The sequence below is a fragment of the Acartia tonsa genome, chromosome 2 (genome assembly GCF_053477335.1).
Source record: "Acartia tonsa isolate MP-2025a chromosome 2, ASM5347733v1, whole genome shotgun sequence".
In the NCBI taxonomy this organism is placed as follows: domain Eukaryota; kingdom Metazoa; phylum Arthropoda; class Copepoda; order Calanoida; family Acartiidae; genus Acartia; species Acartia tonsa.
The window spans coordinates 35,813,699-35,882,905 of NC_137261.1; the positions used below are offsets into that span (position 1 = coordinate 35,813,699).

At 33.9% G+C, this 69,207-nt stretch overlaps 3 protein-coding genes across 3 annotated transcripts; all 3 read right to left on the reverse strand.

Annotated features, from left to right (window-relative positions):
• Nucleotides 1-3,175: 3,175 nt before the first annotated feature.
• On the reverse strand, nt 3,176-19,543 carry LOC145311691 (uncharacterized). The gene is made up of 8 exons (XM_080150659.1): nt 19,483-19,543; nt 19,162-19,209; nt 10,679-10,744; nt 8,228-8,302; nt 7,550-7,591; nt 4,687-4,752; nt 4,231-4,322; nt 3,176-3,721 (listed from the first exon to the last, which is right to left on the reverse strand). The coding sequence occupies exons 2-8, from the start codon at nt 19,207-19,209 to the stop codon at nt 3,622-3,624; spliced, it is 489 nt and encodes a 162-aa protein (XP_080006785.1). The 5' UTR covers nt 19,483-19,543; the 3' UTR covers nt 3,176-3,621.
• Nucleotides 19,544-19,825: 282 nt separating this feature from the next.
• LOC145312524 (uncharacterized) lies at nt 19,826-41,013 on the reverse strand. Its single transcript, XM_080151779.1, has 30 exons — nt 40,906-41,013; nt 38,828-38,880; nt 37,140-37,225; nt 36,361-36,452; nt 35,797-35,829; nt 35,307-35,374; nt 35,029-35,069; nt 34,353-34,410; nt 33,662-33,755; nt 33,110-33,209; nt 32,725-32,799; nt 31,982-32,041; nt 31,543-31,615; nt 30,931-31,071; nt 30,530-30,638; nt 29,967-30,051; nt 29,311-29,411; nt 28,966-29,114; nt 28,327-28,436; nt 27,777-27,885; nt 27,121-27,248; nt 26,763-26,884; nt 25,773-25,818; nt 25,385-25,469; nt 24,946-24,993; nt 21,306-21,381; nt 21,085-21,147; nt 20,574-20,602; nt 20,242-20,337; nt 19,826-19,906 (listed from the first exon to the last, which is right to left on the reverse strand). Exons 1-30 carry the CDS (start codon nt 40,958-40,960, stop codon nt 19,826-19,828), a joined length of 2,466 nt encoding a protein of 821 aa, XP_080007905.1. The 5' UTR covers nt 40,961-41,013.
• Nucleotides 41,014-47,876: 6,863 nt separating this feature from the next.
• LOC145312525 (protein N-lysine methyltransferase METTL21D-like) lies at nt 47,877-55,688 on the reverse strand. The gene is made up of 10 exons (XM_080151780.1): nt 55,518-55,688; nt 53,804-53,886; nt 53,440-53,510; nt 53,023-53,127; nt 52,114-52,187; nt 51,670-51,693; nt 51,379-51,436; nt 50,536-50,584; nt 49,339-49,365; nt 47,877-47,991 (listed from the first exon to the last, which is right to left on the reverse strand). Exons 1-10 carry the CDS (start codon nt 55,521-55,523, stop codon nt 47,877-47,879), a joined length of 612 nt encoding a protein of 203 aa, XP_080007906.1. The 5' UTR covers nt 55,524-55,688.
• Nucleotides 55,689-69,207: the final 13,519 nt, after the last annotated feature.

Consider the following 69,207-nt stretch of genomic DNA (forward strand, 5'->3'; position numbering starts at 1 on the left):
ATTGTAAAATTGTCTATGAAACAATACAATACATGATTTTGAAGTATGGCTCAGAACCGGTTCAAATCTAGTGGATATAAATCAGTTTCGAAGCCATACTGGAAAGTCCCTTATTTTAACATTAGATCAATCATAACATTTTATTTTATTTTTATTTTAAAAACACGTTGCTTGTTTATTAATGTCAAGTAAATATTTAAAAAAAAAAGGATAACAACTTCAAATATTAGTGAGCTTATATAACAAAGCAACTGACAAAAAGACGTACAAAGTAGTGGGTCATTGTTTGGCAGAATATTAACAACATTCAATCTCAAAAGAAGTTTGTTATTCTTCAGAGTATAACAGATTGACCGACGTACCAAGAAAGTGTAGAGAGTAGGTGCTAATTAGTCAGTGAAACTTTGAACAACAAATCATTACAGAGAAAAGGGGCTTTGACATCTGCCTGACTGCAATATCTATAAAGCTTATTTTTTTACCACTAAAACCAAATATGCAAATTAACTCTTTACGTTTACAGTTTAAACTAATGGCAGGAATTAGGGAGGTAAAACATGAGCTTATCAGTAAAGTCACCCTGAAGAATTGAATTTATAGATTCATCTTAAATATAATTGAAGGGTTATTTACTAAGTATATTTGCGATTACTTTTATTTAATGAAATCTTCCAATTTTTAACATTTACAAAACAGCCTGCTTATTTGCATCGAGATCCATGACAGATCTATATAGGAAATAAACGTCTATAAATGAGCTCGAGTCTTCCAATGGTAAAGTGTTTAAAACTCATAGTGCTCCAATAATCCTTATTAAATTCTCATTGACCAAAGCGATAAGACCTTTATCCTATTTGTTTATGGAATGAATTAAGTTTTTCACTTCATGTAGATATTTGAATTACATTGAAGTATTTAATACTTATTTCATAAATAAAAAATATACGTTCATAATAGAGTAAATCTAAGAAAACTGTATTTTTAAAGAATTCGATTGTGGCGACACTTCCTTTGTGTTAAAATATTAAAACTAAAATTTTAATCATATTAACCCTTTGGTGATGGTAATGTGAAAAAAATATAATTGAAAAAATCTTTTTAAAATCATTTGAATTAATAAATATTTACTTCTTTCTTTTAAATAGTAATGGCGGGGGAGGAAAATTGATTTATTCAGAAATAGATAAATAGATATGTACTTATAAGAAAACTAGCCAATAGCGATATAGTTATATTGAGCCAACTCTAGTAACAGAATATTTAAGTACATTCCCAATGATGATAGGTAAAATTACACCTGATCATTGATTGAAATTTCACTGCTACATAAAAACCTTAGGTACCAGTTAATTAACAGTCTCCTCTCTATCTCTATTCCTCTCTATCTCTTCCTACTCCTCTTTTGTAGTGCAACTTTACCCATAATTTCAAATAGGTCACATTAGGATTGGTAATTTTGGATAATAATATCGAAATTAAAAATAAACAAAATTGTGTTCAGACGCAATGCTAATGGGCATTATTTTTTCAATTTTTCCATATTCCTTATCCCTGAAGCAAGGAAAAACAAAAACTACTTTTAGGAAGAACATAAAAACACTCAGTATTATACAATTCTAACATTTTGGTAAAAATATTGCTTAGCCATAAAGATGACCTATTTTTTACTGTAATAAATGTGAGTTCACAGTAATATGCATTATCACTGTCAGTTCCATTGTTTCAGGGCTCGCCATTCGATACAGTTTATTGCGGTTGGATGCGAATCAGTGTCGTGTACGTCGTTCACAAGGGGTTTGTAAAACCATTAAGAAGAAGGGTGTTATTTTATCATAGTTTCAAATAGGGTTGGGCCGGATACTTTTTTGGCCGGATACCTGATATCCGGCCAACGCCGGATATCCGGCAAACATCCGGTTATCCGGCCGGATAACCGGCCAAATTACCAGATATTAAAGTAGTAAAAAAAAAATTCCTTCAGAAATCTGATATAAATTTACATAAAGTTAAACTTATTCAGAAAAAATGTTCTTCTAGCTTCAATAATAAGAAAATTATAGCCATTTAAGATTTTAAAAAGCAGAGATTTTTGGTTTAAAGTATAAAAAATTATAGAGCCGGATATCCGGCCGGAAAGTTTCAATATCCGGTATCCGGCCGGATATCCGGCCCAACCCTAGTTTCAAAATTTGTCTCCTTCGGTTCGACGCAACTGGATGTTATTTTTATTTACTATCTGCAGTTACTTTGGTTACCCTGTCAAAAAAAGTGTAGTATCTTTATTTAACCATTAACAGTAGGGCCCATTTCCGGACCTTAAATGTAAATGACAATTATGTATTGCATGACCGACGGACGAAGTAAGTTGTATACTTGTGATCATTATGAAATAATAAAACAATAAAAAGATTGCAGCATCCTATTTAAATAGCAATCAAGAAATTCACATTTCTCCTATATTGTTTACTTTAGACGGATGGTAATTTCAAATTATAGAGTAGCTTCGCGTATACAACCATGATGAATTATCAATAAAGAAAAATTTAATTAAAATAAACCTTTTATTCAGAAGAAGAAAGTTTAAAATCATATTAAAGGTTATTGAAAAGTAAATTTTATTTGAAAGTATAATTATGATTTTGTTATGATAGAAGTGCAAGTTTGTTTATACAATAAAAACCTAAAAATATAATTTTTAAACTAATTGATATTTTTATCACAGTTCAAATAGTATAATGGTTTTAAATAAATCTAAAATAAAAAAATATATGTATTGAAAAATAAATATTTTATACTTAAACATAATTATAAGTTCCACGATTAGGATTCAATAACGTATTTTTTATCACACAAACCTCTCTCTGCTTATGTTTGTAATAAATTAAAAATAAGGGGGTGCAAGTCAGTGGAGTCCAAGCTTTTTTTTTTGGGGGGGGGGTAAAATGGCGCGCGAAGCGCGCCGCAAATTATTTTTACCCCCCCAAAATTTTTACCCCGGGGGTAAAATTTGCTTGGGGGGGTTATTTACCCCCCCTGAAATCTGTTGGCAGGGGTAAATTTAGTTTACCCCCCCAAAAATTTACCCCCGGGGTAAAATTTTTGGGGGGGGTAATTTAAATTTGATTAAATATATAGTATTAATATGCGCAATTTTTTTTTATTAGAGATTTTTTATTTTGGGGGGGGTATTTAACCCCTCCAAAATTGTTTGGGGGGGGGGTAAATACCCCCTCCTAAATGGTTGGAGGTGCCTACGGCACCCCCAGGGTAGGGGTAAATTTTAAATGGGGGGGGGGGTAAAATGAAAAAAAATTTGGGCGTGCCTAGGGCACCCCCAAAATCGTTTGGAGGGGGTAATCGCCCCATTACCCCCCCCCCCCTTGGACTTCTATGGTGCAAGTATTTTTTTGTTTGTTTGATTATTACTTTAGGCCAGTTTATATTAGGTTAGGCAGTCCCTCTTAAGGCACTGCAGTCATAGGCCCCGCATAAATAGGCATAGGAAAAATTACCCCAACTTATTGACTTTAAAAATATGGGCGGGGGAGGGGTATTGTGCTCGACAGGTAATTTGAGGGAAAGCGACGTATTAAACAAATTTTTACATGGAACTTTCATAATTTAATTAGAAAAGAAATGTTGTAGTCCATATATCCAATAAACTAAAGTGAAAACAAAGAAAAATATTAGAATTCCTTTCACTGCGATCATCTCTCCAATCCTAAAATAATAAAATTTTCATTTGACTAGGGCCTAAGCTCCTATAGGGCATTTGGGGTAAGTGGACCATCCACTTTTATTATGGTTTTAAGAAGAAAAAGTAAACAAACTTTTTCATGGGTGGGTATTTTTTCCAAGGACAATTTCTCCTTTACATAGTTGTAAACCTTCATTGGACCTATGGTAAGGAGAACCATATCGGTCCAGCGATTAGAGAAACAGACACACGCACTCACATATAGACAGACTTATGTTACTTAAACTTTTATATAGGCATAATAAATTCAGAGAAACATTTTATATTCAGGCATTAGAAATCCTAGAAAAGCGCTTATGAAAACATTAAAAGCCTTTTTCAATTACTAGACGAAGTAAAAAATTAATTTTTCTTCATATCTTTTGTGTTTCAGCAAACAATAAACTGACTAGTACTCTCAACTTATAGAATAGAGTTGGTTTCTAAAATCTGATTTGTGAGCCAGCCAACTGTATTGCTAGTAATTAACTTACTTGAGATATTTGTTGTTATCAGCATTAGCAGCTTCTCCATAGAAATCTCTCCGCTTTTCAACCTTCTCCTTCTCATTCCGGGAGATTAATTCCTTAAAGAGATAAATTTATAACTTGCTTCTTTTTAGGTTTTGATAGCATAGATAATCTTTGCCAGAAGGTTTGTATGATTTAGTACAGGAAATTGGCGATATCAGGTTTTATTTAAACAATTATCTAAATTCCAAATAATCTGAATATACTATACATAAGGGGTAATTGACAATTGTGTTTACCATGATTAGGTTTGTGTACATCATTTTATCGTTTATTGTCTTTTACTTTAGGAATTCTTACTCTTACTGGGCGTCTTACAGACATTGAGATAACAAAATCTATAATCCTAATAAGAGGTTTCGTGATTAACAAGAAAAAGTTAATTTAGTTTTTTTGAGCAAGCAAGAAGGATGAACTTACCCCAGCAGTAGGTTTCTCCTCATCCACTTTACCATCCACATCCTTTACATTGATCAGAGAAGGTCCCTACATCAAATTTGATTATTTTGAATTCCTATAGTAATGACTAGGATTGAAGCTCCTCTACAACTAAACATTGTATGAAAAACAGACTAAATATTATGATAATCAAACAGACACAAATAAAAGTGTTTTTTTGGGGGTAATTTGAAAATTACGAAAATCAAAATTCTGCTTTCTCATTGGTTTAACTTTACAGATAAAATCATGTTCAGTTTTCATATCAAATGAGGTTGATTTCCTATCACACCCCTCCTTAACCGAACTTTAGATTAAAAAAATTTCCCAAACATTTGGACAATTGGGCGTTCAAATAGGACCTAGTGGTAGTTAGAATCAGTTGAGAACAAAATCCTAGCCGTTCCTTCTTGCCAGATATCGCCATTTTAAGATTTTAAGTAAAATTACACTAATCCAAATAAAAACTTATATCTTCTTTCAATTTTTAGTATAATTTTAGTGAGACAGCACCAAAACAGAGTATCTTTGCTCCTGTGGCCAAACTGACTGCCTGGAGTACCTAACAGAGAGTGCCTTTATTTGTTAACACAAGTAGGGATTCGAACCCATTCCCTAAACTAACCAAAGTGGAATAGCTGTGTAATACAGCATGAGGTCAGTATTTTCACCACTGACAGATGGAAGGCATGGACAATCCTAACCAGAAACCCGATCATTCACCCAAAGGCCCCAGTGGAGCACCTTGGAGGTCTGCACCACATGTTTTCTGGGGTGTTGTTCACCTGCACCCAAGGATTGGGCAGTTGAGACCCAATGGTGCCCTCAGGCTCCCATTAACCCTGCCATTTGGGCCAAGCTCAGAGTGATGTCATGTCACACACCTGGCATGTGCCCTGTCCATGAGACGCTCCCCTGTAAATCACAGATCAGCACAGCTGCCATGGAAGGATAGCTGCAGGTGGTGGGCTGCATACCTTCACTCAAGATGCAAGTTAGCCCTATTCTGAACTTGATCCTCCATCTTGAACTATGCCTTGAGCCTGGGAGAGCTCTTTCTGAGGGAGTTGGGGACACCATTACTGTTTGACAAACCCGAGCTGATGGTATGGATCAATAGGAAGAGTAACCATGGTCGCCCCCACTCACATTAAGCAAGTGGTCCTAGCCCTGCCAACCCTGGGGAAGGCCCAGGGCCCCTCCCACAACCAGCAGCTGAAGACAAGAAGCACTCTAGTCGTACAATCAACTGTCTGGCCAGGGCAGCTTTCATGAAGCCACAGCCCTTGTCCCCATCAAATTTCATGAGGTCATTTTAGGGCTGACCAAGATGCTCCCCTGCCAATTACAGATCAGCACAGCCGCCATGAAAGGATAGCTGCAGGTGGTAGGCCGCATACCTTCGATCAAGATGCAAGTTAGCTCTACCCTAATCTTGATCCTCCTGGAGACATGGTGTTGTGCATTTGAACTATGCCCTGTCCAGTTTCACCTTCTGTGGGGCCCTGGCCCCTATCTTAATGGGAATGGCCAAGAACTTCATGCTACCCATATCCTGTTCAACGGTGAGCTCTGAACAGGTGCTCCTTGACCTCATGGAAGTCGATGGGGACAAGGGCTGTGGCCCCATGAAAGCTGCCCTAGCCAGACAGTTGATTTACAGCTAGATGGCTTCTTGTCTTCAGCAGCTGGTTGTGGGAGGGGCCATGGGCCTTCCCAAGCCTTGGCATTGCTGGGACCACTTGCTTAATGTGAGTGGCGGCGACCATGGCTACTCTCCCGATTGATCCATACCATCAGCTCGAGTTTGTCAAACAGTTATGATGTCCTCAACTCCCTCAGAAAGAACCCTCCCAGGCTCAGGGCATAGTTTAAGATGCATACTACCATGATCTCCTGGAGGATCAAGATCAGAATAGAACTAACTTGCATCTTGAGTAAAGGTATGCGGCCCACCACCTGCAGCTATCCTTCCATGGCAGCTGTGCTGTTCTGTGATTGGCAGGGGGCATCTTACAGCCTATTTCAGGGGACAGGTGTGTGACATTATTCTAAGCTTGGCATAAATGGCAGGGTTAATGGGTGTCTGAGGGCACCATTAGGTCTCAACCTGCCCAATCCATGGGTGCAGGTGAACAACACCCCAGAAAACATGTGGTGCAGACCTCCAAGGTGCTCCACTGGTGCATGTGGGTGAATGATCCTGTTTCTTATTAGGAGAGGCCTTGTCTTCCATCTGTCAGTGGTGAAAATTCTGACCTCATGCTGTAATACACAGCTATTCCACCTTGGTTAGTTTTGGGAATGGGTTCGAATCCCTACTTGTGTTAACAAATAAAGGCACTCTCTGTTAGGTACTCCAGGCAGTCAGTTTGGCCACAGGAGCAAAGATACTCTGTTTTGGGGCTGTCTCACTAAAATTATACTAAAAAATTGAAAGAAGATTTAAGTTTTTATTTGGATATTTAGTGTAATTTTACTTAAAATCTTAAAATGGCGATATCTGGCAAGAAGGAACGGCTAGGATTTTGTTCTCAACTGATTCTAACTACCACTAGGTCCTATTTGAACGCCCAATTGTCCAAATGTTTGGAAAATTTTTTTAATCTAAAGTTCGGTTAAGGAGGGGTATCAAATGTAGATTAAAAAAAGTGTTAGACCTTTACTTCAATATTGTTAATCGCTTTTACTTATCGTTCTTATGAAGAATATTGTCCTTAGTTACGTCATAAAATAAACTTGAAGAAAAGGTTGAATTTTATTTCTTATTTTGTACAATAGAAGAAATAACAGAAAATTAATGACTATGATCTTTATAATTTTGTTAGAAAATCAGTTAATTTACCTTTCCAGAATTAAAAGAAGGTGAAAAAACATCACTTTTATCCTAGAAATTAAGATATAAATACTCTAATAAGTCAAATATTTACTCTAATAAAAGAAATTTACAAATTACATTTAGCTTTTTTTTTATATTTTATTAATGTAAGAATTTAAAAAAAGTAATAATAGCGATGTCAGATGAATATGTACATCAAAGAAATATGTAGTACTACTTTTTATTTGAGTTTTATATTGACAATTATTTTCAAAAGTATGCAAAGAAAAGAGACAGAAAAACAAAAAAAACATGCAAGTAAGGCAAGGAATTTAAGGCTTTTAAAAGCATAACTTTCATCATATCTTTCAATATATCATATCAAAAGAATTCCATTTGGCCTTATTATCCAATTTTTGCTATCACGTCTGCCTATAATCGAAGCAAGACAATCTATATTGTGACCATTTAAAGATCATTTAAGTCTCAAGACCTAGCAACTGCATCACAAAAATCTGATAAAAGGCAAATTATATCATTTAAAAAAAATTGCCCCATTTTGTTCACAAAGATATTTCTATATTATTTTTTAAGTTAAAGCATAAAAAAGTTTACTTTTAAAGAAGTCAATTATAAATCTTAACATTAATCTAAGATAGCTGTGTCAAATCAGACTATTTGTGTTAATGACTTGAGTATGACTACCTGAATTGATGTCATAACAGTGTTGATAGTATTCAGGCTCAGAATTGATTTAGTGCGCCCAGAGGGAGGTGAATCCTGGCAGAAAGAAAGCAAAAATATTTTTGTACGATTTATATTCACATTGAAAAAATATCTTTAAAGGATTTTTTATAGCAATAGGACAAATCAAAAGTGATTTTCTTTGCAATGCATTGGCAAATTTAGACTAATTTAGAGGAATATTGAAAGAACAGGTATATTTACTGTTCACTTTCTTTTATATTTCCTTTCATCTAATCAAAGTTTTCTAGGACAAACCAATTCCTGTAGTTTGTAAACTTGATTGTACTATTGCTACTTGGACGAAAATATAAATCATATAAGAATATTTTGTCTAAAAAGCATTATAGGAACAAATTCATATATTCAAAAGCAGGAAGAGCTATGGAATCTCAAGATGATTTTCCCAATAATAAACATGGTCATTTTTATGATAGTCTGTATGGTGTAGTGCAATGGAATACTTGAAATTATATTTCTAGAGATAATGATACATAAAATGCCATTAGTGACTGGTAAATGGGTACTAGAATGTAAAATAGTTTTCTTCAGATACCATATCCCTGTTCCTGGTTAAAAGACAAGAAGGAATTAGCAAACAATATTGTTAATTTAATAATTATGATAATGATGTCAATATTAACAAAATATTGATCCATGAATATTACTTATCAGTTTTAGTTTTGTACAAATTAAAAAAATGGATTTATAATTGAATTGAAAATAGTTATAATAATGTTATTAGAGTCTAGATCTATAGATTATTTTGTGCATGCTGAATAGAACTCAGCAAAAACACAGTGATTGTTAATTCTAATGAAACATGATTTCGGGAAATTTCCTGTATGATCAAAAACAAAAAACAAACGTTAGGATGAAAAAATGTTTTTGCTGTTTTTCCTCTTTTTAATAATTGAAAATAAAAACTGTGCTTTTTGGGTTAGGACTTCAGTAGTAACCTTAACGTTAACACATAATTATTTCCTCAGAAAATTTTTCATTACTCACAAAATTGTTAATTACTGTAAAAATAAACTCCTAGAACATGCAAAAAAAAAATGAAATAAATAATTAACATACCTCTAACCAAAATTATGCCGCTAAATCATATGGTTATGAAAATGAATAAGAAAATGTTTATTATGATGAATGAATTTGAATGAAATGACATGTACAAATTGAACTATAAAATTCAATTTGTTGGTCAAAAGTTAGGTACAAGAGCAATGGCGTCCAATTTATTTTTTTTTTGGGGGGGGGGGTAAAATTTGCTTAGGGTTAGGTAATTATCCCTCCTGAAATCTGTTGGCAGGGGTAAAATTTTTTACCCCACCCCAAAATTTACCCCCGGGGTAAAATTTTGGGAGGGGTAATTTAATAATGTAAAAAGGTACCTACCTAATTATGAAACATTTAGTAATAAAAAGGCGCGCGAATCGCGTCAAAAATTTTTTATTAGAGATTATTTATTTTTTTTGGAAAGGGGTATTTCCCTTCCCCCCCCCCCCCACAAAAAAAATGGTTGGGGGTAAATTTTTTTGGGGGGGTAATCACCACTTTACCCCCCCTCCCTTGGACGTCCTTGTACAAGAGACTTACAAAGAAAAATTTTAATTATAGTGTTCCTGATCCAATATAAAATTTAGTGGGGGGGTAATTACCACTTTACTCCCCCCCCTTGGACGTCCTTGTACAAGAGACTTACAAATATAAATAGATAAATTGTATTAATAGTGTTCCAATATAATTAATTGTTAATGATATAAAAACAGAACATGCACTGAAAAATAAAAACATCAAACCAAGAAGCAGTACACATACCCCATAGCCATGGCGCTAAAGTTTAAAAAATTTAAATTGATTATGAAGTAATGATATTGTAATGTTCAAAATGAATAATGAAGTATGAAAATTAATGATTATGATATATATGATATCAATTAGATTTATTTTTAAAAAATTATGTAGCATTAAAGTTAAACATTTGAAGAAATAAAATTACAGTGGTGTACAGAACTTATTACAAAATATTGGAAAAACTACTTTCCAGTATAGCTTTGAAACCGATCAATATCCGGTGGATTAAAACTGGTTCTTAGGCTCTTAGCTATACTGAATATGAAATATGAAAATGAACAATTATAAATTTAAAACCAGTTTTTATATCCGCGGAAAGCTGTTTATAACACGATACGATGAATAACTATTCCAACACTTCCCCTCACTCCAGTTCTTAAGAAAAATTTAACCTCATTTAAAAAAAATCATTCTTAAAACATTTGAAGTTCTGAGGATAGGGAATATGATATAAGCCCTGCACACCAATACATTTATGTTTCAAAAAGATACATGGAAATGGAATTGTTAATTTTATGTTCAAAACTAATATTTTCACAAAAATAATTGTTATACCTCATCCTTGTTGTCATCACCAGAATCAGTGATCCTCTGGAGGTCCAACCACGTGTGTAGTAACACCTTGATAATATATATATTTCATCCATCTTAAACGTTAAAATGATTCGACCAGTTTCTTTTTAGTAAGATTGTGGTATTCGGCAACCGTGAGCCATGCCTATGGCACCCCTGATCTGGGGTTCGGTGGAGGGTCAACGGCCCTCCCCCGAGTCCTGGGGAAGGGGTCTAGTGACCCCCTCCCTACGCTTAGAATTAATGATTGAATCTGTCATGTTTATTATGGTTAACTGTATTCTTAATTCTCCCCCACCCTTTTCAGGGATGGGGGATCATTATTGCCCAAACTGACCATTGTATATGTATTATTTATGCTTTTATGTTATGATTATTTATTCCTATCCATGTTATTATTGTTTGTTGTATATAGCTTCAGTATCTTTTAAGCCTTCAATAAAGTGACAACTGAAATTAGATGTTAATCATTATCTAGTGAAAGCTAGAGAAGCGTAGCTTCTCTATAGTAAGGTGTCCACGTCTGTCACACTGCCGTAATCTAATTGAACTCCGGTGTCTGCCATTTATCCTCGGCGGATACCACAACTTTGGTGACAGCTGTGTGAGATTACGGCGAACCACAAGTGTAGAGCAGACGCGCATCTGAGGCTAAGGTACTCCCAGCAGTGAATCTGGCAAAACTGACGCAAGCAACCTGAATTACCCACCCTGGACAGCAAAGTTTAACTCTGCATCCGGCAGTTGTGGAAGCGAGACAGCGAAATCCGACGAATAACCGCGAGCAGCGCTGATATCTAACGGAGAATTGAGCGCCAAAAGGGCTGAAACAGGCCTGCGGACCGGCTGAAACAAGCCAAATAAGTGTAAACGGCTGGAAATAGGCCAACTTTACTGCAAGAAATAGCAGGATCCGAACCAGTGGCGCTAGCAGGACGGGACATTCCCTGCCGCCATCAGCCGGATTTGGATCAGCGGCGCTAGCAGGACGGGACATTCCCTGCCGCCGATAGGCTGAAACATGCCACATAGCTGCAAGCTGCGAGCTAACATACGAGTGTAGTGCACCAGAACAGAGAAAAACTACGTCAACTCCGAGTATCCTGAGAAGCTACAACGCAGCCACCCATCTAGAAAACAGATATTATATCACATTTGCAGGGATTACCACCCTAGTGTGATGGCCAAACAATAGATTTATGAGCAAAGCTTGGCAAACAAATTGTTGTGTTGTGATAAATCTAAGAATAGAACAGGCTTGGATTATTGTGTATTGTGATAACAGCTAAAAATAGAACGGAGTTGGTAAACAAATCTGTTATGCAATTGTGATAAGGACAAAAATAGAAGCTAGATGTAATATAATAAAGACCCTGATATACAATCAAAACAATCTCAAGCCCACAGCACAACAACAATACACCCCTTATTCCAAGGGAAGGGGAGGGGCCCCTCTCCATTGAAGGCAAATACAATCAGGGTGATATAATAGATAAGCCTAGGATTAAGAAGAAAGGCCCTATTACACCAGCACACAGTTACCCCCCTCCCTCACAGGGGGAACGGACGGAGTTACCCCCGTCCCCTCACGCGCTTCCCCCTTCCTACCCACACTAGACTAAGTCCGTCTGTAGTGTGGGGCTAGCGATCGGACACACAGAGCGCCATTCACGGGTAGCGCAACAGAGTGCGGAAAATATCATAAATCCAACGGACGAAGCGGACCAATGAGAGAGCGAGTTGAGGGGTGAGAGCGCGTTTTCCCCGTGTGCGCGGATTTGACGGCGCGGACGCGCGTTACAAGGACAGGAGATTCCACGCACACACACACACACACACACACACACACACACACTCACACCGGAGCGGAGCTACTCCATAGCATTTAACAGGGGTATTTTAGCAAATAAAGAATTGCAAGTTTCTTTCCTTCTAGCTCTAGTGTGATAAAGGAAAACCCAATCAGTTCCTGACCGCAGTTCAGACCCTCAACATCTATCTACCTCTACCAGCCTACCCTACAACCTCAACACCTAACTAGTGATAAGTACAGCTAAGTTATATCTTTGCAACTAAACTCCCAACCTAGTGATACAAACAGTGTTGGCTGTTAGGCTAGGAAGCCTCAAGTGACAAACCATTCATTTTAGTACTGTATAACTTTGTGCCCGCCGTTTCACCGTTGACCCAATGGACCAGCATCAAGCCCCAGGAGGTGACCAAGCCCCAGGATGGCTCCAGGATGACCCTCAGCCGGCCCCAGCCGAGTACCGCAAGCTGATGCTGAGCAATCTGCCGGAGTTTAGAGGGCCGCCCAAGCAATCCTGGTCGGCACATATCCGGAGACTTGAGATGTCATGGGCGGCTTACCGCGTGCCACCTCATGATTCCCTCAACCGCCGCAACGCCCTACTACTGTCATTGGTAGGGCAAGCGGCGGAAATGGCGTCCCATCTGTTTGGCGAGGCAGGCCAAGCCTTGACCTACGAACAGGTCAAGACCAAGTGTGAATTGCTATTTCGCCCTGCTTTTGAATCCCAAACGCTTAAACAAGCGTTTAGGGATTACAAGCAACACTCGACAGAACCTATACAAGCGTACATATCAACTAAGTGCGCCTTGTATAGGGACGCCTACAACCATGAGGATCTTGAGTTGTTGGTGGACGAATTAAATCGTGGAATTCGTAACGCCAATGTAAAACGCCTCATGATGAACCATGAAATTACGAGTGTACCTGAGTACACTCGTAAGGCCATGTTCACCGTGACCATGGTTACTAAGCAGCTGAAGGAAGGTGTGTGCTTAGTGGACTCGACCGACGGGCTGACTGGATCTGCCTGCATCCAGTTGCCCCAATATGACGAGTCGGAGCCAATGGAGATTGGCTCCTTGGCTCCGGGTCTCCACCAGATGGGGAAGGTCGCTCCAGATGACAAGGTTCCAGGCCGCTGCTACCGCTGCCAGGGGAGAGGCCACCGAGCTCGAGACTGCCCAACGCCTGTGGAAGTTAGCCTAGAGGAGAGACGCACCCAGCCACGCCGTGACCGTTCTGCCAAGTGTGAGCGTTGCCACTATGACGGTCACACGGCGGCCGATTGTAGAGCTGACTGGGCCCAGGTAGCCAGCCGCAGGCGCACCGCCGACAAGGGTGCCCCTCCAGGGAAGCCCAGCAGAGTGGCCCATATGGAAGGGAGCGCGCCCCCAGCACCACCACAGCAAGCAGCCGCCCCCAGAGCTGCGGACCGAGCCGATGGGATGCCGCAGTTCGGGACTGTCCCAGCTAGGATCAACGTACTGGGCGGCGCGGCTGAACCCAACCGGGTTGGCCTAGGCTTCAGTCTTAACCATCTGGGGCCAGAGCTGATACAGCCCAACAACATAGCCGAGCCAGAGGTGCTGAGGCCCCAGCCTTTCAGCCTCAACATGATGGAACCTGCCCGACTGAGCCTACCCAGCAAGAGTGGAGGGGCGCTGCCCAGCGTCCCTGAGACGGTGTATGGGGAGGTCCTGGCAGCCGCCGAACGAGAGAGGCAGGAGGTGCTAGCCAGCACCTCTGCATCGATGTATGGGACGCCACCCGGCGTCGCCACCTGGGATGATGGGGGGGTGCTATCCAGCGCCTCCCACCTGGTGCCTGGGGCGACAACCGTCGCCGCCACCGAGATACCTGGATCCTGGAACGAGCCAGCCTCCAACCTGATGTCTGGGGCGACAACCGTCGCCGCCACCGAGAGACCCGAGTCCTGGAACGAGCCAGCGGTCCCAGAGGAAGGGGTGACACCCGTCACCCCCAGTCAGCCAGCGCCACCAGCCTGCAGGGAGAGCCCAGCTACATGCCAGCCAGCGCCACCAGCCTGCAGGGAGAGCCCAGCTACATGCCATCCAAAGCCCCCTGCCAGCCAAGGGAACCCAGCTGCTCAACATCAGGATAAGTTGAATTTGTTAAATGTGTTGTATCCAAAATATTGTAAACACCCAGCCTTGCCTGTGCCCCCTGCACCTGAGGCTGGGGAGATTGAAATTTGGGAAAATAAGGACTTGCCTGTGCCACATGCACCTGAGTTCCTAGGGCAGGGGAGGGCAGTGAGTAAGGGCGAGCCTGTGCCACATGCACTTCAGCCCCATGCCACTGGGCATGCTTTGGACAAGGGAAGGGAGCACTTAGGGCTAGGGGAGCCGACACCCAGGCAAGTGCCAGTCGCTTGCCAGTCTGTCATTGGGGAGGGTATCGGGGTGCCTCGGCCGCATACAGATAACGCTCAATGGAAACTTGTATCTAGCCAGGAGCAGCCCAGCCGTGTCCAGTCCCAAGAAGCAGCCGTGACCAGAGCTGAAGATCCCCAGCCGCGTGTACGAGGAAGATGGTTGCCTGGAAGCCTCTCCCATTGGTGGATGGTCCTGTGGGGCCTCCTGCTGGCAGCCGTGTGGCCTACAACCAGCTACGTCCTGGTGGGGTGGGACTGTGCCAACCCCACCCATGTCACGTCTTACAATAAAGAAAAGATGTGTAACACGGAGCCCCTACACCAAGAGGTGCCCCTGGGCCATGAAGTACACGTCCTGCAGCAAGTCAAGGTGAGGGAAACCACTGGGTACAGTTGTCAGCTCACCGTGTCCCAGTGGACATTCAGGTGTGGGGTATGGGGTCACCTCAAGGTGACCTCGGTCCCCACCCTCATGAGGCCAACCAAGATAGACCCAGAAGCGTGCCGAGACCTGGCCAGGAACCGAGTCTACACGTTGCCAGGCAAGACCCAGCCACTGACGTTCCAGCTGAACCACCCCCTGTTCTTCACCATCGACATGGTGGGCGCCCTCGTCAACAGCCCCGAGGGGGTGGGTTGTGAGGGGGAGGACGTCCACTTTGAGGGCCAGCTATACCGCAACGAATTAGTGCTCCAGGAGCGACGGCTGCTGGTCAAGGAGGAGACCTATGTGGTGGAGGATGGACGGGTGGAGTCCCAGTCTGACCACTTGACCCTAGAGTGTCCCCATTCTGAGCTGTCCTGCATCACTGGAGAAGCAACCTACGTGTGGGACCACCTGGGGAGAGATTGCCCCTTGAGGCTGATCCGCAGCCTCCAGCCCAGCCTGGTGATGGATGCATATCTGGTTGACCATCAGGCTCAGTTTTTCATCAACATGACCAACCCCACCTCGATTGTGAACTGCGACTTCGAGGCCCATGCCACAAACCATCCAGCGCTGTTCGTGGCAGCTGACCCAGCCGCAGCTGCGCTGCCCAGAGTGTCGGCCAGGGATGTTGACGTTCCCCTTCAAGCACAGATACATGCAGGTTATATTGGATTTACCCTGGAAACGCGCATGAAAAGCACCGCAGCAGAAGAAGTGGCGGCCAACTGCTGGAAGCTCCAGCAACTAGACCCGGCCCACCCGGTGCGTGTCCAGGGGAGCACGTTCTCGGTACTGAGGGGAGACATCCTGCTGCAGCTGACCTGCCAACGTCACAAGTACGTTGTCCGCGAACACAAGGAGTGTTGGGACAAAGTGCCAGTAGAGCCCACAGGTTTTGTAGACGCTGTGACACGGGTATACAGTGAACACGCCACCAAGATTCCCTGCTCCTCCACCTACCCCCTGACTGTGCACGCGGAGGAAGGCTGGATAGAGTTAACCCCCGCTCCCAAGAAGAGGCCACCCCCGCTGGATACGCCTAAGCAGTTGTTGACAGAACCCTTAGATGACTTCAGTTCAGGTGGCTTGTATTCGCAGGCTGAGTTGAACGACTGGCAACAACTGCTGGCGTTCCCAGCATACAAGAGTGCCATGCTGACCGGCCTATCCTATGGCTCCTGCGTTCAGCAAGGCAGCTGTTCGGCCACAGGAGACCATGGGATAGTGTCCTACAACATTGACCGACTGGCGGAGGAAGGAGAGGCAGCCCTGGATGTCTGGGCTGGATTTAGACAAGCCATCCACGAGTGGGGAGATGGCGCAGCCATACTGTGTTTGCTGTTGTTGATCCTCAAACTGCTGGGGGACCTAACCATCATCTCCCTGGCAGCCGCACAATGAGGAGTCCGAGCAGCCCTGAATGCGATATCACAAGTGTTCCTGTACCATCCAGCTTTATATAGGAAAGCGCTGGCTAGAGCCAGGCTCAACCATGCCAAGTCCCGGGACTTTTCAGTGGACTGGGATGCCATTCCCATCGGCAGGGAAGCAGCAGAGGAAATGGTGTCTATGAAATCCACTGACAGCGGGCATGACCGCCCAGGTAGGCCAGGACCGCCCTCTGGCAGACCCCGCGGCCCCTCAGGAGGACAGGCCGCTGCTCAGACGATCAACCTGACAGCCAGTGCCCCAGCCGCTGCCAACAACAACCAGCAGGCCCCACTGCTGACTGTTCCAGCAACAACTGTGCCACCAGCAAACCTGATACCTGCCGGCGCTGACCAACGTGTCCAACCCAAGCCAGCCTCTGCTTTCTATCCCACATTGGGAGCCCACCAACCCTAAGAAGATACTCACCACTAGGATTCCATTGAATCATTATCGTTTGTATATATTTTAGCCCTAAGGAGCGGGCCGAAGGCCTCAACCACTGTCGGAAGTCTGGTAGGGAAACCCCCTCCCAGCCTTCCGAGGGGAGAGTTGTGGTATTCGGCAACCGTGAGCCATGCCTATGGCACCCCTGATCTGGGGTTCGGTGGAGGGTCAACGGCCCTCCCCCGAGTCCTGGGGAAGGGGTCTAGTGACCCCCTCCCTACGCTTAGAATTAATGATTGAATCTGTCATGTTTATTATGGTTAACTGTATTCTTAATTCTCCCCCACCCTTTTCAGGGATGGGGGATCATTATTGCCCAAACTGACCATTGTATATGTATTATTTATGCTTTTATGTTATGATTATTTATTCCTATCCATGTTATTATTGTTTGTTGTATATAGCTTCAGTATCTTTTAAACCTTCAATAAAGTGACAACTGAAATTAGATGTTGATCATTATCTAGTGAAAGCTAGAGAAGCGTAGCTTCTCTATAGTAAGGTGTCCACGTCTGTCACACTGCCGTAATCTAATTGAACTCCGGTGTCTGCCATTTATCCTCGGCGGATACCACAAGATTACTATTCCAATTTCATCCCAAAGAAAGTTTATCAGCCTATCAATTTACTTACATTTATCAATTATTATGCTTCACCCTTAAGCGTTGAACGTTCTCCTCCTCCATTTAAAAAAAAAAAATTTTCTGTGCCATAAATGATTAAATTGATTAAACAAATAATTTACATTGTCAAAAACACCAAAATATCATAACCATAGGTTCCCAAGCCAATTTAAGGTATGATTTTAAAGGTCCTAATCCTACAGTTCTCTAGCAAATTTTGAATGACCTCTGTCAATCAAGTTTTGACTTAAAAAAAATATTTATTTGAAATATATATCAATATTGTGAGATTTGTCGCAGCTTTCCCGCTGATTAAAAAGTTTAACTAATTAGCTGAAATTGCACAGAGAATAAATCATATCGTAATTTATTTTTTTGAAATCAAACTCTTCGTCAAATCAGAGCAAAGGAGTTACCACAAAGTGGAGCACAGAATCTCAAACTTCGGGGCTACTTCATAGACAATATAACTTAACCTAATCTTCCCATAAGTAATAAACAATCAACAAAAATTAGCCCTCCCCTCTAATTTTTTTTTCAAATATAAGGGGAGGGGTGCGGGAATTTCAGTGCTTAACATACAGAACCTAGTAATAGTGTCTGACTTTTTATCTTTGTGACGTAACAAAAATCCATCTCTTTTTTAGGGGTTTCCTTTCCCACCTCCCCTCTCATCTTTCGATTTTTGTTACGTCACAAAGATAAAAAGTTAGACACTATTACTAGGTTCAACATACACGTTGAGTCAATTTAAATTTAGCAACTAAATTAGTTTTTTTTTATTTTATGTGAATTTAACAAATATATAATTGGTTTGCAGTACATAGTACTTTTGCATTTGGCCTTAAGTGCAAATTAACCCAGCAGACAATCTGCAATTAAATTTTCAAAGTAAAAAATCTTTTTGTATTCACTGATTGCAATTTAATGGCCTTATTTTATTGCTTTGATTGCAGGCAATTTGTTTAAATTTAAGGCATTTCAAAAATAATTTAAATATCATTAATGTGACGTATGGGTTAGGGATACAGGGATTTGTCAGTGGGAGGTTAAATCGTTTTACAATGTTCAAGTTGTCAGTACTTTTAGTACTTTTCATCGTGATTTTAATATTTTTAAATAAGGAGTGTCTAAAATATTAACTAAGTTTAGTATTTCTATACATGCTAGGCTAGGATAAGATATGAATATACAAAGAAGCCCCATACAGGGGTTATGCATTTAAAAAACCTATAAAATGGTTTAAAATAGGCTAGGTTAGGTTAAGTGTCTACTTCGACGTTTGTCACTCCTGCGTCCTAGGATCCTACTTTATATTGGTATGCTTACCTCAAAGAAGGGAATAAACTGAGCAAACAGAAGCCAAATATCAATCATCTGAAATTATCAAAGTTAAATAACTTTAACTTGGCTTTTTTTATTTTAATCTTCAGGTGATTTAATGGTGCTTTCACTAAAATCTTTATACAGACTACTAAAACCCTTCTTTCTCATTTTAAATAAAAATTTATATTTTAATATGCTCCAACCTTGTAGGGCTCTTTTAAACTTTTTAAACTTTAACATTAAATGAAGAAATCACCAAGAAATTTTTTTTTCTGCAAGAATTTTTTTTATGGTCTAAATGCTATATAAAGGGAAAAAACTCACCTTTAAATATGCAGTTTTGGGCAGATAAGATGAAACACTCACAAAAAGAGTGGTCAACACTAAGAAAATGCATTATTTCATTTTTTTCTGGTAATATAATATGAAGGATTTTGTTGTCAAGTTTAGTTAAATTACAAAAATTTACTAATGTTTTTTAAAAATCCTTAAGATTCCTTTCAACTGTAACGGTCAAGGTATCATTTATTTAATTTGTATTTTTGTATCAATTCAAAATGTTAAATAAGCAGTACTTCAGTCTGAATATATGAATAATATTTATCTGTTAGTTCGAATTGTTTTTTTAGGTTAAAAAAAACTACCAAGATCCACCCTCCTTAAGACGCTAATTGTAAATATATTTGAAATAATATTTTCCTAATAAAGCAGTAAGATTCACACTAATAACTGTCTCAAAGAAGAAATCCTAAAATAGAAAAATATAATCAATTATTTCATATTCTGGCTGAAAAATTCTTTATAGAAATTAAACAAAAATATTAAAAATTTCAAAGTTGCAATTTAAATAATTTCCAGTCGTAATGATTTTAATCTGGATGCTTTAAATTCAGTTGCTACGAATACCATTTTAAAATAGTAAGCTAAATTGCTTTTTTTTTGTTCAGTTGTAGACAGTTGTAGGACAGTCAGAAAATCGACAGACATAAGGACAGAGATTTTGATAAATAAAAGAGCAGATAAACATAAACATATAATGTAATCTTTTATAGAGTAAGAAGTATGTCAAAATTGATGAATTACCTTGAAAAAGTTTGTGGCATAGACAATAACAAGGACTAGAGTTGTTGGGAGGTAGGTTGTCATTATTTCATTCAACAATCTACGCTTCAGTGTTAACTAAACAAAAATAAACAAATCCAATAACAACTTGTAAAAAACATTGTAAAAGCTACTATGTTAGGCACGTGATAATCTAATGTAATCGCGTAAAACTTGGAACTTAAAAACAATGGTCGTGGAATTAAATAGTAAAAGGTCAAAATTAATGAACTATGTATTTTTGTATATGTAATGATTTACAAGGTATTTTTACTAACATAGAATTTTTTTGTGTAGCATGAAATAAAACATACCTTAACTTGAATTCCATCTTCTGGGTTTTCTGAAATTTTTTAGGTTATTATATTATTTTATACTATGGAGGGTTAGGGTAAGGGGTGGATGGGAGGGGGGGAGGCAACAACCACTTTTAAGTTTAGTTTTAGGAAGAACAAGTAAATTTTAGGGGTGGGGCCATTTTTCTCTTGTGAGGGTGATGGTGTCCTCCCCACCAAAAAGTAATAAAACTTCTTTTAACTAATGAGAAGTTTGGAGATGCTTCAGTACGCACTGACAGACAAGCGGACAGAGGACAGACACACACTCTTTTACTTTTAAGTAAAGATTTAAACAAGAAACATTACGTAGAAAAGTTTAGTCTAAATAAACCAACAAATTATATTTATGTAAACGAGTAGGCAAGTATCAATCATGCTAAAAAATCCAAGACTTTTTTAAAAAAATAATAATAATATTTTCATATTTTCAGACATTTTTCACGACTAATTGCAATTAGTATTAGAAAGATGAATAAAGTTTGATTACCTTTATCTATATAGATGAGTTCATATTTTGTCAGAATGTACTGGGTTAAAACTCTGTCGCCGACTAAAAAAAAAAAAAAATAGATTTTAAAGAAATGTTGTATTTTAAGGCCAATCTCGATTAATGTGTCAGGCAATACTTTTGGTCTATGCAGCCTCTCATGATAGTAAAAAATGATCTAAATCTTATCTAGAGTCTTAAAGTTTAAAGTTTATATTTACCGTATTCAATGAATTCAGGAATCATAGTGATACCAAATCTGTCCAAATTTCTAACTTCCAAATTAATGGTACATATCTAAAATATTTGTAATCAAATATTTGCTAATGTCAAAAGTAATACACTGTTCCAAGCCTTAACAGGCTATTCCACAGGGATGGGTACGTACACCCTTTAAGGCTATATTTCCTAACTCCTAAATTTGGGGTGTTACTAACCCCCCCCCCCCCCTAGAGTCTAATAGGCAAGTGTTTAATGGTTAATACCTCCCCCCCCCCCCACCGAATGAAATCAAATAATTTGATTTGTGACTAATAACTGCTTATTATAGAGTTTCAAAATTTGATCTTTTTTTAATAAATCAAATTACTGAGAAATAATAAATATTTAATGTTTTATTTGAAATACTTTGCAGCTAAACTATAATTATTTATCAACTGGCGGGACACCTGGAATATTCGCTTATTCAACCAGTGGACCATCCATAAACCCTTCTTCGTTATTATGATAATTCTTGTTGAAAAACATGAATATCCTAAACAGTACTTAACCTAACAAAAAATTACAAAGGAATTTACTCCTGGATGACCAACTTTTTTTTATAGCTCTGGCAGGGAGCTATTGCCCTCCACCCCTAGGCTCTCCATAAAAAAAAACATTTCAAATAAGACACGTTCTATAATATCAAGGGGTAGTTATAGTCTGTAGGGCTTTCTTATTACATTATTACACAATAAAAGTACTAAGAAAGAGAGGGAATGTCTGATTGAGCGAATAGGAGAATCGCATTGGTACATACATTTAATTTCATTGGTTGAAATTTTGTACACATCTTGTTACGAATGCATGTTTTTTTTTCATTTCATACATAGATAAAAGTCAGCTGTTAACAGTATATTTTCTTAGTAGAAAGCTTTGCGGAATCAGAATTAATTGCTTAAAAATTTCGTTTACAATTTGAAAGCTTCGAAACGAGGTGGATTCTTAAAAAAAGTTAGGCTGGCTACTCGCTGGTGAGGCAAAATTATTTTTGTGAAAAATCCTCCAAAATCGAATAAAAAAATTTACAAAAAATGAATAAAATCTTAAAAGAGTTATTAACATATGATTTTGTTTAATTTTTGTAGATTTTTAATGTGCTTTTGGATGATTTTTCACAAAAATAATTTTGCCTAACTATCGAGTAGCGAGTCTATCATTTTTTAAGAATCCACATAAGCTTGAGTCGAAAGTAAACAATACTTTTGTCTGCTAGAAATGTTCCTTCTTAGATTTGACGAAAAAAGGGTTCAGAATATGCTTCTATTCTTATATTTCTATTTATTACACATAAGATAATCATAAAAAAGATCACTATTTAATTCTACAATTTACTTAACCTAACTTAACCTAGTCTAGAATAAACTAACTATTACCTTTTGTTCTTAGCCTAACAAGTATGTATTGTCTTCAGGGCTTACTATGGCCCTACCTAATCTGAACTGGTATAGAAAACTACTAAAAAACTAAAACCACACGGCAGAACTTAAATGTGCCTTACTTAACCTATTTTGAACTTAAAATTAGTAGAAAAGGGGTAACAGCTATTTTAATACACTGACAAAAAAAGATTGTGTCAGTTTTATACACTTTTTTGTAAAGTAATCAGACAAACCTTCAAAATAAGTAGTCGGTTCAATTATAAAAAAAATTAATTTGACACTTACATTTGTAATGACAAACGTTTTATAAGTTCTGAGTTTTAAACAATAAGTTTCTTTTTAAAAACACCATAGTTGAAAGCTTGATGGTATGTTATTAAAAGGTATTATAGAAATGATATGAAACTGTTTTTAAATTGTAGCAAATCAATAAATCTTTTTAAAATGTAGTAAGCTTTTTTGTTTGCCCATTTAGATGCTAATGATATCAACCAATTAGGGTAACCTATTGTGGATAGAAATCAATTGGATAGAAAGAGCTAAAAAGAAAAAGGTAAACCTAACTCTATGTGTTTCTAATTATCCCGGATATCTATCACACAATGATAAGAATTCTTTAAGAAATTTAATAACAGATGCTTAATAAATAGTCCGAGAATAATTGCAAGAAGAAATGAAAATAATTCTACTTTTCTTTGTTGTACATTTTGGTAAATGAATTAACTTTTTTTGAAAATTGTAATATTCAAACGCTTAATTAAATGATTAATTATTTGTAAACCAAAATCAATCAAATTCCACACATTTCTAATAGAATACAATTGTTTTTTTGATTGAAAAGGTTTTATAATTATTATTTCTGTTTTCATTTTCTTTTCCTTTTTTTGTTGTCATTTTTTTTTTTTTGGGGGGGGGGGCGGGGGTTAATTTGTTTATATTATGTGTGAATAATAATATATATGATTTAGTTACATACTATCCCGAATATTTTAGTATAAAGTTAGCTTTCGGCAAAATTTACTGTTGAAAAATGTTGTCGCTCGTATTATTGGAAGTATCGCATATACCAAAAAATTAACGAAGGTGTTTGTCTGCCAGTATTTCCTTTGTAAGTTTGACTCATTATGGAGCCAGTTTGACAATCTAGGTCTACTATATATATTTTGTATGTGTTTAAATGTATGTTTGCCATGGTTGGTCATGCATGTTTTGTTAAAAGCGAAGCTTTTCTATAATTAGGGTCGGTCCGTCCGTACGTCCGTACGTCCGTAACGGATAGCTTTTTCCGTTAATTTAGGCATGTTAGAATTGTCCTATCGATTTCAAATTTTGCTTGGTGATTCCTTTAGTAGTTAGGTACGATTTAGAAAGCGTAGCAACTCTATAATCATTACCAAAATGTCCGTACTTCCATTTTAAACATGTTGATTTTTTTTTACTTTTTTAACAACAAATTTTTATGTGATCAAATCATCGGATTGATCTGATTTTTGGTATATTGATTCCTGGGACAACAAAGTATAATGTAATAAGCGAAGCAACTCTATAATCAAGCCCTAAAAATGTAAGTATGTCCATAAAAATTATCCTGTATCAAGCAGTTTTACAACAAATTTACTTACAATTTTGCTTTGACTCTTATAAATTTATATTATGATAATTAAGTTCTAACACTATACAAGTGTTAATGTCCGTTGGTCCTACCGTTTCAGTGCTTCGCTTTTATGGATGTTGTCATCCTTGTTTATGTACAATCGTTGATTTTGGCTTTTTTGGCTTTATTAGTTTTTATTTAAACGATTTAAGGGAATCAAATGACATTTAAGAGAAAGATATCTTATTATCTATTTCTAATTAATATGCAATAATCACGAAACCTTTAAATTTAGAATAAATAAATACAAAACTATTCATCAGAAGCGTCTACGGCCCTAGAGGCCTCTAACGGCACTTCAGTTAATGTGGTAGGGAAAGTCGAATCACTCGTTCAATTATAGATAAACATTTTTTTTGGAGGGGGGGGGGGTAGGGTTATTCTTGTCCATCGGCGGTCTTAAGCTCCCCAAAACAAAAAAATACCCCTCTCCCCCCCCAAAAAAAAAAATATGTAAAACAAAAGAACTATGGCATATCATGTGGTGCAACTTTCTTGTAAGGTATAGCACCTAAAGGCTATGGGCGACGCCTCTAGTATACTTATAAAGATATAATCAATATTAACCTGAGTATCAAATGGGTACATATGAAGCTGATACACACAACGGAAAGTCTAAATAAAACATTTTAAATCAAACATTAGTTTCCATCAAAGTGTCTAGTCGAGTCAGAGCCATCCTTATTTTTTTAAAACAAATTAAATAATGGAGAGTAGAGTATTTAGTTTGTTTATTACTTTAGGTCATGCTAGGTTAGATTATATTAAGTATTGGGTATCTCTGCAGAGCACTGCAATTTTAGGCCCCGCAGAGTTAGGGCCAACCAGCAGGGGTAAAAACTCCCTTATTTTTCTCTATTTCTTTTAAAAAGAAGGGGGAAGAATTTAAGAGCTGTGGGAAAAGCACCAATTCTTTGTATAATTGCTTTACAGAAACTTTAAGGTGGTTTGAAATGAAGAAATGAAATAAAATAATAAAAGGCTTAGATTACAAAACAATCTATACCTTTGTATATATCCTCTCAAACTTGAGAATACTCTCGGATCCTTTGTAGATGTTGATTTCTTCTACTTCAGAAATGTCACTCCGCCTTAAATCATTTTCTTTGTTAAAAGAGCTTTTTTGCTAATAAATTAAGGATTTTAATACTTTATCCTTTAATCTTTTGAATACTATATTAATTTTTGAGGATTAAAATAATAGAGACATTACCTTTTCCTAAAAGTGTAACAAAAATATATTCCCGGCCCAATCCTTTAAATTGTTCAAACGCTTTTCTAGAAGTGAGTGTTATATATAGAAAAGAATGTGTAAGTCTTGAGAAACCCTAACCTAAGAAATTTGGAAAAACTTTGGTCCATAATTGCATATAGATACATATATTAATACTTACTTGGGTGCTGTTTTTCTGAGTGCCACTAATTCAGATTTTTCATCTCCCTACATAACAAAGCTTACATAACTTTCTTGGGTAGATTTGCTTACAAAAAGCCAAATAGATACAAAAATAAAATTAATAGATAAAGGAGTTTTTTGCATCTAATTAAATTGATCAGTGGTGTCCATAGGATTTTGGCGATGAAAACTTTAAAGGGGCACAAAACAGAGGGGAATCTTACACATACCTCAAGCACGAATATGAAAGTGGCAATAATTGACATGATGGTGTAAAACTTTTCTATTTTTTTCAGAAATATCCAACAATATTTTTTTGTTTAAACTATTAATACTATACACTTAAATTATAATGATCGATTACATCGAGGAGGGGACAGAGATCTATAAAAAGATGCTGTGAGTATTGGTGCAAAAAATGGGGACAGGATTCCAGTGACGTCATATTTTTCTTTCCCGAAAAAGGGAAGGGGGGAAGAAAAAAAGAGATGGGAGAAAAGGGGGTTTTCCCCATCTCTTTTGAAGAGATTTTCTTCCCCCCTTCCCTTTTTCGGGAAAGAAAAATATGACGTCACTGGAATCATGTCCCCATTTTTTGCACCAATACTCACAGCATCCTATAAAAAGACTGATACTCAAACACAAACTCTCATTCGTTAGCTTATAAACTCTTAGTCTTGATTGGTTTATACAAATTAGCAGAGTCCAAACTCTTAAACTGATAATCCCTTATCCTATTTAACCCTGATTATTACATTTAATGGCTACAGTTTTAAAGGAAGTCTGCAAGAAAGACACTGCTGAAAGACTGCCACTGACAGATCCAATACCCCAAATTCAAAGTCTTCAGCTGCAATAACAAAAAAGTTGTAGGCATTTAGGGTTTGTGTCTATTTGTGGCAGATTTAGCGGTGCATATTTTGCCGGCTTCCTTTCATTTGCTATTTTAGGAAAATCAATATCTATTGCTTAAATTGAAGGTTTTGTTCCTGAGTGATATCATTGGACTCTGTGTTGCTGAAGACGAGGTTAGGTAACCAGATCGCGTCCTCTTCGTCCTTGCTCAATGCATTAGAAGATTCCTGCTCTTTCAGGTTCCAGAATTCAAGCCTAAAAAATCATAACCTTCCATGAACCGAAAATCTAACAAAATTGTGTCGCCCCAAAAATGACTGGGTAAACATGAATTTAGTAACTGTACTTCACTTATACCTAAAGTTTATAAACATGCTCTCTTATTTAACTGCTTAAAAACTTTAGATTTAATAAATTCGAAATTGGTTGGTTCAAACTAGCAGGGACAATTTTTTTGCAATAATTTTAATCTACAAAAAATTGTCCAATACCTGTAATCAAACCACTCCAGTATCATCTTAAACTTGGCAGTGTACTCGAGATCTACCTCAACAATCTGTAGGATGTCTATAACTATCACTGACACGTTTATAGGGGCTTTCATAATCTCATTTGACTCCCTAGTTTCATTTTTGTTCAATAATTGTTCCTAATCAATCCTAATATCCTATTATATAAAGTAGTAAGCTTTTTTTGTCTGTAGCTAAGAATCTCGCTAACCGCTGAACCGATTTGGTCCTCCTAACCAGAGAAGCTACTAATAGGTCTCGGGATGGTTTTAGACTTTTTTTTATATAAAAGTAGGTATGGTTTACGCTATTTTTCTGCCCTACCATATTCCTTAGATATAGAGCCCCCATATGCTAGGTGTGCTTCCGCTAGTAAGAATATAAAAAAAACTAGGGAGGGGGGGGGGGGGACATAGGGCAGAAATTTATACATGTTTTATGAAAATGTTCTCTCATTCAATGGCTTACAAATGTTGGATACTTTATCTTGCTAGGGCAGTACCAACTAGCAATGTCCAAACTTTTTCACTATTAATTTAGAATTACATCAGAGGTAGTTTAGTTTAAAATGATTTATGTAGGACATTAATTTATCGTTTATTGTCTTTTCCCTTAAGATTTCTAAAATATTAAACATTCCTATTGACTTGAAAAGGTGGAATTTTCTTGTTATAGTTTCCATTGATGACCATAGATTTACAATTCTGCTCATCTGATCCATCTTTACAATTTGGGAACTGATCACACCTGACATTCAAAAAAAAAATTCTTTCAAAGAAATGAATTAGAAACGAGTGAAAATGTATAAGTAACAATCAGAGAGGGAGGCACATTAAACTTTATAGTATACTGTTTTTTAAAGTTTCATAAACACGTACTCTCATCTGTGGCCCAAAGACATTTGGGACGTATTTAAAATATTGATTGTATTGTTTAAACTAGCAGTGTCCAAATTTTTCCACCACATTACATCTTCATTAGGAAGGCATTAGGAGTTAAATTGTTTGCCATTATTTGATGGTTTATATATTTTTTTTACATATTTTTTAGATTCCTAACACATAGCCATTGAGATCTACAGAGAAAGGGCTGGGAAGAAAAAAGAGAAGAAAACAAATATTAAGATCAATTAGCATAACATACCAGCAGGTACCAATTTTTTAACAACTTCTAAACTAAAATTCCTACCGTGTCTCAATATCAATACATTGGCCATCTTGACAAGTATAGAAACCGTCCCCACAGGCTGTAAACACTACATCCAAATTTTTGTTTGCTACATTCAGGAAACACTTATCCTAAATATCAAAAGGTTTTAAATATGAAGTTATTGATTAAAATTTTTGCCTATCAGCTAAATAAATAGGTATGTAATGTGGACTATAATAATTTACAGTCCAATGTTCCCCTGCCCTCGTCCCTGGAAAAAAAGTGATCAAAAAAAAGACAATTTAAATGACGAAAATTAAAAACCCATGTATAGAGGAATAGTATTTATTTAAATAGTGATGTGTCTTTGTATCACTAAACTTAAAGGAATTAAATCTTATTATTGTTTTAATATAAAAATTTTACAAGTGGTGTGATTTGTTAGGCACCTTTGCAAGGAAAATTGAATGAAAATGATTGAATAATAGGTTCATTTACTAAGGCTGGGACACAAGCTGTGGTTCCAGTGGTAGTAAAAAATTTATATTTCAATGTTTTTTTATATTTTATTCTTTACAAAAAGGAAAAATGAATAAAGTAAATCTATTGTAATAATTTACTAACACAGAAAAACATGCTAAAAGGGACATATTTTAACAATTAAACAAGAAAACTTACATTCATAGCAGAGAAGTCAGCCACGCCATAACCCATGAGCAAAGATTTTTCTGGTTTGTTTATGATAGCATATTCTCCTTTTTGTCGGTTATCTGTCCATTTCCACATACTGATGTTTGGATCAAACTTCAACAGTGACATCTTATCACCTAAAAATATTGAAATATTTTGACAAATTTTATTTTAAGAAATTCCAAGTTGATTTGGGTTAATAACACAATCATTGTATTGCCATTAAAAAGATAAACCGCCATTCATTATGACTTAGTTCCTTTCCAGAATTATTAAACAAAGTATCTATGCAGTCTGCAGGATATTTTTCGGCCTGGCTTCACAATCACTTACCTATAAGAACTGGTGAACCATCCTGATCAATTTCCAGAACATAGTTTCTGTCCAGTATAGAATCATCACAGAGGCCCCGAACTCGCAATGTAGGTGCAGGTCTAAATTTTAAATTAAAAAATTAAATTTGATTTTGTTTAAGAAACAATGTCTAGCCTCTGTGAGTCCTATACCTACTTAATACAATTTTTTAAGGACACTCCTAACCTTTACTTTACCTAACATAACATGAAATAAGCAACAAAAAATACATAGTTTCTTAAGAAGTTCGATTGTGTTCCAGATGCAATATGAGGGAAATCTTGAAATATTCCTTAACCAACAATGTACAATTTATGTACATATCTTTTAAATTGATCCAGAAACACACAGTGAATTACTTAGTAGCTGGACTATTGTTAATAGATATTTGTCGCATCTTTCTACAGATAGCAAAACTAAAAATTATAAGATTTATTCCATATATGATGGCCCCGAGGGATCCGATTGTCTGGGTCAACAAAACTGGTATTAATTTTATGTTTTAAATTTTATTATTTGTGGAAATTTCTATAATACGCAACGGTACATGATTTTTAGTATGACTTAGAACCGGTTATAATCCAGAGGATATAAACCGGTTTCGAAGCAATACTTAAAAATTATATTCTTCTTACCGATTGACTAAACAAGAAGCACACGACTCTAAAAAGTCACATTTTTCATCTTGAATTGTAGATCCCTTAATGGTAACCTTATTCTCTGAAAAAAAGGGATATAAGTCTAAGTTAAATGGTTTTATTTTCCCTTTCCCAATGCTATATTAATACCCTAATGAGGAGTCAGGAAAACCTAAAACCACGCTAAGACATTTATAAAGTTTCCCTGAAAAGTACAACAAAATCAAACAACATTTTTCGATACATTAAGATTCAGACGAAACCTTACTAATTTTGTATAAGTTGCAAGCATCAGTAAAATAGACAGGGTATTAATAATTTGGCATTTACCTCCAAACTCCTTTACTGTCTTTCACTTAAGTTAACCAAACCTTACTTCAAATTTGCATCAAAATATGAATCAATTGTGATGTGATGGAAAGCGTAATAATTTTAATAGGCGACTTGACCTTTAGATTCAAATAGAAAGTTAACTATTCATTCCTTCATAAATATCCTGATTCAGATAATTAAAACTTTTAGTCTACTGTAATGTATATATGTAGTTGTTAAGAGTTTACCTGCAGATAATTCTAAAGTTGCCAGAATATTAAGACAGGCAAACTCGCCACCCCAAGGTCTTCCATCTGCCCAGGGAAGATAGCTTAACTGCTTCTTATCCTTCGGTCTCTAATTAACAAATTAAAAATTATAAAAAGTATTATGCAATAAAGCTTAGAGACAATGGTAATTTTTACAGCCCCTAATCAGTTATCAAAAGTCCCCAAAGTTTTTATGCAAATAAATGCGAGAATGTTATAAAATTTCTGGAACCACTGGACCAGTATTATTTACATTCTCTGTATCAAAGTATGGATACATACAGGAAATTATTGTTCATTGTCTAATCCCTGGTCATTAGAGAATAATCGACCAACATATAAAAATGTATAATGTTTTTTTCTTCATAAAATAAACTTACATAGAATTTGCCAGCTTTTTGGTCACCTCCAACATAAGTTCTGAATTCATAGGTATTGTCTGACTGCTTTGCCACGCAACCCTCGGGTCTTCGCAAGTATTTGGGCAGGCTTATGTTTCTTAACATTTCTGTATACTCAGTCTACAAATTCAAGATTTTAGAAGTCAAAGTTACCGTTTAATTGGTTTCTCAATCATTTGATAAGATTCACTGAACATGAAGGAACGTATTGATCAATACCTAAGGACTATATTAGCAACCTCAACTGAAGACAAAAATTCCCCGCGCAATATCCATGTAATCTATATCCATTCTTGTTACATTGGAAATTACATGTATGTATGTACAATAATTTTATTATCATAGCTAGGTAATCACACATACAAATCCATTCAACTCAAATTGATTTCTAGCTGGTGAAATTAATTTTAAATACATTAAGGTTCCCATGAAAGTGAACCACTAATTCTAATCTACAGCAGGGGTAATTTTTTGAATCATCATTGAGGATGCACATCAATATATTGGCCATTGTCTAATCCCATACACTATTTTCCTAATTGTTCAATTACGCTAATGATCATCAATACTATCTATATGTATTACATATACCTCGGTAGTATAAGAAACAAGATCTGCATTAAATCTGGAGCAAAAGTGCTGAGCCTGTCCACGGTAGGTAATTCTAAAATTCAGGCATTACAATTAGACATTTAAATTTTCTATTTTGAGATTAATAACGTTTGACACGTGTTAAAAAATGATAATGATAATTTCATCTAATATTCAAGGATATAATCTGAGACTCATCCATGGAAGAAGAAAGGCTTTCAATCATAAATTCAACAATAGCTCTAAATGTCAAGTAAGATAATTTCAGTAGATATTTGAGAGCTAGGTTCGTCTAAACGATAACAGAATCTCAACATTAAAAAACAAGATTTTTAATATAGCAGTTAATTGCTCATTTTCATTTGAAGTACGGCTAATTTCTTATGCTGTGCTACTTATGAACTTGAATTGATCTTATTTACAATATATTTGTCATTACCTGTAGGGAAGATGAATATATGATTTATCCCTGTTTGAGCAGACTTCAAATTCAAAATTTCTGTACAAGTAGGCTAGATTTATCAATGGGTTCTTAAAAACTAAATCGTAGAATCGACTATAGGGTAGCCGCATCTCAAAATAAATAATTTTAACACTATTGAACCCCCAAAAAGTTTTTCCACTTGTTATAAATATATATCACATTCTTTATGCTTTTTTTCTCGAAACACAAGGTAACATTAATAATAATAAAATTAGCAAAATCTTTTTTGATCATATAAAGGCCATTGACATATATACATACTTGGCACCAGAAGTACCTGGTATCTGGATCGTCCTGATAACCTTAAATAAAATTTTGTATGAAAATTGATAAAAATATATCACATATTTTGTTATCTCAACTGTTTGCAAGTTTTCTACCGTTATCTCCATTTTTAACGGTAAAATCGGTCAATCTTCCTAAACGACCAACTTTGTTCTTTAGTGTCTTGACATCTCTTATAGATAGGTCATTTAATACCACCCCCTACCCCTACAATAGTGATTATTTGGACGCCTCCCATAAGGGTTAAATTAAACTACAAAAACATCATTAAAACTCATAGACTCTAAATTACTAGAAAAGTTTTAAAGTTTCAACAAAAACTAATATGTTTAAAATTGCATAAACATAACATAAAGATTCTAAATAAATAAATATGTAGAAAACAGATCCTTAATTAAATCTAGCAACTGTTCCTGTCATGTTCAGCGGTCAATCCTCTGCCAGCCTCTGTATACCAGTTACTAAGATCCCAGGAAGCAACTTCACCCCTGAAAAGAAATGATTACAAAGACCAAGTGGACTGAGTTTGTATATGGGTTTAGAATACTGTTTCTTAAAGTACATATTGATTATACATTTTAGTGAAAAAACTTGTTCAATACTTTTTCAGACTCGAGAAAAAATCACAAAATGCGAACCTGAAATATCCTATCATCAAATTAACATATCAATTTTTAGGAAAACTTCTCATTAGTTTATTCCCCTCAAAGTCCCTAGTCGAGCATATAAACCCCTTCTCCCGCCCTTATTTGTGGCAATTTGAGATAAAGCACGAAATTATGGCAAAATAAGTAAAACCTTTTTGTATTACAATCCACATATTCCTGAACCTCGGCCGGAGTTAGAACTCTGTTATAGATCTGTACATCAGTGTATTCTACAGGCGCTGACATTTTACCTAAAATAGAAGCCATATGAGAAATTTTGTCAATATGAATAATCGATATAATATATAAATAACTGACCAAGAAATTTTACCCTGTCAATTTATCCTTGTATTCACTCAATATGTCAATATATTCAATGTCTGAGAGATCTTTCGGTAAAGACATACAGACAAGCAAAAAGACATCATGTCTCTTAAAGAAGATACACATTTTAATATAACTGTTTTTACTTTTTTCTTTGCATATACGACAAGAGCCTAACTCAAGTATTACTCATTTGTCCACCGTTTTACTAGGTCGCCCCAGAATTTAGTCACACAGCTTAATAAATGTGCGCGGATAAGGGTTTAGTGGCAATCACTTCTTGATTTTTATACCTTCAGCCACCAAATTTAAATTCTGAAACTCACAGCCGCAGAATCAAATTTTAATTCTGCTGCTGATACCTGGTTGCGACATTTACCTAATCCTCCATCTCTCTTGACGCACCCAGCTGCCCCATAATCCACAGGTCCCTGCCATTTCGCGTACGTTTCAGGCAAATCAGAAAAAGTCTCCTATGATATTTTTTTTAAATGATAAAAAATCTAGTATAAAAACATAAAAGAATATCAAAGCAAAATACTATTAAAACAATTTAATAAGAAAACAGGAAATTTCTATCAAAGGGACTGATAAAATAAGTATTATATATCGTAAGAAAATAACATTTAACAACAAAAATCAAATCTCCCATGAAGCATTATCGACAAAAAAAATTCGTCAACTGTAATTAAAAGTAGCTGCTTAACCAGTGACGTGCACATCGATTTACCATAGGGGTATGATAACATTAGGGGATAAAAAAAGTGGAAGTCATGCATTCTCAATTAAGATATTCTTAGGAGGATGTTCGCACCTCTCTATAACCCCCTTCGGTCACCACTGCACTGGTATAAACCATATTTCACATGAGATATCGCTCAATTTAAAATTTGAATGTGATTAGGAAACGTTAAAAATTTAAAAGAGAAAATCACGTTTCCCCTTAGATGATGGTCAGACGGAAGCATAGTCATACGGACACGCCCTAGTTATAGAGTAGTTGCGTTACTCAAAATAAAAGAAGCTAAGCTTTATATTAGCAATATAGCTAAATGAAATAAAAAAAATACCCTATGAATTTGGACTGCATCAAAGTAAAGAGCTATTTCTCCTGTAGTGTAGTCTATCCTAAAAAATTAAGCTTGTTTTAAAACTGTCTAAAATTATTTAGAAAAAAATGCATGTTTTTCCGGTGAATTGTGCAACATTGGGTATGAGTATTATTTGTTTCAGCTACATTAGTAGGTATTACATTATTCTTTAGTTTAGTATATAATTGGCGGCTATATGTTTTTTATGGAAATGAAACTTTTAAATCAAATTTGATTTTTTTAAAAAGATTCAATCAGTATATATTTGATTAGCTATTGACAGTGAAATTGGTTGATGGCTGATTGAACATCAATAATAAATATCCATTAATTCTGTCTATACTATTATTGTAATGATAATGGCCAAATTTAAATTGTTTTTATGTTCAAATATGCGTCATAAACGAAAGAAATAATTAGGGTATAGGTTAGGCAATTTAAGTTAAATGTCAGCAATGGAATTTTCTTTTATTAGTACATTTTGAACGTTAGATGGGGAGGGGTAACCAATATTTTCAAATGGGCAATTTTTTTCTTCATACGCTTATTAATCTTTTTGGGGTTGTGATCTTTTTAAACTTGTCCCAACCATTGTCATTTATGAGGGTATCATATGAGTAGACCCGCTTCTATTTTCTAGTTTGATAAAACTTACGTTAAACATTGATGTTTCCATCTTAGTTGTGGGAAAGGATCCTTAAACAAAAATTTATGTTTAACCTGTTTAAAAATATAAATAAAAAAGAATTTTTTAATAATCTGGATTCTTTGGAAAAAATAAAAATCCTTTTCCAGCATTCATCAATATTACGAAAATATGATAAATAACTATTACTAGATTTGAAATTTCTGTGTTTAAAAACTTTCTTTTCTCGACGAATGTACTCAATTACAAGAAGTTGTTCTAGCAAATACAAATTAAAATATATGTACCTTATGTGTAGAAAGGGCATACCAGATAATTGTTGGAGTGTCAGGTACTTGGAAACCAATCCATGGACCTACACAAACAAGCTAAAATTAACTCTAAAACATCGTGCCATTGGCGAGTTCTTAATCGATTTGGGAGGGGGGGGGGGGGGGGGTTGTCAACCGTATTTAGGCAACATTTTTGTTGAAATAGAAGGCTACAATTTTTGTGAAGTTTCCTTTGTTCAAATGGAAGTTTCGACCATACAAAGGTTAACCCGATTTTTTGCTTCCTTGTCCCTTTTATTTAATAACCTTTATCTGTAGTTCCTGTAAATACCTGTAAAATGACCAACCAATGAAAGGGAAAAAACGAGAAGTATAAACATTTCCGCTCCCCATAGAGTCAAATCTTAATTTGCTTTTGAATGAAGTGTTGACAATACTAGTAAAAGATTCTCTTAATAATCCATGACTTCAAACTATGATGCATTAAATCATAATTATCACTTACCAGATAGATAGGTACCATACAAGAAACCCTCCCCTAGAATAAGAAAAAATATTTATGTATTACACATTTTATATTAGTACGATTTATTGAGCAAAACATTTATGTTATCGTCCATAATTACAAACACAAATAATCCTAATTTGTTTGTTAGTAAATTAGCATTTGAGTGGATATAATATTAATTGGTAAGCAGAATCTTCACATTATAATAATTTATCTATACTTAATAACATCCCTCTAAGATTAATTAAGAAACAGAATAAATGTCCATTAGAATATGCACAACATCTATCTCTACTAGCTGCTGAGAAAAACACATTTCATTTAAAGAATTTAATGTACTCCAAAGCATTACTGATCGACAGAAGGGCAAGATAGTTGTATACTAGATGCTCATTGAATTAAATATTTTAAACAGCGGCCGAGTAATTGACATCCCTTTATTAGATGTTCATACAAAGTCAGAACTTCAAGATTTTTTTATCCATTTTATAATACATAAAGAAAACATTTTTCATTATTCTTTATAAACATAGACTAAAAACAAAGATCTAAAAAACTTACACATTCGTTGTGGTTCTTCTGTTTTTATCTTTCCAAACTGAATGATGTCCATGTAGGGAAAAGAACCACCAACCCAGGTTCGGCCATTTGCTCTGCATTATTTTTTTAAATTATGAAAATACTCCCAAAATTGATTACATTAATGTTTTAGATAAAATACTATGTAAAATACTAAAATTTTTTTTTTTATAAAATGAAGCATAGAATGATATTCTTTGTTTCAAAATATATATTTATCCTACTATACTATAGACCAGAGAGGCGCGTATAGATATTTGCCAGGATATGCAAGACATATGGAGAAGGGGAAGTGATGAAAAATGAAGAGGGTTTATTGACATCTCCTTATACCTCCATTAACATTACACTGTTATAGATGAGAAAATAAATAATTTGGGGACAAAACATATATTTTTACCCCTGCATAATAAAAATCAAGGATTACAACATCCATACAGGAAGCAAAGCACAAAATCATGGATGAAATAAAGTAACTTTCACTTATGTTTTCTATAAGTATTTTTGTACTACGACTGACCGACTGACAGACCAACGGTTGAAGTAAATTTTACACTTGGATGCTGATTTGTATAGGGAAAATAAAAACAAATTAAGCTGTCTACATTGAAGAGCAATCAAAATAATCATATTTCTCCCATAGAACTACGTACTGATTAACAATTAGGCGAACAGCCAAACAGAAATTTAGAGTAGCTTCGCTAATAAAAAGAAAAAATGGATTTCAAATTTGTAATAGTTTAAGTTTTGAAATAATTTACCTGTAACAGAAAGAAAACTTGGGAAACCATTGTAGATTTAGATCTGTTCTCAAACATTCTTGCGGACAATCAGGTAAACAGCTCAACTAAAAAGGACCATTCTTTCAATAAACACAATGTCAATCAAAATGTTGGGTTTACTTAACGATGGTATTGCTTAACGAATTTTTCCAACAAATGTAAATTCAAATGCTTTCATCACTGTCATTGAACATAAAATAACCTTAGTTATTGAAATATATATATGGCCTGTACAAAGATGTTAGTTTGATATAGTAGTCTTGGGTTGAGATGGATCAATAGCTTTTAAAACTAAAATGATCAGAAAAACAAATAAATCAACAAAACAAATCATTAATCAAGTTAACTTTAAAAGTATGCAATTAAAAATACATTTTTGGCCATAGGCTGCACTTATCGGATTGATTACAATTTTTACTTGAAATTATAATTTCTAAAATCATAATAATTATTTCGAAGTTTTAGGTTTAATGCAGTTAATTAAACAAAAAGTGTAATTATTTATAATTTGTTAAAATAAGATTAATTTTGATGATTTGTCAACACGTCTAGAAATAATTAAGGTCTGTCATTTTTTGTAGATAATTTCCAATATTAAAAATGATATTCTGGACAGCTTGCATTCTATAAGAAACTAAATTAAAAGTCACAAGCATTGCATATTGCTCACAAAATTGCAAGAATCCTTGTTTTTATTTTAAAATTCTGTAATTGGAACTTAAATTTTTCATATCTTCGCTTTAGCATTTTGATGCTCTGTTTGTTAGAGGGGAGGGGAGGGGATGAGTATTAGATATAACTGCCAGAATTCTAATGATAAGGTACTGCGGTATTCTAACCTTGCGGGGAAAACCTATACCTTATAATAACCTAACCTAACCTGTACTACAGTAAATAACAAAACACATGAAAAACTAAAGACATCTTATTTTCAATTTATTTCAAATTAATGGGGAAGAGCGTTTCTGTGCTCGACAAGGCACATTTAGGGAAACCATTCTAATGATGTAAATAAATTTTGTAGTTTTTTTAGTGTTATAACTTTGACCTATGAAGAAACTTATTGACATTAATAATTTACTTAATGTCATACTAACGAGCTTAAAAACTTTACAAGCCATTTACATTAATATATTATATACTAAAGCTTAACAACCTATATTTTATAGAACGTATATAGACATAAAAAATGATAAATGTTGACTTTTTTGCCGGCTTTCAGTTATTTTTAAGCGAATCTACACTAAGATTAATTTCTGTCCGTTCATTTATAACACTGTTTAATAAGCTGCAGAATTTTTTAGTAGATTGACTTGGCCATTGTATTTTTCTCTATAATTCATTTCTTACATCTGTCTGTTAATATTGCATAACTAACACAGGATATTTGTTTACATACATAAATAAAAATTATTGATAATTCCAGTCTGCTTTAAAACCGATTAATATCCGCTAGATTAGAACCGGTTCTTAGCCATACTGAAAAATCATGTATCATATTATATTAGAGACAATATTCTACGAATAATAAAATAATTCAAATCTTAATTAGATACTAGTTTTGTAACCCCGGGTTTTGGCCCCTTGGAACTAACAAAACTGGAATCAATTTTTATTTTAATATCCACAGTAAGCTGTCTATAATACGATAAGAGAATAACTATTACCTCATCTAATGGTTGTTTCTCATTAAGGAACACAGTTCGGATGGAAAAAGCTCCTAAAAATCAAATCAAATTTAGTTGTAAAGCTAAACGTTCATTTGTAAGAAACTATATGTGAAAAAAAATCTTTTTTTATTTATGATATTTTTTCATCATTTTTGACTAAATCTTTATTGCCTTTCAACAGATTATTTTTATAAAAATATAGAAAAATCGTAAAGTAGAGATCATTTATCAACAGTATAAAATAAAGTTAATATTTATTTACACTTATAAACTGTGTATTAAAAATGAATCATTAGCTTACTACATTTTCAAGTTAGTATTTTAATGACTAGAAATAAAAAAATAAAGTTAATACAATAACAGTTTAAGGTAAACAAAATAGAAAACTTTTTTTAAGCAAAAAAAGGCAAGGGGGTGAATTATAAAATAGACAAACACCAATATTTAAAATAAATCTTTGCATAAAAACACCAGGATATCTATATGTGTCTGTAGTTTTCCTTATTTTTCTTTTTAAAACTAAAGTATAAAGTGAAGGATAATCCTGCCCCTTCCCTTCCTTAAAGCGCTTATATAGATGTCTCTTAAGGTGTAGTCGCTTGTAGTTTATGAAAAGTCACATTTATTTTCATAAATGAATAGATTTTTTGAACGCTTTGTTTATGTCTAACTGATGAATAGTGTAGCCCCTAAAAAGTATCTTTTAGGGTTTGTATTCCATATTTTTATTGTTTAATTATTAAGACGCGTATGTTCTTGTTTTCTATACATTTTCACACCATAATATATCAAAATGTTAATAATTATCAAACCCCCCAAAAAATAATTTATAAATTGGTCACACTGTATCTTTGTGTGCTTGTAGTTAATAATTTTTCTTTTAAACTAATGATGAAAGGATAATTATAGACTATATCATATATACTTGATGAATAATTACAATATTTATGTAAACTAATAAGGAAAATCGACTGGTGTACTTTCAATTTAATAGGAAAAAATTATTTTCTTTTTTGGAAAAAGTCAGAAATATTTACATATCTATCGAAGAAATGGCAACTTAATCTATAAACACAATAGAAAAGATGAAAAAGACATTAAACTATACACAGATTTAAAAAAGGAGTAGTTTTTTTTCGATAAATGTTTTTGGAAAGATGTAAAAAAAATTTGGATCTACTGCAGTTCACGGTAAAATATTGCTGGTAACGCAATTTTCCAAAAATCTATGAATTTTAAAGGCTGCTAGCTGCCAAACGGCTAAACGTACAGATCATGCCCGCACACTGTTTTAAGCGGCATAAGAAGGCCTACAAATAATCTGGAATAGCCATAAATCAATAATGCATAATTATCTCGCAGTGCAGAGAAATGCGCAAAAAAAGACCTATTTTACGCATTTTTTCTTCAGTGAAGCTTTCCCTGTGCATCATTAGATCTTGGCTATTCCAGATTATTTGTAGGCCTTCTTATGCCGCTTAAAATGGTGTGCGGGTATGATCTGTATGTTCAGCTGTTTGACAGCTAGCAGCCTTTAAAATTCATAGATTTTTGGAAAATTGCGTTACCAGCAATATTTTACCATGAACTGCAGTAGATCCAAAAATTTACTATTATATTACATTTTGTGAAATAGCTGTGTAATTTTTTAAGTAATCCTTCAATGAATCTTGGGGGCAAAGATATGATAAATTGAAATACACCCTAAAATCTGATGAACAAATTGCTTTTCTCCAAATAAAAATTATTAAGCCAACGCATTTAAGAACATGTTTATAAAACTTAGGGAGACTATTTCAATTTACAGTAATCTGTCCCTACACTATTTTTATCATTACATTTCAAGAAAATGTAAAATAGAAAAAAAAGTTTTGGGTTGAAGTAAAGTATTAAAATATTGAAATAATTTTTTTTTTATATATTTAGGAAAAAAATCGATGTAAATTCCTGGTGTATTAAACATAAAACTTTCAAAAAGTATATAAAACTAGGATAATAAACTATACATTTTATTGTAAACTTTCATATTTTGCAATAGAGGTTTTTATATATGCAATAAAAATTTCTAATCTTACCTTGTAAAATGAGAAGGTTTAAAGCTAATACTAGCTTTAGGATCGAATTCGACATAGTTAGAGCTTCCAAGTGCTGATATCATCTATGTCATTGTGTTTTCTGTAATCAATACGTTCATTATAAGTAAGAATCATGTAATTTTTATTTATTTCAAGTTCACAATCTGTGTGTTTTAACTTAGATTCATAAATTTTTTTATACATTTTCTTCAAGCACATAGTTTTAAAGACAACTTTATGGGGATAGTAAAACGATAAATTATAGATTTATTCAGGTATGGATGACATTTGGTTCTAATCCAGCTTATGATATCGTTTTCGGCTTAGAATGCAAAAAAATCCTTTGAATTTTTATCAATTTAAATTCTATATTTCATTAATGTGGAAAATAAACATCAATTTTGTGTATAATAATAATGGTATAATGACAGTTAAAGAGAAACTAAAAATATTTAGTCAAAGTCAGTGTTGACACATTAAATATTAATCTTTAAATGAAACATATAAACTTTTTAAAATACACATCATTCACTCATACCCGGTGTAATTACTCATATTTATGAACTGTATTTGTTTGGATATTTCTTCAAACCAGCAGAAAATTTACTTAGCGTAGTTATACATGTCAACTGACTTTCTGAGGTTAAAAAAGGGTTTTAGTAAGCTAATTAACAATGCCACTTTGAATGTGATTTTGTTTTTCTGAGGCCCCTTTAAAAATACATCTGAATTTTGAATAGATCCTTTGGCTGCATGGATTGAGGGACCCCAAAAAAATATTAAGAGAAAAGTAGTATATTTGTGCCATTTGAAAATTTGCCTTCTTTCACACCCCCGTGAAAACAATAATCTAGTTATTTGAATTCTAGCTGTGCTCCTAATCAAATAATTATGAATTATTATTTAACCTAACGTAGCCTAGCCTAATGTAACAATTAACACCGAAAGATACCCTCCTCCCTTTTTTAAAATTATTTTGTTTCTGAAGATTAAGAGTTAAAATATTTCCTGGCGATTTCTATGGAAGGACTTGACTTAAGCATTTCTTAAAATGGCTAACACTAGAATTCTACAAAAAAATCTTTCCCAGTCCATCTATTTGCGAGATAATTTAGGCCAACTAATGATTTTAAACACAGTATTATACTATTTGCAAAATTTATAAAATATCGTCTTTATTTGCTCTAGATTTAAAATCACTTCCACATAACATATTTCAATTGCTTTTTTCTTTAGTTTGGATGTCTAGGAAAATCATTTAAATGGTGCCTTCACTTAAAGTAAATATCGAGCACTGCTGAACTCCCCCCTTCTTTTCTTAATAGTAAGTAAAAGTTCAGTTAGTAATCGCTGGGCACCCTACCTATATAGCTAACAATTTCATAAAAAGTTGGACATAAAAACTGCTAACGGAAAGTTTTTTTTATAAAAAGCCAATAAAAAAGAGATAAACAAATTTTCTGCAAGTTGTGTGCGTTTTTTTCATTTAGAATATTTCCATCTTTGGAATATGATGCTGTAGTAAATTTTCTTCTAATGTAAACCCTTTTTAAATACTTTACAATTCACGTTGTCTGTCCTTTATTCCCTAGAGCTATGAGAAAATGTGATTTTCCGGAATGCTATTCAAGACACACAGCTGATTTTTTTTCATAAAGATTCCTTTTAACAATGAGCATACAATATATACATTTCTTTGTCCGTCAGTTTGAAAGTTATGCTACACAAATATAAATATAAGAACTTAAAACACATTAAAACAAGGATGACAACATCCATAAAAGCGAAGCTCTGAAACGATAGGACACACGGACATCAACACTTGTATAGTGTCAGAACTGAATAATCAGAATATAAATGAATAAGAGTCAAAGCAAAATTGTGAGTAAATTTGTTGAAAAACTTCTTGATACAGGATAATGTTTATGGACATACTTACATTTTTTAGGACTTGATTATAGAGTTGCTTTGCTTATAATATTGTACTTTGTTGTCCCATGAATCAGTATACCAAAAATCAGAACATTCGGATAATTAGATCACATAAAAAATTTTTATTAAAAAAGCTATCTGTCTCAGACGGACGGACGTACGGACGGATGGACGGACGGACGGACGTACGGACCGACCCTAATTATAGAAAAGCTTCGCTTTTAAAAACAATTGAAAGGTCTCCTAATTTTACTCATGATGTATTACCATTTTAAATCCGTATTTCAATTCATGAATCTTTAATGCTCCGCTGCTTAATAATGTTGTCATCCCTGTTTCTTGCTAGGTGGCGGTAGACAGAAAAATGAATATTAGAGAATGTAAATGCAGATATAACATGTCAATATAGTCAAGAGAGTACGGTTTTATCCATACGCTCCCATTAGGTCTTATGTCTTTAGGCTTTTCGTCCATTCGGTCTTATGTCGTTGGGTCGTTTGTCCCTCCGCCGTTTTAATAAAATTGTACGATGCTTGCCTAATTTCATCATCAATTATTTTCCACACAGTATCCTTTCCATATTATTCATTTGGTTCTTGTTAAAATTAGTGAAAAAAAGTAAAGAGTAAGCTTTTGACATAAAATCCTGTATCTAAAATTAAGTGAAACCATTATTGTTCCTTGATAAAAGAGTATTGTTACCATTGTTTGAATTTGTGTATAGTTCATTTTTTATCTTTCAGAATACAATTCTTACGAAATTTTTAAAAATAATAATTTTTATGGTTTCACATAGCATATCTATAATATAAAGTAGATGATGTCTGTCCCTCTGTCTGTCTGAAGTTTAAGATCTCGGTAACCGCTGAACAAATTTGACTCTAGTTTTCAGGGAGTATACCTACTGGTCCTGTTGTGGTCTTAAGCTATTTTTTTAGGGTGGGACACCCCCAACTCTCCAAAAAAGAACCCCTCTCCACTTTTTTTGGTAAAAGAAATGAGTTCACAATTTTTTTTTTGTAAACAGATGTGTTCACAAAAAAATTCTTTAAAAGGTGACTTAATTTCCCACAGAGAAGCTTTAAGATTAATTCTATATAGAAGTGGGACTTTCTATTACCTCTTAGAGTATAGCCCCTAAAGGATAGAGGCTAAGCCTCTAGTTTTTGTAAATAGTAGCATAGATAGTTTAAATATCAATAACTTTGATTTCTTTTTTATTCGCAACTTTGACAATCTTTGTAAAAATGTATTCCTTTTTTCTATTCCAATATTTTTACTGTTTTTTTGCTATGCTTTTAATCTGTTTTTGTTATTATCAATAAGCCTTCTGAAGCAAAGTATCATTCATTTTATTTGTCCGTGTGTCTGCGAAACCTGACGAAGCCCAATCTGTCCCACTTTTGAGCAAGACGATTCCTATATGACGTCATATAAAGGGGAAAAAAGGGAAGGGGGGGGGGGAAGAAAATCTCTTCAAAAGAGATGAGAGAAAAGGGAATAGTCTTGCTCAAAAGTGGGACAGATTGGGCTTCGTCCGAATCCTTCATTCCGACCATCTTCTCTTTATTTATAACTACTAAAGAGTTGCTCTATATTTGCCTATACACATTTGTGAATCCCTGATATTTTGTTACGCCGCTTATGGATGGTATAGTTTAACAAATGATTAAAAAATTCTTATAAAACTTAATCATAAATTCTAAAGTAAACCTTTTTATGTCCCACTCAAATAACGTTGTTTCACTGAAATGATAAAAAGGATTTCATGATAATTGTTAATTATAATAATACAAAAGATCAATTCTGGTCAACTATTTGGTTGAAAATATTGGTAAAGAATGGAGATTTAGAAGCCGCCAACGCTGTGTCTTCTATTTATAATTGCATACTAACCCACGGCAGCTGGCCACTATATTTTCATTGCAGTGAAAATGACAACTGAATGCCAATCAGCCAATCTAAATATTTTTTTCATGTTTAACTGAAAACTAAGCAGCCGACCTTTTTCAAAAACAAATATTGCGGTTGTTGAGCCTTGATAATTTCTCTGTTTCTATCAAAATCCAAACTTTAATATCCCATTAAAAGTTGTTTTAAAACGAAAGTTATGATATAACTCAAAGGATTCTCAAATTTATAAATTTATATCACCCCCAATATCGATAAACAAAAAAATCCTTGTGTAGATTAAAACCATTCTTTGAAAAGTTTAAACACTATTAAGGTTTAATAAAATTAAATAAGTTTTTTGAGCCAACTAAAACACCCGCAAAAAAATATCTTGTGTTGGTCTATCCTTGCGGCCATAGGAATTGCGTAAATCCAGACACAATATCCAGATTACTAAATAATATTCCCTATCTGTTGGCTTTCAAGCTATTTAAAACATTATCTGAATAGATTTTTAAAAATGTCATATCATCATGAACCAATAACTAGCATTGTTGGCGCGTCTCTGTTTCGGCTCAGGCTCTAGGAAAAAAACTTGAAAGTTCACTCCTGCTTCAGATCCGGTCCCACGTCGATAAAAAATGTGGAGTCGCCCTTAGTTTTGGACAGTTCTGCTACGGGTCTAGGATAGGGACTTAGCCACACCTGTATCTTCACTGCACCGGCTCTTAATCACTACCATAAACTAGGTCATATAGGCTTCCTCATATATGACATGCTATAAGAGATAGATTGGCGAAATAGGACTTTAAAAAATAAAGTATCACAGAAGTAGAATTTTTATACATTTGAAAAAAATATTATAATTTCGTAAAACCATTTTTCTGAACAATATGTTTTAATTTATTGCATTCCTATCTTTTTCTGCTAAATTAAACTCACAAATAAAGAAACTTAGTTTCTTTTAAATGTTTCAAAGAAAATAACTGAAAAACGCAAAGTGTACAAAAAAACAATAAAGTACATTTATACATTTGATTCAGATATTTTTTGATAATTTTTTCAAGGATGACTATAAATCTAAATTAAAAATTATTTGATTAATCCAGGGAGTAAGGGAGGGGAAATTGGCAGTTAATTCAATTTAAGAGTTTTCAAAGAAAGGCCATAAAATTACCACTTTCAAGTACATTTATACATTTGATTCAGATATTTTTTGATAATTTTTTCAAGGATGACTATAAATCTAAATTAAAAATTATTTGATTAATCCAGGGAGTAAGGGAGGGGAAATTGGCAGTTAATTCAATTTAAGAGTTTTCAAAGAAAGGCCATAAAATTACCACTAATCTATAAAATTTGGAGGAAATTGTCAAGGGTTTGTTCATTAAATTTAGAAAATTATAAACTAAGAAAAAAGTCATGCAAAGAGAAATCACATCTTGTTTTTGATGAAATATATTGAGGTTTTATAATGCGATTTTTATATTACAAGATTAATGGACCCAGCCAACTGCTGGCTGGCTGGGCAAAAATATGAACCAATACGCCAGCCTGCCCCTTTTTATCCATTTTATTTCCCTTGCCCTATGCCCCCACCTCCCTTCTCCCTTTTCCTATCGTGTGCTTAAAAAAAGGGAGATGGGAGTGAAATAGAGTATGGAATGGGGGCCGTGTATTCTCAACTCTCTGTCTGCTAGATTCAAAACTAACACAACGAGTAGCGGCATTTTATTCGCTAGTACCCAAACTCAGTCAGAAACTGCTAAATTCTTGCACATTCCCTTTAAGCCAGTACCCAAAGTCTGAGACTACTAAAAATTGAATATTCGATCCATTTTTCCCTTCCCTTACTCCCTGTGATTAATCCCTATTTTGTGACCGCGTTGTCGTTGCCGGGAAAACAAGAATAAATTATATAATTTGCTTTGCTATCCGATGAAAACTGTCTATAAATCAGTGCAATAAATATGTAGTATTTCTTCTATTTATATAAATAAATTATTGTAAAATACAAAAATATATATTTATCACGGTTGGTCCATTCATAGACGTCCAAGGGGGGGGGGGCGATTACCCTCCCCCCCCCATTTAAAATTTACCCCTACCCTGGGGGTGCCGTAGGCACCCCCAACCATTTAGGAAGGGGTATTTACCCCCCCCCCCTCAAACAGTTTTGGGGGGGGTAAATACCCCCCCCCCAAAAAAAATAGAAAATCTCTAACAAAAAAATTTTTTGCGCGCTTTGCGCGCATTTTTAAGACTAAATTTTGGATAAAATTTAAATTACCCCCCCAAAAAATTTTATTGGGGGTAAATTTTGGGGGGGTTAAACAAATTGTACCCCTGCTAACAAATTTCAGGGGGGGTAATTAACCCCCCCAAGCAAATTTTACCCCCGGGGTAAAAATTTTGGGAGGGGTAACAAAATTTGCGGGCCATTTTACTCCCCCCCCCCCAAAAAAAAATAAAAAGCTTGGACGCCCCTGGGTTCATTTCCCCCTTTTTTTAGATTTTACTGTTATCATAAGTTGTGGAAGTCATATATATGTACGATAAGCCCCATTCAAGTTTCAAAAGTGACTTGGTTCTTATGGGTGCCGGCGCGCGGGGGTTATAAAAAGTGCCCACCCCCTTATAAAACCAAAAATTCCTTCAAACACAGGCATGTTGCATATCAAAATGACCGCATTGAAATGCTGATTACGAATCTGAAAATCGTTTTGAAAAATATTACTCCTAGTTCGAATAAGATCTCATTAAGTACCTAAAAACAGCTGATTTAGTCAAAATTGTTCATTTTGGTAAGTTATTTGAAAATCATTTCAGACTGAATCAATTTTTTCAAACGGTTTTCAGATCAGTAATCAGCATTTCAATGCGGTCAATTTGATATGCAACATGCCTGCGTTTGAAGGAATTTCAATTTTTGGTTTTATAAGGGGGCGGGCACATTTTATACCCCCCGCGCGCCCGTTGTTTTTGGATTAAAAAACCTCTTTCAAGTTTCACAGGGTTTTATATTGGCCCAGTAACCCTTGCCAATGTCTACTAATGTGAAACTCCAAAATCAAACCACCCAAATATTTATAAGTTTTATTTAAGTACAATATTTTATGATAATATTTCTTATAATAAGATCATAATTAATTATATATTTCATAAATATAAATCATATTGTTGAAACAAGATTTTATTTCTTTGCGCTTGAATTTGTTTAGAAATTGGTGGTCCATGAGTTTGAAAAACTCTTCATATAAACTGGAAATCATGCTATATCAAAGATTTATAAGATTAATATATGTATAGATTCGATGCTATTCTCTAACCAATGTAGGTCCGAATGTCTGTCCGACAATTAAGAGTCTGCAAATGATTCTTTCTTTTTTTATTGCTACGCTTAATATAATTTAAATAACCCATATAGAGAGAATATTTACTGTACAAAATCTGACCCTCAATTTACTTATGACGCTAGAAGATGAAGATTAATTTGTTATAATCAACATATATACAATATTCTAAAGATTTAAAATGAGAAAATTATTCTCCAAAAATTGAATTTAACATGGTAACATTAAGAATTTGTTCCCTCACCTGAAACTTGACATCTTTGAAATATTACATTTTCTTCTACACATAATTTATAGCTAGGGCAACTACAAAATTTGGATATGAGTAAGTAACTTCAATAAACTTTTAATGAAGCTTGCAGGAAATACACGGCTCCAACTGCTGAAAGACTTCCACAAGTAGACGCAATAACCCAAATTCAAAGCCTTCTTTTTCTATAACAAAACAGTTATAAGGCATTTTAAATAACATTTTAGGGAGTTTAAATTCTTTAAATTTTTCAAGTTCTTAAATCAAAAATTTAACTTTAAATTTTCACCAGCTAAAAGCAAAATTATGAGCATAGTTAAGGCAAAAAGTTATAATGCCAGTAACTGATAACATTTTTATAATACAAAAAAACCTTTTCATAGTCAAAATCTCCAAAAAAATTTGGTCTAACTTTTGTGTCTAAAATCCTGGCGGAAAAATAAGGAAACCAATGATTTATTAATAGACTGTTTATGTACTCATTGAGATCTCAGACATTACTAAAAAAAAAGGCCCTAAGTTTCCCAAAACTTTTTGAAGAAAACAAAATCAAAATGCCTAGAGGTACAAATGGTACACTAGTATAAAATTAGTACCAAAATATACACTTGAAAATGTGTAACCAATGACCTTAATGTAGACCTTTATTTTTCATTGTCGAAACTGTTATTCATGCGTGTTATTAGATAGAGGAGGCTAAGTGCACCACAAAGAAATAGATTAATAGGCAACCATTTTTCAATTTATTCAAACACAAAACACCAGATTTATGAAATATGTTTAGCAGCGTAGCTACTCTATAAAGATTTTGTTGTCCTGTCCGACTCTAAGTAGTAAAAGTGGTAAACTTTAAAGTAAATTAATTCAAATTTTTATAATGTTTTTGCTTGTTATCGCTCTTTTACTCTTGAAAAAAAAATCACCCTTTAAATATTCTCTTTTATTCTTATTCAATATGATTGTTCATAGCCTTTTAAAATTTTTATTTGATATAGCAAGATTTTCCTTAATTTATCTGGCCTTTCTTCATAACTAAAAAAATAAAATCTTTTACAAAATTATACATTTATTATAATCTAATATTGATTTCGAAGAAATAAAAAAAAAACTCAAATTACAGTCTTATAATGCATTTTATAAGCACTTTATGGCACATTGTGTAACGTATCCACCCATTTCTTGGACCACTATTTTCTTTTAGCTCGCTCCGCTTCATAGCGAGCTCTATCGAAAAAGAACTGCTTTGGGTCTACATCACATCATCAGTTGGCATAATTACCAGAATACTTGTTGTCCTGTACAGTTGGCATAATTACCAGAATACTTGTTGTCCTTTACAGTTGGCATAATTACCAGAATGTTTGTTGTCCTGTACAGTTGGCATAATTACCGGAATAATTGTTGTCCTGTACAGTTTGCATAATTACCAGAATACTTTTTGTCCTGTACAGTTGGCATAATTACCAGAATACTTGTTGTCCTGTACAGTTGGCATAATTACCAGAATACTTGTTGTCCTGTACAGTTGGCATAATTACTGGTATAATTGTTGTTCTGTACAGTTTGAAATATTACCAGAATACTTGTTGTCCTGTACAGTTGGCATAATTACCAGAATACTTGTTGTCCTGACAGTTGGCATAATTACCAGAATACTTGTTGTCCTGTACAGTTGGCATAATTACCAGAATACTTGTTGTCCTGTACAGTTGGCATAATTACCAGAATACTTGTTGTCCTGTACAGTTGGCATAATTACCAGAATACTTGTTGTCCTGTACAGTTGGCATAATTACCAGAATACTTGTTGTCCTGTACAGTTGGCATAATTACCAGAATACTTGTTGTCATGTACAGTTGGCATAATTACCAGAATGATTGTTGTCCTGTACAGTTGGCATAATTACCAGAATACTTGTTGTCATGTACAGTTGGCATAATTACCAGAATGTTTGTTGTCCTGTACAGTTGGCATAATTACCTGAATACTTGTTGTCCTGTACAGTTGGCATAAATACCAGAATACTTGTTGTCCTGACAGTTGGCATAATTACCAGAATACTTGTTGTCCTGTACAGTTGGCATAATTACCAGAATACTTGTTGTCCTGTACAGTTGGCATAATTACAGGAATACTTGTTGTCATGTACAGTTGGCATAATTACCAGAATATGTGTTGAGCTGTGCAGTTGGCATAATTACCTGAGGAATATTTTGGTTTGTGCATGTGACAGGGATTTTAACACTCTCACTGAAATATCATAACTTACTATTATTTGTGATGTTCTTTAACTAATAATTCAAATGTATTATTATTTTTTACAATTTTAATGATGGAGAATGTAAATTACGTTGACTTATTCGTTGACTCAAATACTTTGGGTACTGTTATTGAATAATGATTTTTGTCTGTTAATATCGGGTATGTACATATATGTTCTATTGACCTAACCCTAAAGATCCCTGATATCCTACTGACGGAAAGCATAATCTACAGCAAATATCTTTTAAGAGATTTTAAGGGATAAGACAATATGATATAAATTTATGTACATCCCCCCTATTAAGTTTAACAAAAGATTGAAAAGTTTGCACAACTAAATCAAGACTAAAGAAAGGTCACTAATGAATGTGATATTGTAATAAATTTATAATCCCTATAAAAAAGTTTCGTCTGTGATCAAATGCTTCGCCAAAGTCAAGGTGTCTTTAATATTAAAAATAAGGATAACAACATACATAAGTAGCGAAGCACAAAAATTGGACAAACGGATAATATTAGTTACAGAGAAGATATTTAGTTGTATAATTAAGAAAATCACAAAAACTTTAACATTGATTAATGTATATGTCTTTTGACATACATACCGACAAAAAAACGTATAGACTAGATGCACTTGCACATACGTTAAGGAATTTTCACTGTCTTTAATAACAGCCAAGAAAATCATATTTCTCTTATGGCGTTGCGGACTGGCTGACTGACACACGTCCAAAGTACTAACAATACCATTATGAATTAAGATTAAGATTAAGATTAGCTACCTAAAGGTAAAATAGCGTCTTGGTAGTAAATACAGTCAGACACCAGAATAACATCAATCTTAAAGTATACAACAAAAATAATAGTTATTAAATGTCTTTCATAAATTCATCTATTTTCATTTGATTCTTTTAATTCTTTGTTCACAATGTAAAGTGTTATTTAAAGGTCTAGCTGTCTATTTGTGTGTTTGGGACGAAATGCTTCTTCTTTACATCAAATAGTACATTATTCGACTGTGAATAAAAAATAAAAATACATTTATAACTATAGAAACAAACAATATTACTTACATTATGCTCTAAAGTCTCCGGAACCTAAAATATTCAGTTATGTTATAAACCATTTTCTACAAAAAAATCACAAAACCTTGCACTAAAATTTAAAATAAAAGTAAATGATGAACAAAGATTTAAACATTTCCAATAATATTTTCAGCAAAATTTAAATGGTGTTTTATGATTTAATCTAATCTTTATACAAAATAAAGATTCCTACGCAATAGAAACTAAATATAATACTCGTTTTATCGATAGGGCATTTTTAACAAGGATGACAACATCCATAATAGCGAAGCTCACCAAATCAGACGTATAACCTTATAACCATACCTTTACATCATGCAAAGTTCAAATCTATAAAACTATTTTACGTGCCTAAATTAAAGATAAGAGCTATTCGTTACGGACGTACGGACAGACTGACCCTAAATTTTAAATACATGTTTTAAACTTGACCTGTTGCATCCAGTCTAAAGGTTGTACTTGTACATGACAAGCACTAAATTGTCCATTATTCATAGCAACATTCTCTAAAAATATATCTTTTGTTACATTGGGTAAACTTGGCAATGGTTAAAGTTCAAAACAGTAAAGCTTATCATCATTTTATTTTGTAATTTTAAATTAATTTTTTTTAGTTTCTAAAACTTTATTGAAATTTTAAATCCAGCTATCTTTGTTTTAATTTGTATTGATTTATTCATAACAAACAAAGCCTAAACAACAGCCATTCGTTTTTTAGAATGTGCGGCTATAACAGTTATCTTATTTTAGTAATCTGCAGTGGCTGCAATTTCGTCTTATAAATTAGCATGTGTTTATCCCTAGAATTGGCAGTCATCATATAAGACCAAAGAAAATGTTGTCTTTTTGAAAATAATTCCAATATCTTTGAAAATATGTTCAAATTTTCCTTATGCAAATTGATTTTTTATATTACATATTTTGCATATTCTAGAGTACATCCACTTTAAACTTTTGATTGCTGCAATTTCTTTCAATCCAAAACAACTTGATATTTGAATTAAAATCTAAGGAAATACGTAATATTACATTCATGAAATTCAAAACAAACAAAGAAATAAAAATTGTATTAACTACTTTGGTACACTTGTAAAGCAGAATCTTTAATTTTGTCTTTACATTTACTGCGTCTATACCATTTATAATCTGTTAGGTCTGTGAGAATAATATGAGAATTATTGGCAACCATGGTTATACCTTTAATATTATGAGTATATACAGGTAAATCTGTGAGAATAATATGAGAATTATTGGCAACCATGGTTATAACTTTAATAGTATGAGTATATACTGGTAGATATGTGAGAATAATATGAGAATCATTGGCAACCATGGTTATACCTTTAATATTATGAGTATATACGGGTAGATCTGTGAGAATAATATGCGAATTATTGGCAACCATTGCTGAAGCAAGACCCACTAACCCTGATCCACTTCCTAATTCTAAAATATAGCACAATTGAAAAATCAAATTTATAAATATCAAATACATATAGATAACTCAAAGTTTTTTTTCATCTTTAAAATACATATATTACTTAACAAGTTGCTTCACCCTACCCTATTTCCTTGGGATGGCTTATTGTTGAATGTTAAACTTCCTCTGATCGCAAGGATCAGGGTCTCGAACAAAGATTGCAGGTGGGTGTAGGGTTCGATGGTAATAAAACAGGGAGGAATTTTGTCATGGGGGTGTCAACGCGCATGGTTAGGAAGCTTTTCATATAAGAAATTCTTTATTTAAAAAAAGGATACCTAATATATTCTTGTTATTTAATTGATTTGGTTCTTTAATTGATTTTTGTATAATGTATTCTGCTAGTAGTCTAAAAGGAAAGACTAAAAATATTTTTAAATTAGATTGATTATTTCATAAAAGATTATTTAATATCAATCTCGATTAAGATGATCCAAGTTTTGTTTTCTCTATTAAAGATTGAAATTAAAAGAAAATTAAACTGTTGAAAGAAGGATAATTGTTTTATTTTTTAAGAGTTAAGATGTTAAATCTATATGTATATAAAAAAGAACAACATTTATACTTATAATTTGTAAATGGAGAAAGATTGCTCTGTATAATATTATGTTTAGGACAACTATAAAAATCCGTATTTCTTACCTGGAAGCTGGAAAAACAATAGATCCGAGATCTCCAACCATTTCTGAACCAGGCAGGTTAAAGCTAAGTCCTTCGATATCCACCTAGTAAAAAAGCGAAGCTAAAATATTATATAGTTAGATAAACGAATTCCAGCATGGATAGAGTCTCTTCACAGAATACTTAACATACAGACTTTCTGGTAATAAGTATAGAGTTCCTAAGGTATTTAAATTGGACTTTGTTATACAGGAATCATCATGCAAAGTTTTCAAAAGATAGAACGATTCTGACAAGCGTAAATTCTCAAAACAAGCTATTCATTAAACTAAAGATGTACTTAAGTATGAACAGACAGACAGACATACCCCAAAAGTGAATATTTGCGGTTTAAATAAGTTTAATAGAAGCTTTGCTGAAGATTTTTATTTAATTATTTTTTGAGTGGAAACAGTAAGTTGATCTGTTTGTTTGTTAAGTTCTTGATAAATTCAAAAACGATTAAGTTCTGTATTGTAGGGAAGCTTCATACAGGTCATGGGATGGCTTAATTTTAAGTTGGTTTAGGCCATTTTACTGTAATCCACCCCCCACCCCCCCCCCCGGTGCTATGCTCGCAGCCGCTATTACAATAAAATATAATATAAAGTCGGACCAAAAGTGTCACTATGAATTAACGAAAGAAATTAGAATTAATTACAGAGGCGAATATAAGATAAATTTAATTAACCAACATATGATTTATGTAGTAACTAGCGGCTACGTCATTTAAGGCCTTTAGGAGCACTTAGGGTTGGGGGAAAGGAAGAGTCAACCCCATCATTTTCAATTTTTTAAAATAGCGATAAGAATAAAGAGGGTTATTTATTTCTATGGGCGATTAGTCTTGGGATGTTGCCGGTGGTGGTTAGCAAGATCATTCAGTTCAGACAGACAGATACAAATCCTGTTTCTTTAATATAGGGATGACAATTTAATTATATCAAACTTGTTAAGCATTTTAAAATTCAGAAACTAATCTAGATGTACAATAAGAGATATAAGTTTTCCGGAATTTTAATGTAGGGAGTAGATTTGAAATCTGCATCAAATTTTAAGGATTTTTTTTATAAAATTCGTTTTTTGTATAATTCTTTATCTAAAAGCGAAAATACATTTTAAGTTAATTAATTTTGACCAATAGGATAGGTGGATTTTAAACTACCTGCGCTCTAATTGGTTGAATGATGTACGACATCCAATCAGAGCGCAGATTTTTTAAATCCACCAATCACAGATGCCAAAATTAATTAACTTAATTTGTATTTCCGCTTTTAGATAAAGAATTATACAAAAAACGAATTTTATAAAAAAAAATCCTTAAAATTTGATGCAGATTTCAAATCTACTCCCTACATTACAATTCCGGAAAACTTATATCTCTTAATGTACAATGTTTTTATGTCTTGATATGAAAGAACAGTAATATTTTTATTTTCATTTAAATTTTCATAAAAAAAATATTTTTTGTTTAAAATGGGGAATAATAGTAATTTGTTTGTGAAGGACCTACCTAATAAAGACTAAGCTGAAAGTATTTCCTTATAAAACATTCCGGATTTAAGCAATTTTAAATCAGATTAACATTAATAAAAATCCTTAATATTATTTTGATCGAAAATCTATGAGTTAAATATTCAAAATCAAAAATGTATGAAAACCTAATATTTTCACATAAATATTATAACATTCTCACCTTCATAGTTTTTTGCAGATAAAAACTTTATTCAAAATAAAATATATAAAAACAGTTCTAAATTTTTAAGAAAATATTACGAACTAAACACAACAACAATAATTTTAACTTGAAATTTTATTTTGTATTCCCTTTGTAGTATAAATTTAGTTTGGCAGTGCAGACAACAACAAATAACTTGGAAAATAGAAAGTCAACAAACTTTTGCAATCACACAGGTCCCAATCATTGAGGATTAAATCAGAGCAAGACCCTCATAGGAGTGGGAGAAGGACTAATCGCCTTCATCCCCTTTCTTCTATCTCAGCTTCTCTTAGAGTATAAGATCTAAAAATTATTTTGCATTATACTTGAAATACTCAGCAAGGTTTTTTTTGCAACCCTGATGTTGATTTTCCCAAAAATCCAATCTGTGTATATATACTATTTATCGTTGTCATAAAAAAGGCTTGCTGCAATTGCAGCGCGCATTTTGGTGGATTTACTGCAGCTGTAGTTATAAAGTATTCCGAAAATTATTTTTTTGGGGGGTGGGGATGAGCGGTGTAATATTTTCTAAGGGTGATATATTTTGGGAGTGTGGTGGTACCCTCCTCCAATACAGTTATAAACCTTCCCAGGACATATGAGAAGCTACCCTGTTAAGGAGAACCACATTGGTTCAGCAGTTACCGATATCCTTCAGAACAAACAGACAGATAAACATACATCCTGTTACTTTTGCAAAAGGATAAATTTTGCTATATCTTTTTAATTGGCTTAACTATTATAAAAACAAACACATCGCTAGATTACTTTAATTTGATTACTTTCTTTTATATTCATAATTGAAATAATGCCAAAAATATAAAGAACTCCTCTTATTTGTGAAAGCACATATTTACGCGGGGAAAAGCTATTTAAAATTTCTACAGAGTAAAGACTTTTGTGGATTTTTTATTATCCTTATTTTTAATTACTAGAAATCAAATGAACTTTATAAATAGACATAAGTTTATTACATATTTGAAATCCCGACAGATTAATAATATTAAAAAAAAATTAAGATCAAGGGTTTAGCTAGCAAATTTGTTATTTAATAATTAGATCACCTGTTACACCCCCACCCATGTGGAAATCAAATGGACTTTATAAACAGACAAAATTTTATTCCATATTTAAAATCCCGACAGATTAATAATATTAGAAAATAGAATTAGGATCAAAGGTTTAGATAGCAATTTTTTTATTAATTATTAATGCCAAAAATATAAAGAACTCCTCTTATTTGTGAAAGCACATATTTACGCGGGGAAAAGCTATTTAAAATTTCTACAGAGTAAAGACTTTTGTGGATTTTTTATTATCCTTATTTTTAATTACTAGAAATCAAATGAACTTTATAAATAGACATAAGTTTATTACATATTTGAAATCCCGACAGATTAATAATATTAAAAAAAAATTAAGATCAAGGGTTTAGCTAGCAAATTTGTTATTTAATAATTAGATCACCTGTTACACCCCCACCCATGTGGAAATCAAATGGACTTTATAAACAGACAAAATTTTATTCCATATTTAAAATCCCGACAGATTAATAATATTAGAAAATAGAATTAGGATCAAAGGTTTAGATAGCAATTTTTTTTATTTAATAATTAGATCACCTGTTACACCCCCACCCATGTGGAAGCATATATGAGTTCTGACTCATACTCAGATGGAACAATGTATTTTATCGTTATAGTCACATTGAAAAGGAAGTATTGAATTATATGAAAACAAAAATAAAATCCATAAGTAGCGAAGCACAAAAAATGATGTGCTTTGGCTAAAAAAGAACGGTCAACGTGATCAGTTATAGAGATTCGTGTTCTTAAAAATCAAAACAAGAAATTTTAATCGTACATATTAGATAGCAGCCAAAAAATATAATTTTGCCAAATTACATCATAAATATTGCTGAATATCTCAAGCTAGGCATACCCTAACTCCTATCTTAAGAAATTAAGATTAGGTTTATTTATTCCAGACTATTCCAGGCATACCGATGGACTAGGTAATGGATAGAGTAGATGCACTGTTGTAAGCAGAAACACTACTAAACTGAATGTTCATTGTTAAGCTCAATAATCACAAAAAATTCTAAGTATAGTAGCCGAGAAATTCAAGATATTTCTAATCGTTTCATTAAACTAGACATATAGATGGATATTTGGGATTAAATTGAATTGGATGGTATATTTGACTATTGACTTCGAAGCGTAATTTACGATAAATTGATTTACATCCCGAAAGATGTAAAATAAAATTATCTATAGATTTAAAACTTGAACACATTAAGTTAGGAACTATCCAATCAAAATTAAATTATCCAAAGTTTTTGAGCCAATATATAAGACAATGTAATTATAAAACTTTGGGCACCATCATAATTTAGAGTCCAATGTCCTAACATGCACCACTCAATAACACAAATTTACATTTTAGCATCATTAATAATATTCATCTACCCTGTTTAACTGCAGGCTGTTATCAAAATAACTTAAAGCTCTACCCTATATCATGGACTGACTTTAAGACCTCGCCAATAACTAAACTATAAGGGTAAGCTTTTCAGGTAATATACATATTAGATCTGAGGTGGTTTTAAGTATTTCAGGGGGGGGGGGGTACAATTCCCAAAATTTTATTATTAATTTGTATAAATTATTATTTTGTATATACTTTAAACATTTGTTGTTAATAATAAAGTTGATTATCTTCATAACAGATGTTTTTAGAATTTAAAATACGAGCAAGGTCAATTTGTAGAAAAGGAGCAAAGTAGACTAAGAAAATACTGCTTGTTAACACAGCAAAGGCTTGGTGGTTAAATCAATCATTTATTTTATTAATGCGTATCCTTATATAAAAGTAACAGGATTTCTGTATCTCTGTCTATGTGTAGATAAAGAACTTAATAACCGCTGATTTTAACCATTTTTAAGGGTTAGTACTTCTTCCCGCCCAGTCCACGAGAAATAACCCTGGAAACTTCCCCCCACCCCTCAATTATTTAAAAGCGAAGCTTTTCTATAATTATGGTCGGTCCTTACGTCCGTCCGTCCGAGATAGTTAGCTTTTATTCGTTAATTTAGGCATGTTAGAATTGTCCTATCGATTTCAAACTTTGCATGGTGATTCCTCTAGTAGTTAGGTACGATTAAGAAAGCGTAGCAACTCTATAATCATTAACAGAATGTCCGTACGTCCATTTTAAACATGTTGATTTTTCTAGTTTTTTAACAACAAATTTTTGTGTGATCTAATTATCCGTTTGATCTGATTTTTGGTATATTGATTCCTGGAAAAAGAACCTAATAACTTTTTATCTTTGTGACGTAACAAAAATCCATCTCTTTTTTAGGGGTTTCCTTTCCCACCTCCCCTCTCATCCTTCGATTTTTGTTACGTCACAAAGATAAAAAGTTAGACACTATTACTAGGTTCCTGGAAAAACAAAAAAAACAATATTTTAAGCGAAGCAACTCTATAATCAAGTCCCAAAGATGTAAGTATTAGGGTGAGTCGATTTTGGACATTTTTTTCTGAGGCCAAAGCGGGGATCTGCAAATGATTTGTATGAGTATAATACACCTCCGGATGATTTAAAATTTATCCTAAGTCTTAAAACCGCTGACGACCAGACATTCAATTGTATAGCTATTTGTAAATGGGAGTCAAATTTTTTTGAATCAGAACTATGGCTTCATGGTGCTCCCTGGAAAGGCATTGAGGAGTAAAATCAGGAACTTTTGACCGTTTTAAAAAATCTCGTTCCTAACCTGAGAAAATCTAAAAAAAACCTCTACAAATTGGACAATTCTCAATAAACCTTTTAAAATGTGTTTTTTAGTGATTTCTAAGGCTAGGAACGAGATATTTTGAAACGGACAAAAGTTCCTGATTCAGCTCCTCAAGGCCTTTCCAGGGAGCACCATGAAGCAATAGTTCTGATTCAAAAAAAATTTGAATGTCGTCTTTGCATATTAATAAGTAATGAAATATATTTTTTAGTGGTCGCGTTCTAAAACTCAATTTTTTAAAATTCTTTTTCGGTCAGAAATGTTTTTAAGGTTAATTTTATCTGTTGCATATCCCCTCTTTGTCTAGTTCCGATATGAACCCGCCCTAGTAAGTATGTCCATAAACATTATCCTTTATCAAGCAGTTTTTCGATAAATTTACTTATACTCTTATACTTTTATATTCTGATTATTCAGTTCAGACACTATACAAGTGTTAATGTCCGTTTGTCCTACCGATTCAGGGTTTACTTTTATGGATGTTGTCATCCTTGTTTTATATTTTTTACTTGTTCTTTTTAAAACTAAAATTGAAAGTGAAGGTCAAACCTTCCTCCCCACCCCCCCTTCTCCTAAGTTCCCCCTGGCGTTTCCGCTAGTAGAATGAATAAAACCGATTGAGTACTCTAGTCCGGGGAAGCTTTTCCTAGGTCTTCGGATGGTTTTTCTTCTCTTTTCCTTACCCTGCCGATTACAAACCCCCCCCAGATTCTAGGTGCTTAACTACTATTATTATATATGTACACTAGCGGATTCACCCCTAGCCTCTTTGGGGGGGAGGGGGGATGTTTTTCATTTTTAGGGGGTTGGGGGTGTCCCATCCCCTAAGAAAATAGTTTTAAACCTTCCCGGGACCTATGAGAAGCTACCCTTTAAAGAAGAACTCGATCGGTTCTGCAGTTAGCGAGATCCTTCGCTACAAACAAACAAACAGACAAACACACAAACAGACAAACAAACAGACAGACATCGTTCTACTTTGTATTATAGATTAACAACAAGTATTTGACTGAGAAGCTTTGCTACGCTAAAAAGTTTCACTCAGCAACGGAAATGAAACTATTTACACTTAAATTATATCTGAGTACTTCGAGATAAATGTTTAAAATTTATACTTTAAATAAAATATCATACAATTCTATGTTTTCAAAAGTACATTATATTTTAAATCGTTTTATTCTTTTTCTACAAAATATCACCTATTCCATAATTTTCAAAAAATCAATTTCCGGCAATCGCAGCTGTGTCCACTTAGCTGGGTGTTTCTGGATATTTAAACTACGTAAATATATTTAGTTACTACCAGGGAGGAAGGGGACATTAGGCTGTTTATTACAATTATCCGCAAAGTGTTATAATGACATTTTCTTATTCGTTCGCTGAACAACTTTAGGGAAGCGTCCCTTGAGTCGTTGTATCCTGTACTAAATGAAAATTCCCATACCTCTTAATCGTTACTCCGAAAAATCAGAGACGACGACATTTCCTCCAGAGACACCTCCCAGAGTGCGCATCTGTAGTAAGATGCACTGCGTTCTCTGTTGTGCGCGTGTTTCTTTTGTTTATCGGAAAATGTATGAGGCGAATGTTTATGTCGTGGAAATGTGTTTGAATGCTAGAACCCAGCTATAAGTATGTCCTGCTTGCAGGTAACAATTTATTACATGCCTGATGAATATAAGGCCAAATTCTAAAAATAATTTCTTTTGGTAGTGAAGAGCAATTTAATTTCTTTGTTTTGTTTGATAAAAAGACCAATTGTACCTAAGTAACATGTTAATTCTGAAATAATATTTTTTGTATTCGTTTAAATAATCTATGACCCTATTACGCTTTATTGATCTGACTTGCAATTATATGTATTATTTTATAACGTATTTCATATTTTTAGATGTACGGTTTTCATCTTGTAATAAAGATTTGTGAACTATCTGCATTTATTTCCTCGTCGGACAGCAAGTATTGGGTTGATTGTCTTATCAGCAATTTGACTGAGCGGAAAAGATCTCGCGTCCAGTCACGCCGATACAGGGACTTTTATTGAATTGTGATTGGATAGTTCATAAAGTTGAGTGTCCGTACGTTTCAACCATGGATTGTAATCTACAGAAAGAATAATATTGTGTATCGTCATTGGAGATGTACATCAATTCATCGTCAATTTGGTTTATCCCTGTAGATCCCTGCGTTACTGGGGTAAGGAAAGGATAGACAATGAGTATTTTGCAAGGAGGGTGTGTGCTTAATGAGGTTATTGCAGACATATAGAGCTATTATTTTATTACCAAGGGGGTAAGAATACACCCCCTTATGTGTCCACACTTCTACATAATCTAAATACTTAAAGGTTAAACTACGATCCTTTTATTGGTAAATTGTCTAAAAGAGGGGTAAGGGGGTGGGGGATGGACACCGACTTTCTGCACGTTCGTGGTTAAAAGGATACAACTCTTTCATATTTTTGTATATTACTATCCCTGAATCTGTGATGTATGATGTATATTTGATAAAAAATATATTCCTGCATACATATGTAGATTTATATTAATAAAACACCTGTATCAGCAGAAAAAATGGATCATATGAAGAAAATGAAGTCATTCCTAAAAAGGACAGAAATTCCCTTCCTTGGGTATAGGAAGGCTATTTACTTTCCTTTTTCTTACAAATTCTCAGTAAGGAAGGTGATTTCTGTCCACTATCTTACAAATTCTCACTAAAGGAAGGTGACCTCTGTCCACCATCTTACAAATTCTTCCTAATTCTTAGAAATTCTTCCTTTTCCTCACTATTACAACTATGCTTAATAAATCTACCTTATTTACCCAAATTCTCACTTATTCTCAGAAATTCTACCTTAATTACACAAATTCTCCCTTATTCTAAGAAGACCTACCTTATTCTAGCAAATTCTTCCTTATTCTAAGAAATACTTCCTAATTCTATGAAAATCTACCTTATTATAAGACATTCTTCCTTATTCTAAGACATTCTTCCTTATTCTAAGAAAATCTACCTTATTCTAAGACATTCTTCCTTATTCTAAGAAATTCTTCCTTATTCTAATAAGATCTACCTTATTCTAAAAAATACTTCCTAATTCTATGAAAATCTACCTTATTATAAGACATTCTTCCTTATTCTGAAAAAATCTACCTTATTCTAATAAGATCTACCTTATTATAAGACATTCTTCCTTATTCTAAGAAAATCTACTTTATTCTAAAACATTCTTCCTAATTCTAAGAAAATCTACCTTATTCTAAGACATTCTTCCTTATTCTAAGAAATTCTTCCTTATTCTAATAAGATCTACCTTATTCTAAGAAATACTTCCTAATTCTATGAAAATCTACCTTATTATAAGACATTCTTCCTTATTCTGAGAAAATCTACCTTATTCTAAGACATTCTTCCTTATTCTAAGAAAATCTACCTTATTCTAAGACATTCTTCCTTATTCTAAGAAAATCTACCTTATTCTAAGACATTCTTCCTTGTTCTAAGAAATTCTTCCTTATTCTAATAAGATCTACCTTATTCTAAGAAATACTTCCTAATTCTATGAAAATCTACCTTATTCTAAGACATTCTTCCTTATTCTAAGAAAATCTACCTTATTCTAAGTAATTCTTCCTTTTCCTTACTAATTCTCTCTTATTTTCAGATAACCTAGCTTATTCTATGAAGTTCTTCCTTCATTCCCCTAATTCTTCCTTTTTCTCAGATAATTTTTTTAATTTATATTGGGATATCATAACTGAAATAGAGGTATAGAGAATATATAAATTCTGCCTTTTCACCTTCCTTATTCTCTCAAAATCTTGGTTTTTCTCACATACATTTCCTTATGTTTATTGGGATATCAGAACAAGATGTGTAGGATAAGTTTGGGTTGTATCTTTTGACCTGAAATATTTGTTTGTACTTTAGAGGAGGAACCCCAGTCTGTAAAACAAATATGAAATTATCTTAAGAAATAATAGTACATTCAGTATTTTTTTGGTTGTATCTTTTGACATTTAGTGTTTATGTTTTAATTCATAAAATTATTGATAATATTAACATAATTTTACTGAGAAATAAACCTTATAATAACAGGATAGCAGAAAATAAGAACAGGAGTCTTTATAATCCTTCACTAGCCAACACATACAAATATTAGACCAAGACCAAAAAAGTAATAATTTCAAAACAAATTTAAATATATTGTTTTTTTTACTGATATTTTCTTCAATAACTATATGTAATTATCAATCCTTTTATAAAAGTAACAGGATGTTTGTCTGGGCTCCCAAGAGAAATTGCTTAAAGAAAAAGTTCCTACCCTACCCATCAGAAAAAAATTAATTTCCTTGTCAAAAATAAAATACCAGGCTTAGAGTCAGACATTTTTATTTGATTAATTACCCTAAGTGTCCATGGAAGCCTCTAGTGGCGTAGCTGCTAGTCTCAACCAATGTAATGTTTTTTTTTTCACATTCCTATTTATGTGGTACAAACTCTATAGAAGGTTGGCAACTTATTTTTTTCGCCGGAAGTGATTGAACAGCTGATAATTATGAAATCAATTCAAGGGCGTACATTGAAGTTTTACTATTTAACCAAAAGGGGGGGGAAAAGTTTAATAAATAGACAATAGAAAAAAAATAAATAGAAAGTTGTAATTGATTAATTAAACTTGGAAATTAAAATCATTTTACCGGCCATTATCTTATCCCTTAGATCTTGAAGACTGGTTTTCACACATTATCCACCCCATAAACTGCATACGGAAGCAAAGGTTTTCTATAATTAGGGTCGTTCCGTCCATGTGTTAGCTTTTTTCGTTTATTTAGACATTCAAAACATGCGTATTTTTTACAACTTTTTGTATGAAACTAGCGGCTGCGTCCCTAGCCTTTGGTGGCTTTGTATTTCAATGGGTAGAAAAGAGCAGAATAGACTAAAACCATCCCTAGACTTAAATTAAAATAAAAAAGTTGCCTAAAACCATCCTGTACCTATGTAAAGGTTCTCTACAATGGAGAACCTAATCGGTTCAGCGGTTAGCGATATCCTTCTTTACTTTTTATAATTGGAATAGCGGCTGCGCCCCTGGCATCTAGTAGACTCTTTCTGTTGAGGGGTAAGGAGGTGGAAGAAAAATAGCCTAAAACCATCCCAAGGCTTAAATATAAAATAGCCTAAAACCATCCCGGGACCTATGGGAAGGTTCTCTACAATGGAGAACCTAATCGGTTCAGCGGTTAGCAAGATCCTTTGTTACAGACCAAAAAAAGGCTTACTACTTTATATAATACTAGCGGCTACGCCCCTAGAAGCCTCTAGGGGCACTGCACTGGTAGGAGAAGGAAAAGTCGACCTCATCCTATTTTAAATTTGAGTTTCCAAAGAGTTATAAAAATAATTTTTTGGGGGGAGAGGGAGGTTAGGACACCCTCTCGAAAAATAGTTTAAAACCTTCCCAGGACCTATAAGAAGCTTCACTGTAAAGGAGAACAATATCGGTTCAGCGGTTAGCGAGATCCTTTGGGACAGACAACAAACGCTTACTACTTTATATAATAGGACTAGCGGCTACGCCCCTAGAGGCCTCTAGGGACACGTAATTTTTTTTCTCTTATCAATCTATTTTAAAATCAGCTATTTACCAAAAATATTTTTTCGCTGATAGATTGTGTTAGTTATGTTTTTTTCCCGGGACATATGAGAAGCTACCCTGTTAAGGAGAACCTGATCGGTTCAGCGGTTAGCAAGATCCTTCGGTACAAACTTACAAACACAGAGACATCCTGTTACTTTATTATAAGGATTTATTTATATATGTAACATGGGTTATTTTTTAACATTTTATTAATGGAAGACAATTGTTTCACTATTAAACAGATCATCGGTTCCAATTAAAATGTATAAAAAGAGTTACATCTTTATATAATAGGATAATTATCCTATTCATCATACTTTGGGAATAATGATTCCTAGGACAACAAGGTACAATATCATATGCAAGGCATCTCTCTAATCAAATCCTAATAAAAAAGTACATATATATAAACAGTATCCTGTATTTAACAGTTTAAACATTTTTACAGTAACACATTTATAGTCGGATTATTTAGTTCTGACACTCTAAAGTTTTAATGTTCTTCTTTCCCGCCGTTTTAGAGCTTCAGTTTTATGGATGTTGTCATCCTTTTTAAAACTAAAATAAGGGTTGTGGGTTGACCTCCCCTTACCTTAGGTGCCCTTAAAGGCCTTGAGGAGCGCAACTACTAGTCAATATTCAAAATTAACATTGTGTGTTTGTGTATATCTGTCAATACCTGTGATTATATATGTATATCGAAAGCTCTCGCTAACTGCTAGACCAATTTCTGGTTCTCCTTTGCATAAATTGGGGAAGGTACCCCCACTCTCCCAAGAGAAATTACTTAGATAAGGAGGGTACAATGGGCTGTTTAATAATAGTCCCCAAAGTTTTATTATAATGATTCTTATTCTTTGGCTTCTTCAACGTTTCAACCACAAATTTTTAAGGAGTAATTTTGTGTATCATCATTGGGTTGTACATCAATTTAACGGCCATTGTATTATCCCTTTACATCACTGGAAAAATCTGAGAAGAAACAAATTTAAAATCACATTAACCAGCATAAAAACTAAAGGCATTAATAGTTAAAGTATGTAGAATGCCTTGGCCCCAAACAGTCACAACTCATTACCAATCCCATTTAGGACTTCTCCGACAAAGGTTTTGCAATCAAAATGGTGGTTTTGTGATGGGTGTTAGTGTTACTTAACCTAATACCTCGGGTGTTTGGGCAGTTATTTTGGTTTGTTGGACCTGGCGTTTGAGTTAATTGATAATACCCAGGGATCTAATGGGATAAGATAATGGCTAATAAAATTATGTAAATCTCAATGTTAAAACACAAAATTACCCCTTCTGTAGATTACAATTACAAACATTTGGACACTAAACTTAATACACCAACCAATTAAAATTTATTAAAAGTCCTCACAGTTGTTAAGCCAACTAATAAGAAAATGTTATTGTAAATATTTTTGGACTTGTGTAATTAACAGCCCAATGTCCCCTTTCTCTCTCTCTCTCTGCAAACACTCTGCAATATTCTCTGTTTATGTAATACTTTTTGAACCACGGTAGCGCGTACATCCCCAATGATGATGCACAAAATTATCCCTTCTATAGATTAAAATTAGTGGTTGAAACGTCTGAACACCTAATTAACCAACCAATGAAAATTCACTCAAGTGCGTAAAGTTGTATAAACTTACAAATAATAAAACATTATAATAAAACTTTGGGGACTAGTGTAATTAACAGACCATTGTCCCCTCTCTCCCTGAAATAATAAAAGTATAAACAAAATTAAACATGGATGACAGCATCCATAAAAGCGAAGCTCTAAAACGGTAGGACTTACGGACACTAACACATGTATAGTGTCAGAACTGAATAATCAGAATATAAAAAAAAGTCAAAGCAAAATTGTGAGTAAATTTGTTGGAAAAACTTCTTGATGGAGGATAATGTTTATGGACATATTTAATTTTTTTGGACTTGATTATAGAGTAGCTTTGCTTATAATATTGTACTTTGTTGTCCCAGGAATCACTGTACCAACAAATTATAACAATCGGATTATTAGATCACATAAAAATTTGTTGTTAAAAAAGTAAAGAACCAACATGTTTAAAATGGACGTACGGACATTCTGGTAATGATTATAGAGTTGCTACGCTTTCTTAATCTAAATTTTCTTTCTAACATGCCTAAATTAATGAAAAAAGCTATCTCTCTCAGACGTACGGACTGACGGACGGAGGGACGGACCAACTCTAATTATAGAAAAGCTTCGCTTTTTAAAAAGAATGACAATATCTATAAAAATGAAGCTCTGAAATCAGAAGGACCTCATTGTTATAGGAATCATCATGCCAAGTTTTAAATTGATAAAACAATTTTAACTGTTTAAATTAACAAAAAAAGCTAACTGTTACATACAGACGGACCAACCCTAATTATAGAAAACCTTTGCTTCTACCACTTTGAAGTCTCAGGGATCTAAAGGGATAAGATTATGTGTTCAATTTTTCAACTATAAGTTAAGTCAGTATTTAAATTATGTATCGTACAGACTTTAAGGTTAAAGAAAACATTCACATTTTTAAAAGATGAACTGAAAATAGTTGCCGAATGTGTACGCAGTTTCCTGAGTGTTTCCTCATCCTAGCTCAATATTTACAACTAGCTAAAAAAAGCTTCAAACTTCAAAAAAAAAATCAAAATTTAAAAAATTCAAATTTATAATAAATAAATCGTTTATACATTCAAATTTTGATTTTTTAAGGGAAGTTTGAAGATTTGTAGCTAGTAGTAAATATTGAGCTAGGATGAGGAAACACCCAGGAAACTGCGTACACATTCGGCAACTATTTTCAGTTCATCTTTTAAAAGAAAATATACAATTTAACATTAGCGATTGGGTGGGGTGGGGGAGGGTAGATAGATAGATAAATACTATGCTAATTTTTGTACAGTTTACATGATTTGTAATTTACATAATTCTAATCTTACGTAACTCCAGTCTTGTATATTTTAATGTTTTTATGTGCAATCTTAGTTCGTTATCAATAAATAATTGCTATTCTGCATAATTTTACACATTGCTATCGTGTTATATAAAGATAAATGATGATCACTGTTCAAAAAGTTTAATTTAAATATTTCTGGAGAGAACACAAAAACTTTCTTTATACCCCAAATAGTACAAATTCATAGTACGCCCTTGCATCCATTACATAATTATCAGCTGATTTATAGACAGACTGAAAATTAAGTTGCCAACCATTTGAGGGGGGGGGGGTGTACTTTTCATTATATACAAATATCTGACTCTCTGCCTGGGTTTTTATTTTATTATTGTAAAGAAAATTTTTTTTTTTGTTGGGGGGGGGGGGATGATTTTCCATTTTGGTCTAATATTTGTATCAGTTGGCAAGTAGAACAGATTATTGATACAGCTAGTGTGTTTTACAGACTGGGGTTCCTCCTCTAAAGTACAAACAAATATTTCAGGTCAAAAGATACAACCCAAACTTATCCTACACATCTTGTTCTGATATCCCTATAAACATAAGGAAATATATGTGAGAAAAACCAAGATTTTGAGAGAATAAGGAAGGTGAAAAGGCAGAATTTATATATTCTCTATACCTTTATTTCAGTTATGATATCCCAATATAAATTAAAAAAATTATCTGAGAAAAAGGAAGAATTAGGGGAATGAAGGAAGAACTTCATAGAATAAGCTAGGTTATCTGAAAATAAGAGAGAATTAGTAAGGATAAGGAAGAATTACTTAGAATAAGGTAGATTTTCTTAGAATAAGGAAGAATGTCTTAGAATAAGGTAGATTTTCTTAGAATAAGGAAGAATGTCTTAGAATAAGGTAGATTTTCTTAGAAATAGGGAAGTATTTCTTAGAATAAGGAAGAATTTTTTGGAATAAGGTAGATTTTCTTAGAATAAGGAAGAATGTCTTATAATAAGGTAGATTTTCATAGAATTAGGAAGTATTTCTTAGAATAAGGTAGATCTTATTAGAATAACTAAGAATTTCTTAGAATAAGGAAGAATGTCTTAGAATAAGGTAGATTTTCTTAGAATAAGGAAGAATGTCTTATAATATGGTAGATTTTTATAGAATTAGGAAGTATTTCTTAGAATAAGGTAGATCTTATTAGAATAACTAAGAATTTCTTAGAATAAGGAAGAATATCTTAGAATAAGGTAGATTTTCTTAGAATAAGGAAGAATGTCTTATAATTAG

Bases quoted from the DNA above. Each gene is read 5' to 3' on its own strand.
- LOC145311691 (XM_080150659.1), bottom strand. From the start codon at position 19,209: ATGATTGATATTTGGCTTCTGTTTGCTCAGTTTATTCCCTTCTTTGAG. The intron at 8,303-10,678 runs GTATAACAATTA...TCTTTCTGCCAG, and splicing joins GTGATGACAACAAGGATGAG to GATTCACCTCCCTCTGGGCG. The intron at 7,592-8,227 runs GTAGTCATACTC...CTTAATTTCTAG, and splicing joins CTGTTATGACATCAATTCAG to GATAAAAGTGATGTTTTTTC.
- LOC145312525 (XM_080151780.1), bottom strand. The intron at 53,128-53,439 runs GTATCCTTTTTT...GCTATATTTTAG, and splicing joins AAATAACAAGAATATATTAG to AATTAGGAAGTGGATCAGGG. The intron at 51,437-51,669 runs GTAAGTAATATT...GTATACTTTAAG, and splicing joins CGGAGACTTTAGAGCATAAT to ATTGATGTTATTCTGGTGTC.
- LOC145312524 (XM_080151779.1), bottom strand. From the start codon at position 40,960: ATGTCGAATTCGATCCTAAAGCTAGTATTAGCTTTAAACCTTCTCATT. The intron at 31,616-31,981 runs GTAATGACAAAT...CCTGAATTTTAG, and splicing joins TATATTCATCTTCCCTACAG to AATTACCTACCGTGGACAGG. The intron at 21,382-24,945 runs GTTAATATTGAT...CAAATATTTTAG, and splicing joins TGTACCCATTTGATACTCAG to ATATGTACCATTAATTTGGA.